This window comes from Phragmites australis, chromosome 8 (assembly GCF_958298935.1).
Source record: "Phragmites australis chromosome 8, lpPhrAust1.1, whole genome shotgun sequence".
Taxonomy (NCBI): domain Eukaryota; kingdom Viridiplantae; phylum Streptophyta; class Magnoliopsida; order Poales; family Poaceae; genus Phragmites; species Phragmites australis.
The window spans coordinates 13,658,164-13,730,252 of record NC_084928.1 but is presented as its reverse complement, the minus strand read 5'-3'; the positions used below and the strand labels follow the sequence as shown (position 1 = coordinate 13,730,252).

Here is a 72,089-nt window from a genome sequence, read left to right as displayed (position 1 = left end):
TTAGATGGTCTATCCCAATCTTTCACTCAACACACCTCAAAACAAACCCGCAGAAGCTAAAAACTGAGAGACATAGTTAACAACAAACATCTTTATGAAAGCCACAGCTCCACTTGATGAATCTGAACACTAGGTTCTATTGAAAGCCAATCCAAGTGTCATCACTCACAAAAGCTTGCAATTTGAGGAAGAAACAATTAGATCTAAAGATCTAGACACTGGTTGAAGAAACTCTTCAAGTTGATGAATCTAGAGGTGAGGTGCTTCAAGTGGGGGATGCTTCAAGACCAACTCATACATGAATCTTATCCCTCTAGCAACAAGAAGAATAACTCCAACACTATGGAAAATTGTAGCTATTCAACAAAAACGAAAATCATCACAAAAACTGAAAAACTTGTTGACTTGTAAGGGTACCAAGAGAGGAAAACTAGAAGGAGATGAACACAAACATGAGGATAAACATAAATTCCATTGCTTGCAGAGGAACGCCCTAATTTTGACAGATTACAAAGTATTTTTGCATACAAAAGCTCTCACCTAACACATAAGTTAAGCACTCATCTTTCTCACTTTTAAACCCTAGAACACAACTCTCAAATGGATGGCTTAAGAGGCTAGCACAGTGCCCTCCCTCTATTTATGGTCTTGGGAGTTTCCTTAGCCCATAAGTTTCCTTGTTTCTTTCCTGCCCCCTTTTCCAATACACTCCTACTTACCAATGAGGGTATTTTCGTCTAATTCTTTCATCGTCCATTGAACGGCTGTGGCGTTTTCATGACTTAGCTTTGTCTTGACACAATATTTGCGATGATGCCACGTGTATTCTCTCTTCCCATGGTTTTGAGGTCAAACCGCGAAACCACCTCGCACGCTTTTCAAAGCGTGACTCACCACCACTTGCTTACACCTTAAACAAGCCTCACGATGTCGACACATGTACTCCGTGTTGTGATCTCGACCTCTGGCAAGTGTCTCCCACTCCCGATCCCTCGGGCTACCTTGTCACTTGCACCAGCATCCCTTTCGCTTGACTTCGTCAACACACCGTCTTCATCCACATTTTCACGCTTTGCTTGATCTCCACGTACAAAACTAGGATCACCCTTGACTCAGTCCGGCCTCCTAGCTCATCTAGCACCAATCACCCCCCTTAGCCCCGATCATGCTGCCGTCGACCGCCAAGTTACATCCATCATCTACACATCATAAGACAAGCACACACATTTCTCCAATTCCATCTCCAATTAGTCAAGCTCACAAATCTTTGTCGAAAAGCTCATCACATACAACTTTCCTCACATCAAACCATCCAATGAGTGCATTTTTCCTGGCATAGAGACAGAAAACTCCAGTTCCATTTTTCTCTCAAACTTCGGTTAGTCTTAAACATAAACAAGAGCAACTAAGCTTATGCAGTACCAAAAATCATCAAACTAAATCAATGACATTTTCAATCACTCATCACAAATATACCAAGGCTCATTTCAACTTGGTCTCTCAAAGAGCGATTTTCGTCCCAATATGATTTTTTTAACTGAAACAAGAGGGGAGCCTACTGTAATTTTCTATTAAAAATAGTTTATGTACATGCAAAGGTAAAGAATTTACAAATGGAAAAAACTAGTTACCGACAACTCATCCAATTATTTAGAATTAATTTCAAGGACGGTTTAGCTCTATGGATAACCAAAGAGAAAACTGCCATGAACTCCTGTTTCCACCTAGGGAAGGAGAGAATGCTTCCATTCAAGATGATGTTTTTCCTATGTGTCCAAATTGTCCATGCCGCAATGATAATGACCTCCATAAAACAGTGATCTGAGAAGTTATGTCTTTGTTCTTTCAGCATCTCAGCAAAAGGCAGTGTGAGATCCTATGAGATTTGTAAAGATAACCAGCATATCTGTGACAAAAAAGAACCAAAGAAAAGGTGTTTTATTATCTCTTCAGCACCTCCTTGATAGAGAATGCAAAGCACCGAAGGGAGCTGGAAATTCTTCCTCCGAAGAAGATTTCTAGTATTTAATTGATCATTAAGTAGCAACCAGAAGAAGATCTTATGTTTACTTTTGTAGCAGCTCTTCCAAATCCAATAAAAAGGGGGTGACGCAGTGATCTCACTAATCATAAGATTATACATTCTTTGTGAAGAGAAATCCCTCATGCCCCATATATATTTCCAACAATCCTTCTTATTTGAATCATGTGGCCAAGCTGTTATCATAGAGGCCAAGCTTGTTAGCTGTTGAGAAGTAGGAATGGAGAGGGGCAACTGAAAAAGCATGTTATAATCTGTCCATTTCGACAAAAAATGGTGAACAATACAGTTTGACTCCCGAGCATATGAGAAGAGCTGTGGAAAGGTTATCTCTAGAAATAAAAGATCCCATGTATCTTTCAAGAACATGACTATGTCACCCCTTCCCACTTGACAAGAAGCAAAACCTCATAATGAATCAAAAAACTTGCACATGTCTACCCATGGCACTTCATGTTTATTATAGAACTTATGTGAATGTTTGAGGAGCAAAACGTTATTCTGTGCTGCAATGGAGATAACACCTAGTCCTCCTTGTTTCTTGGGACGACAAACTTTCTTTCAAGCGGCAAGATAATTACCTTTCATATTAATATCCGAACCCCTCCACAAACAATGTTTTCTATACTTGTCAATCTGTGTAATGACTACTGCTGGAAGCTTGATGGCACATATATGATACGTTGGTAGAGCCCAAAGCACATATTTTGTGAGTAACAGCATTCCACCATATGTAGCATGCGGGATTATACCCATAAGTATTCTTTCAATCCTATTTAACAATGGCATGAATTCATCCACTGAAGGCTTAGTAGTGCCAAGGGGTAAACCCAAATAGGTAAAGGGCATGACAGCCACTTCACAACCCAAAGTAGTAGCCAGGTGCTAAGCTTTTTCATCAGAGAGGTTAACGGGAACCAAAAAAAGATTTATAAGAGTTGACCTTAAGATCGGTGGAGGCGGCGAAAGTATTGAGCAAATATTTCAAGAAGAAAAGCTGCTTAGCGTCAACTAACATGATGACTAGGGTGTCATTTGCGTATCGCACAATGGGGAAGGCTTGCCCATAAGAAGATTCTAACGACAGTGATAACATCCCCTTGTGGTGGGCATCATTAATTAACAGTTTTGTAGTAGATCCGCTGCCATGATAAAAAGGAGTGGGGATAAAGGATCTCCCTACCGAACACCTCTTCGACAATGAATGGCTTTCCCAGAAACACCATTGAGCAGAACTTGTGATGTGCCAGAAGAGAGGATTTATGTGATCCATGTCAGCCATTTAGCAGAAAACCCTTTTCTCTCCAACATGCTAAGAATAACATAATGCTCCACCTTTTCAAAAGCTTTATCAAAGTCAAGCGTTAGAATCACAATCTCCCCTTTTGATTTGTGACACATGTACAAATATTGAAAAGCCCATGATAGATAATATTGGATTGTTCTGTGTTTGATAAAGCCATATTGGTTTTCATTTATCAAATTCATGATTACCAACTGCAAATGATTCGCCAAAAATTTTGTAATGATTTTAAGAGGACCATTTGACAGGGAAGTAGGCCTATAATCATTGACAGTTTGTGGAGAAAATTTTTTTGGCACTAAGGTTATAAAAGAACCATTGATGCTCTGCAAGTTTAAGTGACCATCTTGAAAATCAGTACACAACTTATAGAAATCCTAACATATAATGTGCCAACATTTCTTAATAAAATGGCCATTAAACCTATTTAGTCTAGGTGCTTTATCTAAGGATGAATCCTTGATGACTGCATCAATGTTTTCTTTGGTGAAGGTGTCATCTATCTCGGGCAAGGTAGTGGGCTGTATCAAAGATTCAAGATCAAAGAGCATGGTTGGACATTCAGACTGACTAAGCCTATCTTTATATAAAGTCCAAAGTAAAGCCGCCTTGTGCTCATGATCAAAAGCAATAATATCATCATGATGATGTATGAGTAATACAGTTGCGCCTAAAATTCTATGTAGCAATGGCTTGATAGAGTTTGGTGTTCTCATCCCCAAAATGAACCCACCTAATTGTGGCCCTTTGCCTCCAGTATATTCTCTTTGCTTCAAGCAAATTAAGTAAATGCTCTTTTAACTTGTTTATGAAATTTCTCTCAATACGTACAAGAGGTCTCTGGTCTTCCAGCCAATCCAACATAGCTAGCACCCAGCTGCAATTTTTATAAGTTTATTCAATTGAGATAACTCACGACTCCAAGATTTTAGCCCTATGCGAAGAGTTTTGAACTTTGAGGAGATGAGACATGCTATATTTTCTTTGAAGCATGGCAAAGACCAGTAAAGTTCCACGGTTGGCAAAAAACTATCAAAATTGGTCCAAAAGTTTTCAAAGTGAAAAACATTGAATCTTGGGATTGCAGTCTCAACTTGAACCAAATGAGGAATATGATCAGATGTCAATCTAGCCAGAGGTAGCACTAAAGTGCTTGTAAAAGTCAAGGTCTAATTTGAGCATGTGAAAACCCAATCAATCTTTTCTAGAAGGGTGTTATCCTGTATATTACTCCAAGTAAAAGCTCTATCTTTCAAAGGAACTTCCACTAGATCCAGATGATGTATAATGTCATTGAAAATCATCATATTTTGTGAGTTACCACCTGGCCGAATTCTGTTTTCTGGACTTCTTATTAGATTAAAATCACCCATTACTAACCATAAACCATAAAGAGAGGCATTGAAGTTGTACGACCAGTTTGTGAACTCAACTCTATTTGTAGGGGTACAAGGACAATATACATTGGTGATGTACTAGCTTTGTCCAAAATGCACAGAAGTAAGCCACACAGTCAAGGCAAAATGATGCGATTGCTCTTTTGTAACAGTGAAAAGATTACCATTCTAGTTAGTGAGAAAACCACCAAAAGTACCATTAGTTGGGGAGAAAGCAAACTGATTATATTTGTGTGGACTGAAATTGTGCAGAAAAGATTGTTCAATATGGGATCTTTTTGTTTCTTGGAAACAAAACACAGAGCTAACACTAGAATCAATCTTATCTTTGATATCATTCCACTTGCGAGAGGCGTTGAGTCCTCTTATATTCCATGACAACACATTCCAATTTCTATTGAAGATATTCAAGATTTAACCAATTCAAAAGAGTGTCAAACATGGGGACCAAAATCCAAGGGAACTGCCCAGACAAAGCCACATGATGCAGAGGCAAAATGTAAACATTATGAACCGAAAACAACAAATAGGCAACCAGCAAATAGTCATTAACCACAATTAGGTCAAGCCCCAAAAGGAGTACCATGATGTTCAAGCTAAAAGTATCAAGAGATTCCACCAGTAACTGATAAGACTAACTTGACATACTAACCCAAAACAATCAAGACATTGTTTTAGACTTGTAACCAAAAGATGACCCCCACGGTCTAGGACCAGGCTACAACATGGATTATTACCCTTATTCAGAGACACTGTCATCGTCACTAGCATTAAGTGACTTGGCTGACACATCCTTAGGATGCATCTTACAAAACTTTCCACCAACGGTTTGGATGTTTTCCACTATCAGAGCTGGTGGTTGAGGTGCATTAGCATCAATGAAGCTGCCACATACACCAGTGGTTCAGGTGCATCACCATAAGCAGCAGCAGGTGGCCGTGTAGGAACCATTATGGCCTTGGAGTGAATCACTTGAGTCTTTTCGTGCCCTTGGATAGAGTGGCATCCTTGGAGGAAGATGCACCTGCAGAAGCATCATGCTTGAAGACCTTGTGGATGGCCTCTAACCTGCTTCTACACCTGAGACGGGGAGTATCCAGCGGTACCACATATCGATGACAATGCTTGGGGAAGTCAGTAGGCAAACTAATCTCTACTGCATCTTCATCGTTAGCTGTAGGCTCATCAATAGTGCCCTGATTAGCAACTTGATTAGCATCCACTAGAGGTGGGTCATCATTTAGCTCAGGTTCAAAACTTACTACTCTAGGAGGAGTCACCTGGTCATTGACAATCACATTATAGAGACATATTGATCCAAATTGTAGACCAACATTCAGATCAGCCGACTGACTATGAGACAAGCCCAAGGTATTTGAAGCCAAATAGGAGAAAAAGCCTTAAAAAGCAACATGATGATACGAGATGTGCATGAAAAACTCAGCAAATACCTCATTATTTAGAGCAGTAGTTGCAATGCTGACTAGTGGGGACAATTGGGGAGGGGCAGCCGCATGCTGAACCCCATGAGCAACCGATACATCTTCGGCCATTGGAGGCCGAGCACCTTGAAAGGACCCTGCAGGAGAGTGCTGATAACCACGACGACCAGCATTAGAAGAATCAGCCCCCTCAAAGTGTGGCTGGAAGTGATCATTGCCCATCCAATGAGCAGGTGGTGGAGGTGGTGCGTGGGGAGTTCTACCATTGGGAGGGAGGGGGTCCTCGTTTATAGGATCAACAATGCCTTCCTCATGAAGGACAAAGCAAGTGACCAACCAACACCTAGCATAAGGTTCATCCCATGGGTGAAATCATGTAGGATCTCCATTACGGTCACTAGAGCTAGAGAGGAGAGGATACGCCATTGTAGTTGCCACCCGATCTTTTGACCCTTCTTTCTTTCTTTCCTTTCCTTTTCTTTTTCATCCCAGTATGATTAGAACCACTGTCAGGGCGCCGTTGTTATTTGTGTATCGTACAATCGGTCTGCGCCCTTTAACATTCTTTAAGGCATATTAGGCGAAACTCCAGTCATGCCATTATACATTAGGTCGACGTGTTTATTATGATTGTTATGGAATGCTCATAGTATGACTCTATGGTCCGAATAGCATCACAAAATAAAAACACGGTACATGAAAGATATTATGATACTGACAATAACATAGTAGTATTACACTGACAATAACATAGCACCATGACACTAATAATAACATACTAGTCTAAAGGTTATGTCCTCTCTTAGAAATGACCCCCTAGTCTCACTCGCCCTCGGGACCCTGCGCCTTTGCGCTCTAACGTGCTGCGTTGAGTACGTCAGCGGGTCCGATGGATCAATCACCCACGTAGGCCATCTAGCGGGCGATGTAGTGGCGTAGTCATCATGGGTGCCATGTGCCCCTTTAAGTGGTGCGCTAGGTAGCTACGAAGCACCGAGCTCATCACCTTGATTGAATATGTAGGCGACCCATGGACCTATGTACCGCCCCTAATGAGCATCTCTATGTAACTACCTTGCGCCTCTACATCCCCGGGATCATTGATCTCTGCACATGGAAGAATGAAGAAAATATATTAGCACTGATAAAGCGTGAGATACGTAACAATTGGTTATTCATGAAATGAGTGTTGTACCTGAGGCAGGGACGTGAGAAGACGAAGGACCTGAGTTGTGGAGGAAGGCTGCATCGATTTGCTGATGGCGTTGATGAAGGTGATATGCCCCAAAGGCAATCATAAAGATGATTATATCACACATCTATGTTAATGTACTTTTGAATAATATATGATTCCAAGAATGATTATCTTTTATATTTATTGACAAGTATGTGACTTTCATGAAACTATTTGTTTATATCATGATGTTATTCTTAGTCGATCCCTGGTCACATATCATTGTGATGATACATAAGATCAGCACATGTATTGATTGATGATCATATTTTATGGATCATAGGTATAGAGATACCAAGTCAATAATATGGACATTTATGTTAGAGACATGATGTTGGATAGACCCACCTTAAGATACTACTGTGATTGTTATATATGATGTGACATCAGTTGTTATCTCAAATGATGTACCTGTAGGATCATTAGACCTAAGATCATCATTGATTCCTATAATGTGTAGTGGCATACTTTGAGGCTGCTAAATGCTATTCCGTAACTAGGTAGTCATAAAGGTAGTTGGATCGAGAAAGTGCATGTCCATACCAATATGATTAAAGAGTTAGTCATGATGAATCCACTACTTGATCGAGTGAATGGTCGAGCTATCACAAGGGTGGCACGTATCTCGCCTTGAGCTTGACTTGTATCGTGAGACGAAGGGATCGATGCATGTGTATATCAAGGTTCAACCGATATGATCTTTTGTGTATACTCGGAGTCAACATGTCCTGCTAGGGACCGCTATTGATTTCAGTTTGGAAAGGGTTTCCGAGTCGTAGCATTTGTACATGAACCTAACGAGTTACACACTTAATGGGTTGGAACAAAACATGCGAATTGGATTCGTATATGGGTTTTGATTGGATTATGATCCATGAGAAGTTAGAGTCCTAAAGGGATTCTAACGTGGAAGCCTTGAAGAGCTCTATATAAGGAGAGGCGTGGGTAAGGCGTGCTAAGGTTGAGCCACTCCGAAACCTTAGCGGTAGCCTTCTACACGATCTACCAAAAACCTATCCTCGCATGTAGTGTTAGCACATCGGCACTCGGCGTTTCTACCCAGTACGTGTGGATACCGTAGAGGCACTACTGCTATTACGGTGCTGATCTTCTCGGCGAGTTGATCACGACATGTTGGGGACTGGACACCGACCGTGATGAACTGGTCCATGTACCTGCTTGTCTGATCGCAGAGCACAACGTGACCACTCTGATCTAGTCGAACATCATGACACGACCATTCAAAACTGGTTGAGGACACGACAGACCTGATCAGGAGCTGGTCGAGGAGCACGACCACCTACTCGGAGTTGGTCGGGGAGCATGACCACCTGCGCGGGGCTGGTCACAGATCTGATCGAGAAGCTGCTCGAGGGTTTTGACGTGCACGATATTGGATTAGTCTACTCCAACTCTTCTTCTGCTGCACTACGCGTCGAGCGGTAACGATCTATAGTCTCCTACTAGCATGGTTTCTTGGGTGAAAGCGGTAGAAAATTTTTGTTTTAGGTTAGCGTAGCCTGCCCGTTACCCAACAATTGAAGTGGTCACCGACACCAGTGAAGGCTAGCCTCGATAGTGGGGGTCACCGGCGCTGGATAAAGAGTGCATCACTGAGGAGCCACTGCAGTGCGGGTCACCACCCCCGGTGAAAGACTGCCTCACCGAGGTATCGTTGTAGTAGTGGTCAGCAGGCGGGGTGGAAGACGGTCTTGAGGGCTCAATGATGAAGGTCAGACGTACCAGTGGATGTGGAGAGGCGATGAACATGGCCGAGGGGCGTGGCAGAAGAGGAGCCATCACTTGTGGTCCTGTCCCAACGTCTGAGGGCAACATGTAGTTGAGCGATCTGATCACCTTATGCACCTACCGGTAGATTCGGCCTAACGCTGCGCTGAACTCGCCTATTTGGACTTCGAGGTCACTGTTCAACCACTCATTGGTCGCCCGTGCCTCGACCCCAACCTAGTATAGTAATCCCTCTACAAACAAAAGTTTCAATTGATTAGACATTTTTTTATCTAGAATTGTAGTAAATGACTAGTCGCGTACCTCAAGCGAACACGCCTGGTGTCTATGCACTGAGTACATATCGCGCGCGTTCGCCACGTGTCGTAGAGGCTCGGTTGGTGTGTATGTACCTGGAGCCGCTTGTGAGCCACGAACTAGGACATGTACTCGGTGTACGCATCATCATAGTGCGGTAGGTCCTCGTCCATGACGTCCTCGACAGTCTGGTCCCATTTGAGGACCCAAGGTCGCAAACGTGTTGCAAACGTGCTCGTGCTATGAGCCTCCTTGCGCATCATCCTACAGAAATGTAAGCACATGACATATGGTGCAGCAATGATGAAGCTGAATAGATAATTACACCACTACACACCTGTCTATATTGCTAGGCAACGTCTTAGTGAGCGGGAGCGGGAACACTTGGAACCTCCCGAATTACTGCATCACACGACACGATGAATACTCCTCGACGTAGATGTTGCATACGAGAAAAGGACAAGATAGTCGAAGAATGTACCACAAATTGAACGACAAAATTCATTCGTTGGGCCGTGCTTCTCAGACCCCAAAAAGCCCTAAAGGGGGCTAGGCTGTCCCTCCGTTGAACGATAGAGAAGCGGCCCAACAACTCGTCACTTCATGCCACACCCACATCTCTTGCCCCGATAGCGACACCCACGCAAGGTAGGCCTAGCAACAGGGAGACATCCTCAAGCGGGGGCACCATCTCGCTGCACGGGAGGTGAAACTTGTACATCTCTGGATGCCACCTGTCCATAAGGGACGCGAGCAGGGCCTTATTTTAGATGAAGCGTGTGGCCCCCTCTGCACCCTCCACCAACGTGTCCACCTCCACCATCAGACACAATGGAAGAAATCCAGCAGCACACAACCTACAAATAAAATACAGTTAGCGAACCATTACGACAATAAGTCGTAGATAACGTTACATTGAAATGATACAAACATTGGGATCCAGCGAGTGTCAACCCTTCTGAGCTCCAGTCCGTGGGAGCATGAACATTGCTCTCATGAGTTTTGTCGACCTCAATATCATCCTGCTCCATCTATTTAATTAGAGAAGGGACTCATTCCCCCTCGTTTGCCTCACTAGTGGGTTCAATCGAATCATCTGATGACTCTGCAGCATACGGTTCGCCATCCCCATTATCTTCCTCCTCACACTCTTTCTCATCACCCTCCTCCTCCGCGTACCCCCATCCTGCATATTCCTAACTCCGTCCATATTCTTTCATTGCACAAGCAACATAGATAGTCAGCCTCTTTCCATCACATCCTACAGGTACATCCTCCATACTTGATTTTCCCTGAGCGGGTACATCATCCACTACACATCATTTCTTCCATCATTACCCACAATGCTAATGATCATCTCTTGACCCTCGGGGTCTATTTTAAAACCCCAAATCAATCAATCGTACAAATGCCGATACTCTTCTATATAGATATAAAAATACTCTTATCCATTGACTCAAAGGCTAACAATATTGCCCTTTCAGAACCATAAATTTTTCACTATCTCTATAAAAATTCATAAACTGTCAATTATCTGACATGCCTACCAACCATTGACATAAAACCCTAACATTATTTCGACAAAACATACAAACCATACATAAATCTACATCTATAATAATTCAACATTAATTAAAAATATGGTCTAACAGTTAATCTATATTGCAACAAAAAGTCCCCATGTCGCTACATCAAAACCTCTATATCCTATATCTATTACCTAAGTTCTTTATACATTATGTCTAAATCCTACATCTAATACCTAACTTATGTCTAAATACTACATCTAATTATTAAAATATGTGTAAAATTAGATCTAATTGCTAAACTATATCTAACCTTAGTTCTAAACCTAAAATTACATTTTAACCTACGTCTAAACCCTATAGCTAACATCTAACTTATATCAAAACCTAGCACTAGTGATTATCCTACCAGATTTGTAAAAAAATTAAAAAATAATTTTTTTCTGATAGGACTTCGCCTCCTATTTTCCCTCCCTCCCCTTCCTCCCTCTATGCTCTCTTCTCGCTCTCTCAGCTAGGCTGTGGCTCAAATGAACTGTTGACGTCGGTCAAGAGCACGTGGCGCTATTTTATAACCGAAAGGTGTCACCCAAACAAGAGACGATATCTTTTGGTGGATCCACTGGGGGGCGCTGCGAGGAAGATCTTGTTTATTAAGCAAGAGTAAAGTCTCGTCAGATAAATGAGTGACAAGTATACGTTGTCGTCAAGTCACCGTTATTATTAAAATCAGATCGGTTTAACCGTAGTGGCCCATATGTGTCACCGTTTAAAGTCACCGTTTAGAGGGACGAGACCTTGCTCTGGTCTATTGTCCATTAAATAGATGATGGTAGGCTAATCTTGCGAAATATTCAAACATGTAATTTTGCGAACATTAAATATATATAAAAAATCGAAATATATGTATGTCTCGAATGTATCAATCTGGGCAGCAAGTAATTCACAGCCCATGCAGCCCGCACGGCACCAACCCAACGTTCCAACCGAACTAAGCGGCACGCACACAGATATTTCCCCTTCCCCTTCCCCTTCCATGCCTGGGCCTGGCCTCCTCAATCCTCCCCTCTTCTCCCACGCCTCCCTATCCAGTATCCATCCACTCCCACCGCCGCGCGTCTCCCAACCCGCCCCTAAAACCCTAGCTAAACCCCAGCCACTCCCCAATGCCTCTCCTCCTCGCTTGAGCGCGCGCCCTCCTGCCGGCCCTTCGACCATGGCGCTCCAGCTCCGCCTCCTCCTCCCGCACGGTTACACCCACCGCGCCGTCACCCACGCGCTCACGCCGCCGCGTGCTCCCGCAGTGGTAAGTATCCCCTATCTTCTTCTCCCCGCACCCTGCCTCGGCGCGAATGCGCGAGTGTAGTGCCTATTGATGCGGCGTTGTGGTGAGGCGTGAGCGCCACCTGTTCGTTGTATTGCCCGGGCAAAGCAGGTGGTAGCTCTGTCAAACTGCGGTGTTCTTCAGTGAAAAGTCTTGTGGGTACATATAAAGATATCTTGTACCGATGCACAACCAAATGTCAAAGTCTGGTTGGCACGGAATAGAAACACAGGACCATGCTTCAAGCACCTGATCTTCTTTTGCTGCGCCAATTCATCGTTATAGAATTAACTCGATTAAGAACATTAGTGAAGATGGAATGCAACTGAAAATGAAGGGCAATTCAAGCATGATTAATTGTTCAATTTAATGGAAATGTATCCGAAGAAAATGCTGTTCCTGTTATGACACTTGTAATTTTTTTCTTTTGCATGACCATGCATGGGAATGGGAATGAATGATTTTCCATGATTCTTCCGTCCCATACTTTGGTTATAGTAATTCATCTTGGTTTTGCTTGTTCTTCATATGTTGCCTATGTGTTACATTTTCAGATTCAATTTGGGGCATCTCAGAGATATTTTTGCACCTTTGTGCCTTTTTCCCCGTTCCGTCCTTGTCAAGTGTGTGGAGTTGCACTCAGGAGTAATTCAGCAAGGCAAATATCTTCAGGAGTTAGTTCCCGGGTTGCCCTACAGCTCAAAAGTAGTGCCTTTTTTACTACTGGGCTTTTGGCCAAGAGTAGTTCTGTATGTTTCAGAGCCACAGATAGCTGCAGGATTGCTTTAAAGGCTAATAATATTGGTAATTCGCGGCCCTTCTCAACTGCATGCAATAAAAGGCTAAGGTTTCTCATTAGAAATAAGAGTTCATTTGGTAATCCAAATATGAGAAGGGAAGATGGAGGTGTTGCACATAGTTTGTTTCACAGATCTGAGAAACGACAAAGCACATTAGCTGCGTGTAGCACCATCACTGATGGGGCTTTGACATCAACTAGCGACAGCAGCACGAGTGTTGCTGATACTAAGAGGGACACTGCCAAGAGGAAGAGCTCTGCAGGCAGCAAAAAAGAAGTTAGTGCAGATGTGAAAGAAAAGAAAGTACCTACCAAGAAAAAGAGGAAATATGCTAGAACTAGGAAAGCTGCAGCAAAGACAACTGAGGAAATCAATATGAACCAAGAAGACAAGAAGGCTGACACTTCTAAATCAAAAAAGGGTGTTGATAGTTCTAAAGAGAAAAAAATAAATAACAGGCCGAAGTCAAAAGCAAAGGATGCCACTGCTTCTACTGTGCCTGCTGAAGCTGAGATTTGTATGAAGACCTCTGTTGATGATTCTGGTAGTGAGAGAAAGCCACTTATGCCTCTTTATCCTCCCACAGCCAAATCAGTTGTTGTTGTGGAATCAGTCACGAAAGCAAAAGTTATTCAAAAGTACCTTGGGGATATGTATGAAGTGTTACCAAGCTATGGTCACGTGAGAGATTTAGCAGGTAGATCAAGATCTGTTCGCCCTGATGATGACTTCAGCATGGTCTGGGAGGTGCCTGCTGCTGCCTGGACTCATCTTAAGAGCATTAAAGTAGCACTGAAAGGGTATGTTTCTAAAGCAGGTAGTATGGATTATATTATTTCACATTTTTTGTTTGCATGAAATATATACTTGTTGATTGTGTATATTCATTCCCTCTAGTCCAAACATTGCCACATCGTTTACTCAAAGGTATATAAACATTAGCTTCTGCCCTTAGTCACTGGGATTGTGGGACGATACCGCAATCCCCGACCTAGGTTCATCGCCTCAAAACATGGGATAGGATCGACACGGGTCGCGGTCAGGTCACGCATCGGTTGCATCCTAGGACGCTGGCCACGACTCACTGTCAGATGAGGAACGAGCAAGCACTGGACAGATGAGGAGGGTGTGGGCTACCGATTTTGCTGGTCGCTGGTCCGGTATGGTGGTTAGCGGTGACCGATTTATGGCGGCGGCATTGTTGTATCGTGGGAGTGGCGAGGAACACCGAGGGCAAGCAGAGGCGGCGAATGTGTGTTGGATCGTTGAAGCAGATGAGGGGCTAGGGAAGTTAATGTGTATGTGGGCTAGATGGGCCAGCAAATTGCAGCCCATCTCATCCTTTCTCCTGTTTTTTTTCCCCCTTTTTTTCCTCTATAACCAGTGGACCCTAGCATATGTGTTTGTCTCTTGAAAAAACTTATGTGATGAATGGGAGTTATTTGTAGGTACAAACTTGAATTTCTGCTAAAAGTTGAGTAAGATCTATGACTCATGGGATCGTGTACCTCGACCCACTGTAGCTTTCTGGGTCATCGTTCCAAAAATCCTTGTTTCATGACCCACGTTTCGAACCATCATTCCGAAGAGGTATACTCCCTTTGTAGTTCGTACCACATTTTTTGTAGGTGGCGTCCCGTGTCCCTTGTCCCGCGTTCCTGTTCCTTGGCCTCATTGACCCGGGAACCTGGTGACTAAGCGGCTGCCTTCCTGATTATAGAGATAAAGAAATACAATCACATATGGTTTTGTAATCAAAGTAACTGTTGTAGTGGTCCATACTCCATAGGTTAACATAGATGTTTGTCTCCAAAATCTTTTATTGTGTTCAATACCACATGGCCATGTCTCCATATCCTCATCATTTCTGCAAGTGCAAGTGACTGACAAAAGATAACCTTTTGGTCTCCCTTTTGCATTGTGTAGTTCTTAACTTTCTTGGAATGAAGATTGTTACTGCTTTTTGAAAGCATGATTTATAACTCTGTGAGCCTAGATCCCACCAGGATAACATTTACCTTTGAGCATGAACTAGATTTCCAAATTACAAATGACATATGTCTGTGGAGTGTGGACAAACAGTTCATTTGTCCGAAATCTTCTTATTAATATCCTGTATCTAAACTTGATGGCTTTTTTAGTGCAGCTGACTAGAATATATGACTATCTAAACTTGATGGCTTTTTTAGTGCAGCTGACTATAATATATGAAAACAATATGGTGTTGGTTGGTTTTTCTGGTAATACAATTCTATAGCTATGGTTTCCCTGCAGATGGTTTGAGTATTCAAGTTTCTTATTTGGATATTCTTATATGAAAGTATCACTGTTGCTAGTTGTGTATGTTGACATATTATACCTGTAATTGGAGTGTCACTATCACCAGTTATGTCTGTTGACACGTTGTACTTGCATATTGTCTGTTGGTGAGGTTGTTTCTGTAAGTTTGACATACGTTATATGAAGGTAGATCAACTAAACCGTGTTATAATTCAGTAACAGCCTGCAGTTGCCCATGTGTAGAAATTTACAGTGATGGTGATTCATTTACTTGTGTTTATTTTTACTCGTTTACTTATATCTTTGATCAAGATGATAAAAATGGCTTCTATTGGAGCCTGAATTGTATCTTGAATACTATGTATCTTTAGTCCACTTGATATATAAAACTAATTAATTTAACCCTTTTTCTTGAGACTGGTCTTCTGCTTGTACTAATGTCTAATGGTAAGTTCTATCAATTTGAGTTAGTTAAACTAGAGTTAGTGGTATAAAAGGTAAATATTTTCGTACACATATTACCTGATTGTTTTTTTTACGAATGTTATTTTCTTTTCTCCAGAGCAGAAAATTTAATTCTTGCATCTGATCCTGACCGTGAAGGTGAAGCAATTGCTTGGCACATCAAAGAAATGCTTGAACAGCAAGACGCGTTGGGCCGTGATGTCACTGTTGCAAGAGTTGTTTTCCATGAAATAACGGAGGGTGCTATTAAAAAGGCTTTAATGTCCCCAAGATATATTGATATGAACTTAGTTAATGCCTATCTTGCACGCCGTTCTCTTGATTATCTGATTGGGTTCGGCATATCACCACTTCTCTGGAGGAAGTTGCCTGGTTGCCAGTCAGCTGGACGAGTCCAATCTGCAGCTTTGGCTCTTGTGTGTGATCGGGAAACTGAAATAGAGCAATTTAAGCCACAAGAGTATTGGACAGTACAGACAGACTTCAAAACCCAATTTGCAGACCCTTCAAATGGCACATGCATTTCATCCCGGATAAAGCATCTGAATTCAAAAAAGTTGGATCAACTTTCCATTTGTTCTCAAGAAGAAGCTCAAGCTATAGAAAAGAGGATTCATTCTTCTCAGTTTGAAGTTATAGGTGTTAAAAGAAGTAAAATTCACAAGAATCCTCTGATGCCATATATTACATCCAGCCTTCAGCAGGATGCGGCAAACAAACTACATTTTACTGCTGGGTATACCATGAAGGTTGTTTCTTCTTGATAAAGTTCAGATGTGCACTTCATGATTTCCTATTACAACACTGCATTTGTATGTAGGAATCTAATGGCCCATGTGGCTCATCATATTACCGCAGGTTGCCCAAAAGCTTTATGAGGGTATCAGCCTTTCCTCAGAAGAAGCAACTGGGTTAATAACGTACATAAGAACAGATGGGTTCCATGTAAGTACTATCCTACATTTCCTTAGATGACCAAAGTAGCTTGCCTTGTTGGTGGTGTGTAGCGGTTCCATAACTCTTTTGTTCCCTCTGCTTTGCATGCTAAATTGCTAATTTAAGTTGATCATCCTCTTTGGTGATGCATCTACTTTAAAGATGATCAAAATTTTCCCGCTGCATTCAGGTGCATGTGTAAGCCGCCTTTTTATTAAACCATCGGATAGAAAGCTGGATTGGAGAAACTAAATGATGGATTAAATTCCAAATGTAAACTATATGTATGCCAGGATCAAATGTAAACTATATGTATGCCAGGATCAAGTTACATACACGTAGTGACGTCATAATCTAGTAGCAGACACAATATCCATTATTACAATGTACTTTATGACATCAATAACCTCAAGGGTCTAAAAGAAGATTACAAAGCAGCGAAAATTAAACTCAGCATGAATCCCAAACTCCACAGGAAATCGACCGAAAAGTCGCCTGCCTAGAACTCGGCTCCATCTTCAGGAAAGTCCTCGTAGTCTTCAGCTCCTGAGCCGCTACAAGATTATGGAGGAGAGAGCAAGCGTGAGTACATAGGATGCTCAGCAAGTGTGAGAAAAACTATGACATGAGGGCCAAAAGTCAAGATAGGCTTAACTCAAAGGTTTATTGGCATAAACGCTATTTTATTTGTAAACAGTTGTAAAGGCAACTACTTCTATGTGAATGATTTCTCTAAGGCAAGAGTCAAGGTTCCCACCACCTTGCTCCCCAACCGAGGTTCCAACCACCTCTAAACAAAGCTAACTGGAATCATAATTTCCACCACTGTGATCCACCAATTACAACCCAATATCAACCCGAAGAATCACCCGACTAATCATGTGAGCCGCTCATGACCGTGAGCACGACTGATATATCAATTTTCACTCTGCAGAGGTCGTACACTTTACCCACAAGATGTGTCCTCGTTTTTGCCCCGTGTCGATCAAACACTTACACACTTTCGAGGTGTGCGGTCAAGATTCCATTGCAAAGCCTTTCCAATGCCTCTCTCAGTACGTGATGACCCGCTGAGGTTTTACCGCCATACATAAGTGGAGTACACCCTCCACCCCACAAGCCCCCTCTTGCGCCTTACGGTTCTAGAAGTACACCCTTCCGTTCCCGTACCACCAAGTGATCTTCACAATGCTGAGAGAAGCAAATTACTGGGCTAGGCCCGTCCCATATCAGACTTGTGGTTGTACTGTTTTCATGGTGGTTGCTTCACGAATCGGTCCTTAACATGATCTCGACAAGACCGCCATCAACCCATCAACAAGGTAATAACCAAATATCTGAAAGCCCATAATTCTGCCTGGAACACATCCACAGGCCAACCAGCATGCCAACTTGCCCAGACCCTACTACCTTAGGCTAAGCACTTTTACAAAGGTTCATCAATATCAACATAATTTGACTATGCATAACTAAGCACATTCTACCCAACATGAAAACCCATCTACGGTTACAAGGAAGGTTGAGGAAAAACTAGTAAACCCTAACAATGGGATATCATGTTGACGAGCATGCAATTTGTAAAACAAAATTTTATAGAAGTAGGTGCAAAATGTTCAAGGACACTTGCCTTCTTCGATGAGTTGCTCGAAATCTCCGAAGTCTTGATCCTGGATGTTCTCGAACGCTTCTGGAACAAACTCCTTTACAAGCGAGCAAACAAGCACCACTAAGAACAAACACGAAACAAAACAAACACATAAAACGAACATTGGAACAAGCTAGAGCACAAAATCAGGAAGATCTGGGCGCAAGAACCGCCCAAATCGGAGCAACGAAGTGAAAACTACGACCAGATGAAAATCTAAGCGACTAAAAACGAAAAAAACTATTATTTTGGAATTAAATCTAATTTTTGAAAGGCCTAAAACATTTATTTATTGATTAAAACAATTTTATGAAATCTATTTGCATTTTCTGGAAATAAACTAATTTTTATATGCATAAAAAAATTTATAACTTTTATACTATTAAATAATTCATTTCTAAACATTATCATAATTAATATATATTTTTAAATCATTCTCCAAATTATAAATTTATTCCAACATTTTTGCAATAATTTTTAGCCTAGAAAAACATGAAATAATCATTTACAGAATTAAAAACAGAGCTAAAACATTTATAAACATTTATCTAAACTATTTTCTATTTTCTGGAATTTTTCTATTAAGAAAACCTATTTTCGTAATAATCGAATTATCGCGAATTATTTTCTAATGGGAAAATCGAATTACTGCACAATCGTTGACGTCATCTGCTGACTCGGAGAGAGAGCGCTGACTGGACTAGCCACGTCGGACACGGACGCACACGTGGCTGCTGACTAGGCTAGGCTGACTCGGGGCGAGATTCATTAAATTAGAGCCGTTGATCTCGGATCGGACGGTTGAGATCGCCTAATGCGAAGGGGTACGCTGCTTCTAATCTATGCCGCACAAGGATGATCCAACGGCTAAGAGGGGTGCCTACCTCTTCTCTGGCGAGATGGCGACGACGGCTCGGGGCGGCGGAGGACGGCCGGAGACGGCGAAGATGGCGCCGCGGTGGTCAGATGACGTCGACGAGCGGCGAAAGAGGAAGCAGAGGTTGCCGTGACTCCGTTTGACGGCTTACTGAGCGTCGGGGAAGACTGGGAATGCTCGGCGAGCTTCGGTGGCCTACGGAGCTGCGAGCAATGGTCGGAGCTCGACGGCGAACGGTCGAGGACGTCGATGCGCGGACGGAGAACACCGGCGGAGGCTCTGACGGCGTCGGGAAGGCTCTGCGCGACTTGGTGACGGCGGCGGGGTCTAGAAAAGGTTCGATAGTGCTAGGGCTTATGGTATGAGAAAACTCGATGAGGATTGCAGAATTGGGCGTGGTGGAGTGCGAAGATGCTCGTCCAAGGGATCAATTGGGGTTTTGTAGAGAGGAGAGGGAGAATTGAATCGATCGGCGGAATTGGAACAGGCGGGCGGAAAGTGGCTCATTTCATCCAGTTTCCATCCCGAAACCGAACTTGCGTGATTGCCTTCTTCAATGCAGCATCGGTTTCTAAACAAACGTGGCCTCCTTCCATTACTTTCGCGTGGGATCGAAGGAATCACAGACGGGGCGAGCGGCCGAGGAGGAGGAAACGGCGGGGAAGAGGAAGTAGCTGACAACTGGGTCCCACACAACAGAGAGAGACAGAGGGAGAGAGGGAGAGATTAAGGAGGGGAGGAGAAGATCGGGCGTGACATAATCCAAATTCAAATTCATTAAACATTTCATGACTGTATGACATATTAACTAGAGCTAGGTAACTAAAATCTAAATGTACGATGCAATCAACATGACAAACACTTATGGCTATCCTTTGATATGAGAATTTTCCAAACAGATGTCAATAAGAGATTTCTTGAGGATCTAATATGCTTGATGCTGTACTTCTTTTAATAGCATGTTGATTTATCTGTTCTGCCTTTTCCCCTTGAAGATTTCTGATGGAGCTGCAGAAGATATCCGTTCATTAGTCAAAGAAAGGTACACGACTTTCTATTAGAACTAGCAGCTAAGTCTGTTTACTGTTTTATGCATGGTGCTAATTTCTCTTGTTTCACTTTTAACTTATCATTGGTGCCCAGCGCCCCAGCCCCACAATTTGGTTTAATTCCTAAGTGATCAATTATACAAATGGAAATCTGCAAAATCGCTCATCTTTTTTCGACACTTATTGGATGAACTATAAATATAAGTCACATTATTTCAGATTAAAATAAGCAATTTAGAACTTTTTAACTGGTTTGAACTCTGAAGATACTTCTGAGTTCTGATGACATGGTAAGAGGGTTTCAAGTTGTTGATCGATTCATATTGTATCCTATTCATTGTCTTTCCTTGGGTAGTTTGAGAGAATCAGTATTTTGTGACTGTAGCACGTGATGTTTATCTGTATATGATTTGTGGCCTGCATTTTTCTTGCTAATTAGTATTTCCTTTCAGATATGGTCAGGAGTACACTTCAGAGGACATAAGGAAGTATTTAAAGAAGGTGAAAAATGCTCAAGAAGCCCATGAGGCCATAAGGCCCACCAGTATAAGGAGGTTACCATGTAATGACTCACCAATAGTTTGTTTGATTTATTGTGTTTTCTCAATTTCAGCTACTAACCATCACCTACTAAATTCTTTTGGATGAGCTTTGGTGCATGCATACTGTCTTGTGGAGGTTATAATCTTATTATCTCGTATTCACCAATCACCACAAAAATGTTGTTGGTACTGTCCATGATAATTACAGATGACTGCTTGATAATTACAATGTCTATGCCTCGGTCTGCATCTTATATTGGATTGAATTGCCTGAAATCTGTAGCTTTTTTATTTATTTTGAAAGCAATGAGTTGCTATAAAATGAACTCCTGTTTGGCTTTTTTCTGCAGCCTCTTTAGTTCTTACCTAGTATTATAATATTGATTTTCTGGTCTTTAATATATAGTTGCAACATGATATATCTTGCAGCATCTTTGGTTGGAATACTTGATGATGATTCTTTGAAACTGTACACTCTAATATGGAAAAGAACGATGGCTTGCCAAATGGAAGCTTCCATAACTGAGATGGTTGGTTGCTCTCTCGCTTCATTTTCCCCTATGGTTGATTTTATTATTTAGGATGGCTGTTAGTTATGCGTCTACAAAGTTATATTGGTTAATGAAATCTTAATAAGTTGAAACTTGACTGACACAAGGGATTTGCAGCAAGTGCTTCTGGCTAAGAAAGTATGCTAGTTTTTTTGGGGGTAGATAAATGAGGTCACCTGTGTGGTTCTTGTTATATTGTCTACATTTCCTCAATATCATTAGCATTAGGCTTCTAGAGTTCTGGGTGAACTGGTTACTGCATAAAATTCAGTGTGGTATTAAAGCTAACTAGCCAAGAGGTCCCACGTGTGCAATGTATAGAAAAGCAATTGCAGCCCACTGTATCCTCATCACAGGCCTAATTGAGGCCACATGTGGGAGGCCCACATTTCTTCAGTACTTCAGCTTTTGGGTTAACTGGTTAGTGCGTGAAACTCAATTGTTATTGTTACGAACCTTGGGGATTTGGCAAGATCATAATCAGTATTAGTCTTGATGTTAATGTATATACAACATATGGGCCAATGTGGGCCTAGATACATGGACCTCCTAGATATATCCTGTGATACATGGACCTCCTAGATATATCCTTGACACCCCCCGTCAAGGTGGATCTGAAACATCGAGTTTGAGCAAATGAAGCCGATGGTGCTCTCGAGTTTGTGCTTTGGTGAAGAAGTCTACAACTTGATTTTCCACCTGCTTTTCCACCATTTCTTTTTTCCCCTTGGCATTTGGATCCTGATAGAGAGCAATTGTTTTCTGGTGGCAATGAGACTGAGTAAATGAATCATTAACACCAATATGTTTCACACGATCATTAGCAATCTGTGTTATCACAGAGAAGAGGTGTGGGTGCTTCGTAAGATACTCCAAAATCAGCCAACAACCATCGAAGCCATACCAAGAGGTGTGGTAGTGGCAAGTGCTTGAAGTTCTGCCTCTGTATTAGAACGTGACATAGTGGTCTGCTTCTTGGACTTCCATGTAAGGAGAAATACCAAGAAGAATACAATAACCAGTGAGAGAACAACGATCTGCCGGATCACTCGCCCAAGTGGAATCCGAGTAAGCATAAAGTTGAAGCGTACTAGAATGAGCATAGAACAAACACTGAGATGACGTCCCCCTTAAGTAACGTAGTACATGAAGCAAATGACGAAAATGCACTGAAGTAGGAGCACTCACAAACTAGCTCAAAATATGAACTACATAAGCAATACCCGACCTGGTGACAGTGAGATAAACAAGACTACACACAATATGACGATATCGAGAGGGACCCTCAAGGGGGTTGCCATTAGCAGAGCAAAGCTGCAAATGAAGCTCTATAGGTGTAGCAACTGTCCGAGTATCAGTAATGTTAGAGTGAGCAATAAGATCTTGAATGTATTTTGATTGGGAAAGATAGTAACCCTTTGCTGAAAACACAACCTTGATCCCTAGAAAGTAACTAAGAGGGCTCAAATCAGACATCTAAAACTGTTCACTGAGTTGTTTCTTCACATGAGCAACATGCTCCTTATCATCTCTTGTAATTAACATAGCAACATATAGGAGAAGCAAAGTATACCCTCATGGAGACAAATAAACAAATAAAGCATGGTCATGATCACTAGGAGAAAAACCATTAACTTGGATTACAGAAACAAAACGCTCAAACAAAGCACGAGGAGCCTGTTTGAGACCATATAAAGCACGTCGTAGACGACAAACATGTCATGAAGGAACATCAACACTTGGGGGTGGCTGCATATAAACTTCCTCATGCAAATCACCATGAAGAAAAGAGTTCTTAACATCCATATGAGAGATAGTCCAGGAACAAGTAGTCGCCACTGCAATCAGAGTACGAACTGTGGTCATGTGAACAACAGGAGCAAACATCTCATAATCTCGTCCCCGAGTTTGCTGAAAGCCTTTGTCAACAAGACGAGCTTTGTATCTCAACTGAACCATTTGACTAGGTTTTAATTATGAGCACCCACTTACATGTGATGAGGACTACATGAGACAGTATGGGAACGAGATCCCAAGTGCCTGTACAATCAAGTGCAACAAGCTTCTTAGACATAGTAGATTGCCATCTAGGAACATCAGATGCCTCCTGATAAGTGGATGGCTCCTCAACAACAACACTCGCATGTAGAAAACCCCACCTGTCAGGAGCCTCAATAGTAGTGCGACCACATAGATTATATCGGTGACTAGCAGACGACTCATGAATAACATAAGAATCATTAGAAATAGGAGCATTAGGACTGGCCGGGGAAGTAGGATTGAATGGAGGATGATTAGAAGGAACCATGGTCCTATGAGTATAGATATGTGTGATAGGTGGAATATATGATGGAGGAGCTAAAGTCGTATCAGAAGTGGGTGTGATGGAAGGGGAGAGATCAGGAGATGGAGGAGCTAAAGTTGTATCAGAAGTGGGTATAATGGAAGGAGTAGGTGTAGTGGAAATAGATGTAATAAGGGCATTATGGCCAGATGAAAGAGGAGGAAGGCATAAAAAAGGAAGTGGACTCTGTGGGAGAAGATGAGGCTGAGTGGAAGGATTCTAAAAGAAAGGATGGCCCTCAACTAAAGTCACATCACGAGAAATATGCATGCGATGAAAAGAAGGATCATAACAACGATAACCCTTATGTTTAGGTTTATACCCTAGAAAAACACACTCAACTGATTGGATAGTCAACTTGGTCTTCTTAGGAGGTGTGAGCAAGACAAAGCATGTGCAACAAAAAACTCGAAGGTGATAATATTTAGGAGGTGTACCAAACCTCACCAGGGCATTTACCAGCAAGTTTAGAGGTGGGTTGTCTGTTAATGAGATAAGCAAGTTTAGAGGTGGGTTGTCTGTTAATGAGATAAGCAACTGTAGAACAGCTTCTCCCCAGAAATGAACAGGAACAAAAGATGAAATGAGAAGTGTGCAAGCAATCTCTATAAGATAATGATGTTGCGTTCAGCAATGCAATTCCGAGCATGAGCACCAGGACAGGAGAACTGAGCTAGAGTGCCCTTAGAGGTGAGAATTTGGCGAAAAACAGAAGACAAACATTCACGTGCAGAACCATAACAAAAAACTCTAATAGTTGTGGAAAACTGAGTGTGGACCATGCAAACAAATGACTGATAAATGGAACACAACTGGGAGCGATGTTTCATAAAATAGATCCAAGCATATTGAGAATGGTCATCAACAAAAAAATGACATAATAACTATGATCACCCTTGGAAGCAAAAGGTGAAGGACCCCAAACATCTGAGTGAATAAGATCAAAAGGTCTAGCAGAATGAGAACTACTAGTAGAATATGGAAGTTGTAAGCGCGACCTTATAATAAAAGCCAGAATCAATAGAAATACGACCAAGATGTCCCTGATGAATCAGGGTGAACAAATGATATCCACACATATGACCAAGACGATGATGCTATTTGGCAAAAGATGAAGCTGATGAAGACACAATTGATGGCACGCGAGCAGTTCCAATGGAAGAAGGAAGGCACAAAGTGTCCAAAACGTAGAGGTTAGAAGAATCTCTACGGCGATGGCCCAATCACACTTCGATGAACCTGAATAAAACAAGATGAATCGTCAAATCGAACAAAACAATTCAGATCAGCTATTTGACCCACTGATAGAAGATTCATAGATAGCTAAGGTACACACGAAACATCATGTACATAAAATTGAGAAGAGTGAAGGGCACCCTGATGAGTAATATGACAACATGTACCATCAGCCGTGTGAAGAGAAGCATCATCAACGACTAGCTTACAAGCAACCAACTGAGGTTTGTCAGATGTCACATGGGAAGAAGCCTCTGAATCCAAAACCCAAGACCGACGAGCAATGTCATGAGAGGCAGCTACTACTGACACAGATCGACTAGTATGAATCTCACATCAAGCTTGAGATCAACAGCAATGACATTGGTTGGCTGTGACATGTTGAATGCAAAGACAGTTTACCTTAGCAGTACACCGGCAGAGTCACCAACACCAGACAATATTACCAGCAGCAATATAGCACCAAAAAAAACAGAGCTGCAGCAACAGAACACTTCTTGTGCAACAGATCAACAAAGCAACAAAAACAGCAGCAGATCAGCAGCAAAATCACCACTCGTAACAGCAGAGAAAGCACCAGCAACTGCAAGACAAAATCCAGCAGCAGCAGTTTCTACAGGCACAAGTCTGCAGCAACAGAACAACTGACGCAAAGTAGAGGATGGCGGGTCAGCAGGTGGAGACAGTCCAGACAGGTGACAAGCAGGTGGATCTGCTCGACGACGATCTGCAACTGGCAGATACAGTGGAGGGTGAATCCACAATGGGCAGCCGCAACACGCAACGGGCGAAGGTAGGATGATGACGGGACGATCACAACGGGCAGCAGCAACACACAACAACCACGACGGGGGCGTCCATGACGAGAACGACCGCGACGATGGAGGCTGCAATGTGGCAGGATCTGCGACGATGGACCACGACATGTGGACTGCGATGGCAGGCAACAAAGGGTGGAACCGCAACGGTGCTGGATGTGGATGGCGCGGCTCGCCGGATGGGTAATGGAAAAAAACCGGATTGGGATTAGCTAACCGCTAACCCCAGGCTTTGATACCATGTTACAGACCTTGGGGACTTGGGAGTTGGGAAGATCATAGTCCGTATTAGTCTTGATGTTAATATATATACAGCATATGGGCCAATATGGGCCTAGATACATGGGCCTCCTAGATATATCCTTGACAGTTATAACAGAAAATTTGTGCGTTAAACCTTAATTGAGCCATGTTTGTTTGTCTAGTTTATGTTTTTATGCAACTAGTATACTTTAGGAACACAGCCCAGGGAACTTCATTTCAGCTGTCATGTCTCCAACAAAAAATGTCCTCTTGTGCTTAAACATATTTTGATGTAGTAGTAGTTAGTGAAAATGGCACCCTCATTCTCTGGCATAGACATGCTGTGTTCTTTGTGCTTCTTTTTTGTGTTAATTCAATATTTTAATCATTTCTTTAAATTACATACTTACCATGTGTCCTATGAATTGCTCTATAGATTCAAGTTGATATTGGTACTCCTGAAGGAGACATGGTTTTTCATTCGGCTGCATCAAGACTCGACTTCAAGGGATACCAAGCTGTCTATGAGGTAAGTTTGATGGTTCAGAGGGGCTATCAAGTTACTGCTGTAGCTTTTATAATCTTGATATGGTTGCTATTTATATGAGGGTATGAGTAAGAACGGGTCAGATACTATCTGCCTGATCTGCTTCTTTATTCATCCAGATATATCTATATGGGATGGAAAATAGATATCTGATTGGATGCAAATATGAATTAGGACATCTAGGCCAAAGTAAAACTGGATATCCGACAAACTCATCCCTTTATGTTTCTGATTTTGTCTTTTCTATGTGTTTTTCTAATTGCAATAAGAGTTAGAACATGAATAATGCAAAAGATTTTCGAAAATATGAAATAGTACTAGCTCTATTTTTATTTCTTTCGTTTTTATATAGCTTTCACTAAGCATCAGGGTTTTCATGGTTGGAATCTAGCCCCGTATCTCCCAGAGGGTGGTTTGTGTTTTCTGGCACTTTGACTGGTGTCTGGAATTTTTTTAATTCATTCCTTTTTTATTTCAAAAACTTGTTTTAATACTTTACAAGAAAAAAAATACGTGTATTCTTCCTAAAATAGGGAATAGAGTGTGCTTAATGGCCTGAACTGGTCCTGTTTTGAAAAACCAGTCTTGGACCGGTTCTGAGAAATTGGGTGATTTTCAGCTGGTTAATTCTGGAAAAATACCCTGTTTATCATCTTGTACAAATTGAACAGGATAAGCACAATATGTTCTAAATAGCAACTTTTAGTTGTTGACAGATTCATAATGTGAACTCGTGATGTATGATATTCACTACTACAATTGTGTCAGCAGGAATGATCATTAATTTTCTACTTTGTTATAGAATTTATAGAGTTAATTCTTTTGTTGATGAACTAAATTCATCTGTTTATCTGCGATTTATATGTATTTGATCGGTATTGATTCAATATTCTATTTGTAAAGAAATATGGGTTAGGACATGGGAAGACCAATATCAGATCGATCCATTTGTAAAGAAATATGGGTTAGGACATTTACTGAATATATTGTCTAGATTGAATTTATTGGTGTACAATATGATTTTTGTTATGTATATCCATATGTTTTTCATTAATTCCCTAGTGGAGTTTACTTTCTTCTTCTGTAGGACATTTCTTTTCATACTTCTGACGAAATGCATGACTATTTTTTGGTTAAGCTTCTAGTGTTTCATTAGAGTGCTGCTTGTTAGGTGTAGGACTTAGCTTTGATGGAATCACAGTTGTACTTTATGAGGAACTGTGTGCCTGCTTTTCAGTTTATGAGCTTATTTAACTGAATAAAAGAAAATATGCTAATTTAGGGCACTGAGGGAAGTCCATCCAGGGACAATTCCGAGGGAGATGCTGTGCATGATGATAATTTTGAGGGCTTGTGCAAATTAGAGGTTAACAGCTGTCAAATTGCCTCTTGACCATTCCCTTTCTTTACCCTGTTTTTTTCCAAGCTACTATTCCAGTATGTTATTGGTACATCTCCTTTTTCCCAGGTTAAGGACTTGGTATCTCCAGTTAGCGTGCATCTTGCGCAGCACTTTACTAAGCCACCATCACGTTATTCTGAGGGTGCTTTGGTAAGTAATAACCTATTTTGTTTGATTTTTCACTTGATTACTCTGAGCATAGTCCTTGCCTGCAATAAAACAATAACTTCCTTTTTATTGGGTTTGTTGGGTAACTTAAGATTTTCATATTGTGGCTTATTACGTCCAGATTAAAAAGCTAGAAGAACTTGGAATTGGAAGGCCATCTACTTACGCATCTATAATGAAGGTGTTGCAGGTACCATCATGTTCGACTTCCCTACTATCTTCAATCATGATATGCTTAAAATATCTCTCATTGTATTTCTTAATTTGACACATATAATCTGTTGATTTTGAGCGGGAGTTTTAACATGCTAATATGTACCTAACAACATGTTTGGGTTGGGTAGCTCATGTAGCGGCCTCCGGGGTGCTGCACTTTTACGGACTTCGGTTTTTTTGGGAAGAAAGGGTGGATGTAGATGAGGCTGTAGTTAGGGTTTGATCTAAAGGGGCAGTGAGGGGTTGGCTTGTCCTATTGCGCATGGCAGAGTTCTTCCCTGGCCACAGAGTAGAGGCTCTGAGCCCCTCTCTCTTAGGATGGGCTTATTCCAGTGATGCCAAACTGATTACAGTAGTACCTATACATAGGCCTTCCTGATAGCTAATTTAATGTTAGATTGAATCCCAATCTCAACTAATAGAATCTTACCCCTAACAATTTTAACTTTCCTTAACTTAAAAAACATATCCCTAATGTCTTCCGGCTAATTGCACTGAGACCACCTGTCCTGAGCTATTATCAGCAGCAACTGCACGATGCCTTTGGTGGTGTGCCCTAGGAAAGAGTTCACAACACGGATATGCCACACAGTGTAATGCATGCCATGTGGTTTTGTTGTGTACTGTCATGGGCAGACATGTTACTTGAAATTTGGGTTCCAGTGGGAGCTGTGTTGGCTTATGGGGCCCGTATGTAAGGGTATGTCAACTCTCAAGCAATGTTTAAAAAGTGTTAGGTGCTAGGCGGGTGGGGTGTGCCTAGTGCCTAATCGCTGTGTAGGAAGGTTAGACGGTGACTAAGGCGCTAGGTGCCTACACGGTGATTAGGTGCTAGGCAGGATGGTGGTGCTAGTGCCTAAGTTTTATTAACAGTGGTTTCAAGCAGGCCCATAAGGTTATCAAGGTTGGTGTTCAGCTATGATAGGCATGTTGGTTCCATTCATCTTTGAACATAGTATATTAACTGGCAATCTGCCCGTGTAGCCCTTTTTAGGGGCAATAAAAAGGACATCCAAATCCTCCCTCTTAATGTTCACTTAGACGCTAGACGTAGATAGTCCATCACTCTGTGACTAGTGACTAGGCTGTTTAGATGATTTTGTATTTTAGCAGCAAAAATGCAAACAATACCTATTTACGGTAGGGGATTTGCGCAGCGGAGGGGTGATAGTGCGCGGGCAATGGCTCAAGGCGAGGCCCCAGCGTGGGCGACTGACAACGGCGCAGACGCAGGCGCGGGCGACAGCCGTGGATGACGGCTCGGACGAGGCAGCGGGCAACGGTGCAGGCCCAGGCCTAGGCGCGGGAGCAGGCGACGGCTCGAGTGAGGCCGCAGGCGTGGGTGCAGGAGTGGGCGATGGCGCAGGCGCCGGGGGTGGGGGCTGCAACGACGGCGCCTCCACATATGAGAGGAGAGAGTTGAGAAATGAATGGGAATGGATGGATTGGTTTAGGTTTTGTGCGGTGTGGGGAATAGTTTCAGAGCCAAAATTTGGTCCCGTGCGGCCAAAGCAATTCTCCAGTGCGGACCCACAAGATGCCAAACTTTGCATTGCCAAGACGGCTGCCTAGTCGTGCGCCTAGTCGACTAGTCGCGTCCAGCCGTCGTCTAGATTCACTGACTAGTCCATCTTTGACCAGAGTTGAATGTCTAGAGTTGCTTCTAGGCCCTAGATTGGGCGTTGAAGCTTCGACTAACGACTAGTCATTGTCTTGATGCGCTAGACGATCATCTACACGAATATTGCTCCCTCTACTAGTACTATCCTCCTGTTTCATTCTCGTTTTCTCTGCAACTTGTACATAGCCAGTTTTTTGCAAACTGCAGTTTCTAGGTATTAAAACTCCTGAATGGCTATTTTCCTGCCATTGGGTGCTAGGACCATTACTGAGACCTGGCAATAAAAAAAGGCACACTCGTCATTGAATCAGATATCTACTTATGCATTGGAGTAAGACAATCTATGATCACAGGGAACAGGCTAAAGAAACACCTTGCCCCAAATTTGATGAGCTGGGTTTGGGTAGGATCCGAGCCAATCCTCAAAAATTAGATATCAGTTTTTTTGTACCAGAGCCAAAATGTACATTGAGAGCTAGGACTCCTTTTTTATTGGGATCAAGCATGATATAAATCATGGAGCAAGCATGCCGTACATTCATATTTGTTACACATAAATACCTTTGAGTTTTGATAGCAATGACACATGGCCAAAACAACAGTTACAAGGTTTTAGGATTTACTCTACTAAATTTTATATTCATTCATTATCATTTGCGATGACCTGTTCCACATGGATAAGAGTGTTTACTATCCTTGCGCTATTCAGGACCGGAACTACGTGACAATAAAAAATCGAGTTCTGCACCCTGAGTTCCGTGGTCGAATGGTATGCTCTTGCTCCTCATTTCACATTCCGCATTTCAAAAGACCCCGTTTGGTCAAAACATTGTTAATTCTGATGTCATCTGAAATTTCAATACACTGGTTTAAATAAAGATAAATACTTTCAGCTATATGCATTGTTTTGGTATTAAATTACCTCTTCGATAAGTGCATATGCATCGTAGTTGTGCATCCTTTTGTAATTATTTCTTATACGCTTTCTTGTACCTCCTATTATCATCTGAAGACAAGTTTGCCTTTTTCTCTAATGATCACAAGGGTGTATATTTCATGATTTTTCTACTGCCTGATTATATTTCACCAATTATTTCCTGTGCATTCTTGTAGTGTTTGACTTTGTTGTGTATGATTAATGCTCCAGCTCAGTGTAATTTTTTAATAGGTCTCAGCACTCTTTTGCTTATTATAACTTAATTTCAATGTGTCTAATTTTGGTGTTTGGTCAATACCATCTGTTTTTTAGGCCTCAGCATTTCTTTTGCATCATTTCACTGAGGTCGCTGATTACAGCTTTACTGCTAACATGGAGACAGAGGTAATAAACAGTTCTCAGTTTATAGTTTATGTGTGCATCTTTGTTCCAGTTTTTACAAAAGTTTGAGAAACCTGCTTAAGCTGGCTGGTTACTGCTATGGGTTAGACCAATATATGAATTCAGGAAATCAGTTAATACTTATGGACAATTTGGAAAGGTTGTAACTGTGGTCATGATTAATTGATGATCCTTGCATTGAAGACATCAGCAACAATATTATCTACAATTATGGAAATGATTCAAAACATAGTTTTCATAGTGTTCTGGCCTATCATAGCAACCCAGGTACACCAGGACACCAAGACAGGCGGCTTAGGCAACAGTAGATGATGAAGATTATATTAATAACTCATTGCTTCTAAATGCCACAATGCCTCATAGCAACAAATTTAACAATAAACTTCGAATGAAAGCAAGTTAAGGGATACAGCAGGATAATAATGTTGCAACTTAATCTAAGGTCCCATGATAAAACACTTCTATTACCATCAGTCTAACTATTTTAATTGCAAGTTAACAAGGTTCTCAGATTGATAACAGAAGGCATGAAACATAGGAGGGTGGCAGTGGGATTACATAGAGTTGTTTAGCACAGTGCAGTAACTACAAACTATCTCTAGACCCTTACAATTTTTCTCTAGACATTTTTATTGATATCTAGGTTTCATATCTCATTCCTATTTCTCTCACTTTTTAATTTTCCGTTCTCCCATTGGAGATAAATCTGAATCAAGAACTGGTCACTACCAAATTCGAGTGTATAGAGTGAGGAAAAAGATGCTCATCACAAATCACGTTATATATACAGCTTGGAGATGGATCCAAATTTGGGCCTCTTTCGGCAGGGAGAAAATCCCCTCGTATTGCCTTTTCTTCACACTGCAGTGCAATATGCCTGAGAAAAACAGTATGCTAGATGATTTCTTAATCACACAACTTCCATAATAAGAAGCTAATGTATGAGAAACCATAAAAAACATGGGACAAGGGAATCTTCCTAACTTATGATTATATATTATTCCAAGTTTTTTATTAGATCTGATATCTGCAGAACTCCTGCATTGAGCAAAATGAGATAGATATTTCTTCATCTGGATAATTTTATACTTCTGTCAGTGTTTCCGCATTACTACTTATCCTTTTAAAAAAGGTTTTCAGTAATATGAGAAACATTTAGTTGCCATAATCATGTTGATGTTCTTTTTCTTCTACATTAATAGCTAGACAATGTCTCTGCTGGTTCAACTGAATGGAAGGGCCTTATGAAAGATTACTGGGAACGATTCAGCAAATATTGTGCAGATGCTAGTCAATTGGATGTCAGAAAGGTAATATTTATTTAATTTCTGAGGTATCTGGTAATTTGTTTTGCCCTTGAACCCAGAAAATTAATTTCCTAGGACTACGTGGCAGCTGGCACTGGGTCTTGGATGATTCAAGTTCTATAAGCTTTCCTGTGTTGCACGATCACATCAGCTTTTATTTTTTACCATTACTAGTACCTTTATTATCATTATTGTTTTCTCATCATCTTTTTAGTTGGATCTTGTACCCCAACTTGTTTGGGACAAAGGCTGTTGTTGTTATCTCAAATCTGGCATGACTCCAAGTGCTGGCATTTAGATTTTGGATTTCGTTTAGGTAGGATTTTACCCATAACCTTGTGTTGCTTCAAACTGGTTTAAGTTTGCATTGCTTCCAAGGAAAATATATGAGAAATGGCAAGTTACCATAAATTTCCATGTCATGCCATCATTGGAATGATTGGATTAAGAAACTAACAGTGTGTACTACCCAACTAAACACAGTTCTTGTCGAGCCCATATTTTTGTGCCGACAGGGTAGAAAAAATATTTATGGGAGAGCATTGAAGCACTTCTCAAGAGAAAAACAGACGGTCAACTGGCTGAGATTCCAAATAGTTTCCCACTGATCGTAGCTGGGCACTGGGTCTCAGCATCTCCATTGGAGCATTGAATCCCACCTGAGCTCAACCCATTGTGCACAAGCATGCTATAAATGGACTACTCTGCATATTTAATCCTTCTGATGTACCTTAATCACTGGAGTATTGAATCTAAATTTAATGCTGTTGCAGGTAGAGAGAATGCTTGAAGAAAAATTCGGTTCTATCCTCTTTCCTGATCTTGACAGTGATAGTAGGATTTGCCCAAGGTAATTCATTTCATATGTACTTTTGAGGTATCTTCTTTTATGTAGAAGTACATCTTTTATTACTTGGCAAATCGAGATATCATTCAGGTTTATTTGGCATGGCTTACCTACAGTGTCATCCTACTATGTGATGCATTCACCATGTTTTTTCCTTGGAGCTTAACATGTTTCCTTAACATTTACGATATCTGCAGTTGTTCTGAAGGAACCCTGAGATTCAAAGTTAGTAGGTACGGTGAAGGCTATTTTATAGGCTGTGATCGACATCCTAAATGCAAGTATGACTCTATTATCCCTGCCTTGAAGTTTAACCTCTGCTATATTCTTGTCACTTGTTATGTATTATGAGTTCCAGGATGATTTATTTATTATTGATGAGTATTGTTCGTGCTGAATGACTACACTAATTACTGTAGGTACATTGCTCGCACATTGTCACAGGAAGACGATGAGCAGGAAGCCTCCGAGGAAACTCAGATGTCTTTTACACCCAGGTTACTTGGTGTCATGCCAGATTCCGGTGAAAAGGTATTTTTAGTTACGATATGCAGATTTGTTATCTCTGAATCAATAAATGTGTATGACAATTCCGCTGCTCATTCTACAGGTGTTTCTGAAACAAGGTCCATATGGTTACTACGTCCAGGTTGGAGAGGATAAAAAAAGACTGTCTCCGAAAAGGGCTTCGCTTTCAGAGGTAATTATTACCTTGTTTTCTAAATGAAAAGACAGCCTGTAGTCTGCAATTTCCATCCTTTTCAGGAACTCAGCACAGCTATTATTCAACGCTTGTTTCAGGTCAAAGATATAGACTCTGTCACTATAGAAGATGCAATTGAGCTATTACAGTATCCCAAAATTCTGGTATGCATTTCTCTGAACTTTAGCTGTTAGTGCTGTTTGTTGAGTTGTCCCATGATGTTATATTTGCCTACAGGGAAAACATCCTGATGATGATCATCCTGTACTTATGACACATTCTAAAGCTGGATATAACGTCAGGCATAGGACAACTCTTGCTCCAGTACCAAAGGTACATGTTATCGTTTTAATATTATAGTTTTTATTTCAGAAACCCATCTAACATTATATACATATTAACATATCAGCTATAAATTGTTGAGTTTGTGCTGGAGCAGTATAAAAGCTGCTCACATTAGAAAGTTACATAGTTTCCAATCATTGAGCTCATGTGCATTTATTATTTAGCATGTTCGGTAAATTTGGAAATTTTCCTTGCAAGGCTGATAATATATCCTGAAAATGTCTGATGACAGAATACAGACCCGAAGAAGATTACGCTTGAGCGTGCGCTGAAGCTTCTGACGGGTAAAAACGTCAAAAAGTTTGGTCGACCAAAGGGGAAAGCTAAAAAGCATGAACCAATTGAATGGCATTAGCTGAGCACTTGCTTGTTACAAAATCCAAACATGCGTGGTTGACAGTCAGCCGAGCTTTATATCCATGCACAAAATTCAGAGTCGGTTTGCATCAAGTTCGGCCTTCGGTGTGCATTCTAATGATAGCAGTGAGGGCTCTATGCGTGAAGGGCTGCTGGTCAACAATCATATGGAACTGGTGCTCACAAGCTGGTGCCGTCGATTTGCTATTTACCGCTAGATTTCTCCATATTGGCCACAGGAGGATACATAAGCATACAATTGCGACTCATCTCTTCATTTCACTATTTTCGTGTATAGAACACATGAACACAAGTTAGAAGATTATACAACCATAGCTCTTTTCTTTTTTGCCATTGCAGTTTAAATTGAACTTAAACTGCTAATGTTGTCATAAAGATCAGAGGGTGGATTGAACTTTTTTTTATCCCATTGCAACATCCCCTGTTCTTTCAGGGTGAATGATGTAACATTTTTTGGAAAAGAATTTTTATTATCGATTGGAAGCAGTGTTACTATGAGAAAAGGACATTGGCTGTGTTTATACGCTTTCAAGTTCCAGCTGCAATGCTTCAATGTTTAAAGGAAGGAACTGCATTTCTTGCGATATCTGGGGTTATACGTATGCGCTTGAGTACCAGTTCCATATGCCCCCGGGGAACTCTAAGGTATCTAAATTTCAATTTAGATAATCTAAATTTCAATTTGATCAAAGGTATCTATTCCAATCTGTACAAACTGAGAACAAGAGCGAACGTACAACAACTCCTAGCTTGCTGGATAATCTAAATTTCAATTTGATCAAAGTTATCTCTGTATAGAGTACAAACTGAGAACAAAAGCGTACGTACAAGAAGGCGGTATCTGCATGGGTGACAGCATGGGCTGTGCTATTGGATCAATGCATATTTGCACAATGGCATGTGAAAGTTCAATTCTGCCATTTGAATGTTGAGATTTGGAGTTTGAAGTCAGAAATCTGAAGTAGCAGTAGTTCAATTCTCAGTTGAAACCCCCTATTTATTTGTTCTGCAGTGACAGGTGGGCGCTAGGCACAATGAATGGGTAATGGCTTTTGGTGTAGGAAAAAAATCACGGAGAACACGACAGAAAGCCACAGAAGACAACGGTAGTTTTATGGATTTTTTATGTTTTCTTTTTAGATGGAAAGAGATTCCATTAACTTAAGGCCAAATCAACGGCCACTGGATCGATGACATTAGTGAGTACAATCTCAAGCAAGAGTAACACACCCCAGACTCGAGGCACGCATAAACACTAGCAAATATGTGATGTCCCAAACACTAAAAACACCGGTGAAATTCTACGACTATAGATACAATATTCAAAGAACACATTGGTAACAAACTGAAACATCAGAGCATACGGCGTTCTAAAAGGCAAGTTGCCACCATCAATATTTTGGAATACACTGCTAGATCAATATACAAGAAGATAAACTGAAACGGCTTGCTGCTCCTTGCCCACGCTCTCATGCTCGTGTTTGCCCTGCCCTCGTCCTCTTGCCTCTCTCCTTCCACCACCACCCTCCGCCCAACATGGAGCTCTCTTCCTTGAAGCCGGAAGTGCGTGATGGGGGATCGTCCGATGGTGCTGCCTGTGGACTGGGATCTCTCGCGGGGAAAGAAGTTCCAAGCTGAGGTCCTCGTTCGCTTTGGCTCGTCAGTACACCACCCTTCTTCCTCTCCCCATGGGCAGCTTTTTCTTCCTTGCGGTTTTTGGAAGAAGCACTTTTCGTCTCACTAGCTCCTCAGTGAGTTTGGCTCTTTACTCTGTGCTAGGGGGAGCTCCGGCGGGTTTTCAAGTCTACCCAGAATTGGAGCGGCACTTCCGTTTCTCGGTTGCTTCTAAGCAAGTTGGTTTCTTCATCTATTCTCTGAAGCATATCACCACTGATTCATTTGATGTTTACTTCCATCTCTGGAGAGATGGGGTCCCAATTGGATTAGTGAAAAAGCTCTTTGGGTTGAAGAAGGAGATCAATGGACACTAATACCAGAAAAAAGAACTCCCAAAACGCTCTCTTCTCCCAAAAGAGTTTCTTTTGCTACTTCGTTAGCTCAATCTTCCCCGGCCAAGAAATTTTCTCCCGCTTCCGCCAATTTGTCCACAAAAATTGGGAGTTTTTCTGCCCGGTGGCTCCCCCTAGTCTCGGTGTCCAGCGGTCCATTCGTGGGAAAGTTCTTCATGCTTCAATTTTCAAATCTGATCCCTACTGGGAAGGTCTTTGCTCGTCTTAGGAAAGACCTCTCCTCTCCCTCTACTGCCTCTGTCCAGCGGACCCCACTCCCTCAATAGTCTAGTATGAGGGTGACTGGCCACACAAAGGCTACCTCGATAAGGTCCACTTGTGCCCCAAAAGATTTCAGGCTTCATTTAGAGAGATCTCCTACTGGTTTGCTCCTTTCCCAGATAAGAAGGTTGGTTGCCCAATATTCTTCCTTGGAAATTGTTAAGAGCCCTAAGGGGAGGGTTGCCGAGACTCTTCCTTGCAGTAGTGAACCCAATGATTCCCTGCTAAATATCGATAAGTGTTTCAGTTGCCTGAGTTGGGGGGGCCATCAGATAATTGAGTGTGTGGGTGACATTAGGTGCAAAGGATGTTTTGCCTATGGGCACAAAGTGAGGGCATGTTTCAAGAGGAGGAATCACCAGAGACTTAGATGGAGAATTAAAGGCCCATTAGTGATTGTGCCCTTGGACCCTAAATCGATGGACGCTTGTGCTTCTAGCATTTGCCCTCAAATAAAACGGGATGAGCAATTGCTACAACACCTACAAAAAAGAAAAAGAAAAAACCACTCCTCTCGCCACAGGCTCCAACTGCTTCGCCTCCCTATAATCCTCATCTGCTCGTCCTTCGTGAAAGCTTGTCTCTGCCTCTTGTCCCAATGGCGAGCTTTGCTATCGACCCTCTCTGCTTTGTCCCACTAGAGATGGTGGTGGAAGACGGTGGTCCTAATTGCATCCAGAGAGTGAAGGTTGCTTTGGCTAGAAACCTTATCAAGGTCAATGAGGAGTTTGTGATTGTGGTGGATGAGGATGAAGCGATGCACCCAGATGAGTACAATCGTTTCATCCACTAGGTGACATAATATATCCAGGACAAGCTTGACGTAATATATTCAGGACAAGCTATCTCCAGGTGCTCTACTCTTGTCCCCATCTCTTTGGGATCCGCTTGTATCAACTCTTGGACACTTTTTAGCGGGATAGGATTTTCAATGGCAATGTGCACAACATCAATGGGTTTGCGGTTAGATTTGTTGCTCATGATAAGTCCAAGAACTATCACAATGCTCCTTTCTCTAGAATATGCTGGTTTATGTTCTTGGGGTATCCGATAGACTACATCTATAGAGTTTGCCTGCACTCCAACACCTGAAGCAAAGCTTACATGTTGGTAAAGTGTCTATTTGATGATACCACCTCAGTGCCACACAATTTGATCCTTCACCGAGGCTTCGAGATGGGGGGACCTGCTAAGTCTTGGACTTCCCTTGTGCACATTTTGAACAATGAATTTTTGGGCATTCTCCCCTAAGATGAGGATGAGGCCTCCTGGGCAATGACAATCCTAATCCTTTCCATGGTATTGTCCATCCAGGAGAGCTTGAAGAGGTCGAAGACCAAGCGGACCATCAATTAGCCTAGCAGCAAGTTGACTCAACCTAGGACATTGCAGCAGAAGAGTTTGGAGTGCAGAAATGGCCGGCCTGGACCCAGAACAATGGGGTAGTTCTGTCAGTCCCCCATCATCCTCTTCATTCCCAACTGGAATAGTCTCATTCGTCATGACATGATTCAGGAGTGTCCAACTTGTCATCTGTTGGAAATCAGGTGTCCCTACAGGGTATGGGTCCTACAATCCATTTCCTGGTTCAAGATCAACCAAACCTCTCCTTTGTCAACTCAGATTGAATCAGGCCATTCATATCGATTACTCTGTAGTTTCTTTTTGGATCAGCCTTCCCCCAAGCTCAAGCTGCGACATTATGGAACCAAACATTTGCAAGCCTCCCTCCCCTTAATTTCTCTTTCTAGCTCTCAGTTAACCCCGGGCTAGTTTTCAAGATCAAGATCTAAGCTGGAAATCAGCATTGACAAGACGGTAGTCTCGGGAGGGGAGGTCATATGTTCACTGAGGTTGTGGTTTAGGACTCGGTGAACAACAAGGGAAACTCAACTTGGGACAAATACACTTTCATCAAAGCGAACATAATCATCAAGCACACCTACAAGAGAAGGAAGGAAGTGGGAGAGGCCCTTCTACCAAGGAAAACTAGATTCGATGATCATTCATCCACGACTGATAGAATCCTTTATTTAGTTCATGGACCTGGGTAGGAGCAAGTGCATCAGAGTCCAGGCCACACCATGGAGGAAGCTATGCTTATGACAAGGAACTTGAGGAGGAGAAAGAGATTGGAATCATGCCTGCAAGGCCACAAAAGTTCAATTGTCAGTTCGGTCATACCCAAGAAAAAAAGAAGTCTAAGTACACCATCAGCCCCTAAGGTTCCCATAGCTATAGAGGGTAAGAATTCCAATTCAGTCATTACCTTTGCCCCTCTCAAATTTCCCAGCCTAGATGAGCTAAATAACTTGGACATACCTTACCCTAAAATCCCTACCTATATTACACAGCTTGAGGAGGTGGAGCGATGCAGGATACGCCCTGAGGACATATCAATGGAGTTGTTGTTGGTGCCAAGCTGTGAGCAGAGGCTTCTGCAGAATGACAACTCCATGATCATCCATGACAAGAACTGATGATGCCCCAAGTCCTTTTGACTGTTAAGGAAAACTTTGGTTCAGAGGTGTTTGTCTTCCCTCCTTTTGTAATAGCAATTAGTATGGCCAGGTACTAATGTCTAACTTTGGGCTCTACTGGTGGGCCCTTTGTGACTGCTTGTAACAACTTAAAGTCTATTTGTCAAACTTTTCTGTATGTCATCTGTTCATCCTACGCTTCTTTTTGTTGCATCATTTCCTTTTTTTCCTCCCTACCCCGCTCCCCGAGTAGTGATTACTTGCATCCCAGAGTCTCCCCCGTTACTGTGCCGGGCACCACCTTGGTCCTCCTAAGAGCTTCCATCCTCTATTCCTTTTCTAACAATAGGCTTCCCCTTGTCTGGATACCTCGGGCTTGTCTTCTTGCTAAAGTTGTATTCAAAGTTTATATTATGTTGGCTTTTTGGTGGTTCTTGTGGCTTCTTTGTGCTCTTTCTATGATGCTGAACACTCCCTACGATATAAACTACCATGAGGCTAGTTGCTTGGTTTACACTTCTTGCGTTTTCAACTCGAGAAGACCCAAGTGGCAGATTTTTCTTAGTTACAATGATGGGTAACCCCAACAGGAATTGGAATGTGCTGAATTGGAACATCAGGGGTCTTAATAATGGAGACAAATGGAGGGAAGTTACAATGAAAATTGAATAGAATTCTTGTGCTATTTTTTGTCTCCAAGAAACTAAGGAAGATGTGATTGATAGCGCCTTCATGAAAAAATAACCCCAAAACACTTCAATAAATTTGTGTTTGCTGCTGTGGAGGGAACTTCAGGGGGTAATCTAGTGGGTTGGAATGGCTCGCCCTTCTCTGGTTATGTGGACTTTGTGTCATATTTTGCGATTACCACTACCTTCTGTCTTTTCAATGGAGAGAACTAGAAGCTGACAGTGGTTTACGGTCCTTGCTCTGGGGAACAAAAAGGATATTTTTATCCAATGGTTATATAATTTAGAGATTCATGTGAATGATAATTGGATGTTTATTGGGGTTTTCAACCTCTATCGGTCCTCCTCGGATAGGAATATACCAGGAGATAACTTAAATGACATGTTCATATTTAATGAGATCATCAGTAAGTTGGGCTTGATTGAGATCCCTCTAAAGGGTAGGAACTATACTTGGAGTAATCCAGTGAATATAAATGACTACGGACTCATTTCTCTTTTAAATGTGGCTCTCAAGGTGCTGACCAAACTTTTGGCCAATAGGCTACAATTGAAAATTCTAGAAATTATCCAAAAAAACCAATATGGCTTCATCAAGACCTGATCCATTCAAGACTACCTTGACTGGGCCTTTGAATACATACACCAGTGTCATCAATCCAAGAGATAAGTTATCATTCTGAAGCTTGACTTTGAAAAAGCTTTTGACCTTGTGGATCACCAAGCAATCATGAAAGTGATGAAGCATTTGAGTTTCAGTGAGAAACGGAATGGCTGGGTTCAAATGATTCTTAGCTTAGGTCCTCTTTTGTCTTTCTCAATGGTGTGCCAGGAAGCAAATTCCAATGCAGAAGAGAGATTATACAAGGAGACCCCCTATTTCCCTTATTGTTTGTGGTTGTGGCTAATCTGCTCCAATGTATAGTTAATAAAGCTAAAGAGTTGGGTCTGCTTAGCTCTCAACCCAATGTATATTGACAACACCATTTTAATTATGAAAGGTTCTCGGCAAGAGTTGTTTTGCCTTGAAGGCCTTCTATAGAGATTCTCTCAAGCGATAGGTTTGAAGGTGAATTATGCTAAGTCATGCCTTGTTCTAATAAACATGACACCTGACCAGGCAAATCGTTTAGCTAGAGTATTTGGATGCAAAGTGAGAACATTTCCTTTTACTTATTTGAGCCTCCCCATGGGGACTACAAGGCTGAAAGTGTAACACTTCACCCCAACGATGAACGAGATTGAGAGAAGAATCATTTCCACATCCTCACTTTTGGGACTCACTGGTAGACTAACATTGGTCAACTTAGCACTTTCCTCCCTACCTGCAAATGCCATGTTACCTTTAAACTTCCAAAAAATGTGATCAACTACATTGATAGAGCAACGTGTCATTGTCTGTGGAGTGGAGCTGAGGGAGACGCTAGAGGGAAATCCCTTGTCTCTTGGAATCAGGCATGTCTCCCAAAGAGCTTAGGAGGTCTGGGTGTGCTAAATCTTCAAATACAGAATGAGGCTCTTCTAGTGTAGCACCTCACAAGTTTTACAACAAATTGGATGTGTTGTGGGTTCATCTGTTATGGAACATGCATTAAGCCGATGGTAGGCTCCCCTACATGTCTTCTCTCAGGGGCTCTTTCTTGTGGAGAGATATCATGAAATTCATTTATCACCACCTAGGAATAGCTTCAGGCAGTCCAAGGGATGGCACTACCATTCCACTTTGGCATGACATTTGGAATGGTTGTTTCCTTAAATTGGTTGTTTCCTTAAATTGCAACTACCTAGATTATATTCCTTCGCTAAGCACACCAACATCTCCATTGCTCAATATAGGGAAGACACAACTCCATAGTTTCATTTTCACACATTTTATCTATCCAGGCTTTGGAGGAACTTCGCATTTTACATGAGAAGATTGATGCTATTCAGAACAACAACATCAATGATTCATGGATCTACTGTTGGGGTAATTCTAACTATCACTCTATGAAGTTCTATGCTGTGCCTTTCAAGATCATTGTGCCTCCAACGCCATCCTTTGGATTTGGAAGTCTAAATGCTCCAAAACATTGAACAATATAAATACAAGTAATCTTCTTAGAAGGAAGAATATGACAATAGAGAATGAAGAATACAATTGTGTTCTTTGCAATCATAATGAGGAAGAAACTAGTTTACACTTGTTCTTCAACTATCCCTTTAGTTTGAGGTGTTGGATCTATATTGGCATTGCCTGGGACCTTTCTAGGAATTTCAATAGCATGCTACAGGAAGCAAAGAGTGCTTGGCATCACCCCTTCTTCATGGAAATTTTCATAATTGTGTCATGGGAAATTTTGAAGCAAAGGAACGCTAAAATTTATCAGTGTTTGGTGCCAAGCTTCAATAGTTGGAAGTCAAACTTTCTTGACTCAGTCAATCTCCAGCTAAATAGAATGAACTCCACCTTGGTTGCTTTGATCCCAACCTGGCTTTCCTCTCTTGTATAGTGCTCTCTCCGTTCTTAGCTCCCTGTGTGTTCTTGTTTCCCCAGTTTCTAGGATCTATACAGTTTTTTAGCTTTTTTGCTATATATATTAATAAATACAACAATGGGGGCTTCCCTCACTGCAATCTTTCAAAAAAATATTTTGGAATACAAAATATTTCAAAATTTAACTTTGCAATATATAGTCGCAAGGTGTGTGTGTGTGTGTGTATATATATATATTCCAATATGTGAAGCGCCTTCTCTTTCCGGTTAGCTTTGTGTACTTCACTCCTGACCACATTGAACTTCATGATGGTTGTCTCTTTGTTTATGCCTAGATTTTTAAAGCCTACCTTAGTGTAATTGGAGAACTATAGGGTGTGTTTGGTTGTTCAAATTTGTCCCAGTATGGCTCGGTAGATGCGTATAATCTCAGAGAGAAGCGTGTTTGGTTGCCCGCATCCACTGTTCCAGTCTGGCCCAACGGATGCAAATATACACTTTCATCTTGGCCTGATTCGATCTTTACTCCATAGCCTAGATCGACGGATGCAACCTCCTACATCTGCTCATGTAGGGGGGGGGGCACTTATCAGTGTCACAAAATCATTTTCATGCTAGCAACCAATCACAATCTCAACTCTTGCATCCGCTCATGCGGCGTCAGATTCATTCAACCAAACAGAAACTTAGCTCAACATGTCCAAACAGATACAACCAACCAAATATTTTTTTTCAACAAATATGACTTCACTCAGTCTGCTTTCCCTCGACTTGCATATATGATGCAGTTGTACGAAACCTCATCCGAAGATCCAAACACACCCATAATTATTGTTGGACAAGCTTTTGAAAAAAGGGCCACCAAATGAGGGTAAGGAGCAGTCACCACTAAAGTTGGAAGATTTTCATCTGCCTCTTTTGAATGGAGTGTCAAGTAAAAAAATCACTATTCAGATGGGTAAATTAGTTACCCATCACTTATGTGTGAACATTAGTGACAGGTAACCTTTGGACCCATCACTTATGACATTCTATATAGCTCATGGGAGAACATATAAGTGATGGGTAAAGAATTTACTTGTCACTTATCTAAATACATAATTGACGGGTCATCCATTCACCCGCTACTTATGTCTTTCTCACCAGCACATGGGAGAATACATAAGTGACAGATAACTTCTTTATCCGTCACTTATGTGTAGGTTACCCTGTTGGATTGTCCTGCTTCCTAATTGCATCCTGGAGCGTAGCCAGGATTAGCAGCCATCTTCTCCCTGCAAACAACAGCAAGACATCCAAATCCATATTGACAAACACACTTTATTATAGAATCACAAAGGTTAAAAAGTTTAAACCAATTCATTATAGAATCACAAATGTTATAAAGTTCTGATCAACTCATATTACATAAGATCTACCTCATGACCTAGGGATTCTATAGTAGAACTCGCTGTGTGGGCTGATGACTTCAGACACCATGAACTTGATCCGTCGTCGAATCTCCGAGAGTGCACCATTGTGAAAAAAAGAGCGTCAAATCCCTACATAATTTGACACGTAACTAATGTCATGTTACCATGAAATCAAACTAATTACTGAAATTAGTTATGAATAATCTCACATTGAACTTACATCGAGGGATTTGAGATCCTTCATACGGAGCGTGAGGAGCATGTTTCACACAACATAGAATCTGCAGGTGTTGCCTGGTGGTTGTTGGTGGCACTGCTGAACAAATAATTTAGTGTTAGGTCAAAAGGAAAAAAGCAACATAGAGTATTTGGTAATCTGTTAGGTAGCACTTACCCCGAACCTGGTCTTGTGTGTCAGTCTGCGGTCGTCTTTCGCATTGTAATCAGGTTGAGCTCGAAGGTACTTGTCATAAGCCCTGTATAAAGAGGGATCTATTAGAGAGCATTTGAATGTTATAAAAGTTAAATATGTAAACTACGTTAGGAAGAACTTACACATCGAGGAATCCTTTTACAACACTGTAATCACGCTGTCTAAGTTTGCCTTTTGGTCCTACTGGTCTTGACGAGTCAAGGTAGAACACTAAGGTCCACCTGAGGGAAATAACCAGTAAGATCCAATTGCCCTGGCCAATGGTCCGTAGTGTAGTCGGGGTGAAGTTGGGTAGCCGATATTGTAATGGTCTCAGGGTCAAGAAATGTGATGGACTCTTTGTTCTTCTTTGTTTCTTTCATCAAATGTCTACAGATAAGAACATAGTTAGATTCAAGACTTAGTGATATTAATTAATGACTATCCAGTTTCAAGGGACTTACAATGTGAAGATCCATAATAACAATACGTCCAGGCCATCAAGGTTGAAGAGGTCGTATAAGTCATTGAAACCCACAATGAAGTAGTTGTCGTCATTACTTAATAAGTGTTGTCATTTGTACTGTACAACCGTGGATGTGGCATTGCTGTCTCTAGAAGCCTGCATGTAGTAATTATGCAGGTCGACACATGCTTTTCCCACCTTTGTTAGGCCATCTACCGTCATCATGGACTTCCCATATTGAAATTTCGTGTTGGCATGTGTCCACGTTACTCCAATCTCCGTGGACTTCTTCATCAGTACAATTGCCTTCGACCTCTCTGGAAGGTGTTTCTTAGAGCCTTTCTTCTTGACCTCCTTTTCCTTCTTTTTTGGGCTCTTTGGGGGAGACGTCATTAGAGCTAAAAGCGAGGCTGTTCTTTGGGGGAGATGACATTTGACATTAATATTACAGATTTGACATTAATATTACAAATTCTTCATTAATACTACAAATTTAATATACATAAACTCAAATTTGACATTAATATTACAAATTTATCGCTCAAATTCAAATTCGCCATCATACTTTCTTGATAAGGATACCTTCATTATGGTCGGAGCGTAGGTATGGAGTTTTCTCGGTCGGTGAAAGGCATGTTATGATTGCAGTAGCAAAGTGGGGGGGGGGATTTCATCAAATTGATTGAACTCCTTCTCATCAATGATGTTTGCAACTCCAACAATGCGTCTTTTCCCAACGAGAACCACATGGTGTTTCTTCTTTGTTGTGTTAATCACATAAAAGACTTAGCGAACATCTTTAGCGAGTACAAAAGGTTCGGACTTGTATCCGACATGTTTGAGATCAATGCTAGTGAATCCATACTTGTCATTAGTGACACCATTTGCCCCATGGACCTAATAGCACCGAAATAAGGCTACCTTGAATCCCAAGTAGTTCAGCTCCTAGATCTCCTTTATTTGATCGTAGTATGTGCCTCTTTGCATGTTGTCATAAGCATCTATACGGACACTATTGTTCTAGTATATGCTCTTCTCATCTTGTGCAACTATGTAAAATGGGTATCTGTTTATATCGTACCTTGATATGTCATAATTGTGTATATAGGGCTCGATGCCAGTTTTTTTATTAGAGTACTTGTAGGAGTACTCGATTGTCTGATTCGATCTCGAAACCAAGTCGTGAATCTTTGCATATGTTGCCTCGCAACCCAAGCTTCGTTCCGCCCCAGATTCTCTTCAACTAGCATATTCTCGTGCTCATCAACATATGGGAACACTTCACTAATTTGTTGCAGCGCGAGGAAATGAGCTTGGTCGTATACCTTATGATCAAGAGTTATTGCCATCTTCCCTAGGACCCCTACACATGCGAGCCTCCCCTCATGATGAGACTTAGGCATGCCAATTGGGTTACTTAGGTTAATGTAATTAACAAACCACTCCAATACCTCCTCCGTCACGTAACCCTGCATGATGCATCCCTTAAGAAAGGCTCGATTCCTTACGTACGACTTGAGAATGCCCATATATCTCTCATATGAAAACATGTGATATAGGAACACAGGGCCAAGGTAGTGTATCTCCTTCACAAGGTGAGCAGTGAGATGTACCATGATATCAAAAAAGGATGGTGGGAAATACACCTCAAGAATACATAGTCTTAAAGTGTCTTCTTTCTAGCTCCTTCAGCAAGTCTGGATCGAGCACCTTTTGTTCAATTGCATTGAAGAAAAAACATAGGCTCAGGATAGCCTCGCAAACCTTTATTGGGATGATGTTCCTAATAGCTATTGTAAGTAGTGATGTCATCATCAAATGGCAATCATGGGACTTCATTAAGGCGAAATTCATTTTCAGCTTTTTTTACCAAAACAAGTCTTGCGATGTTGGACGAGTAACCGGAGGGAACTTTCACATTGTGCAAAAACTCGTATAATTCTTTTTTCTCCTTCTTGGAGAGAGTGATAGCTGTTGGGAGTAGGTGTTTTCCTTTATCCATATCACGTGCATGAAGCTCCAGCCTTAAGCCCATTTCTTGAAGGTCAGCTCGTGCGTTCTCATAATCCTTTCCTTTTCCCTTCATTGGAGCAATGTACCGATTAGACTCTTGTGGATATTCTTCTTTACATGCATGTTATCGATAGAGTGACGAACATCTAATTTTTTTCCCAATACTCTAGCTCAAATAGTATTGATTTAGTGTTCTACATTCCTAACTGCTCATCATCCTTGGATGATTGTTTTCGCTTGCCAAGGAAAACATTGATATTCTTAACCTGATTATGGACATCTTCCCCGCTGAAATGCCTCGGATGTAACGCTTTCTCCCTTGTGCTATCGAACTGCTTGTCCATGTTTTGATGTGGGTGTTTTCTGGGAAGGAAACGTCGATGCCGCATCTACACTATTTTCTTTGAGTTGTTCAACCTCAAACTGCATGTGTCATCTAAGCAATGGGGGAAAGGTTCATCTTTTCTTTTGCTCTGACCTGACAAGTTACGAAGTGCTGGCATATTATTGATGGTGACGAACAACATGGCGTGTAAGGTAAAGTACTCTTGCTTGTACTGATCCCAAACCTCAACGCCTTCTAACCAGAGTTTCTTAACATCATTGACTAAAGGCCTGAGGTACACAACGATATCATTGCCAGGTTGTTTCAGTCATGATATCAAGATAAAAAACACAATGTATTTCCGCTAGTTACAAAGCAAGGGCGGAAGGTTGTAGGTCGACAATACAACATGCCAGTTGCTATGTGAGGTACTTATGTTACCGAATGGATTCATGCCATCTGTGCTCATAGCAAACCTAATATTTCTCAATTCTTTAGCGAACTAACCAAATGTGGAATCAACAATTCACCACTGAGTGGAATCCACCGGGTGCCGTATCATTGCGTCATTCTTACGACCCACCTTATGCCAACACACTAATTGGACCTCCTTTCTGTTGGCAAACAAACGCTTGAGACGGGGAATTACAAGAAAATACCACACCACCTTCACAGGAGGCACTTTACTTTTCTTGCCTCCATCCTCGGCACCACCATCATTTCGTTGCTTATATCGATGGGTTCCACAAACGAGACATTGATCCAGCTCCACGTACTCTTCATGAAACAAGATACAATCCTGCCTACATGAATGCATTTTTTCTATTTCCAGTCCTAAAGGATAAATTATCTTCTTTGCATCGTAGACGCCCTCAAGCACCAAGTTCCCCTCCGATAGCAAGTCCCTTAACAGATCTAGCAATGCTTCAAAACTCTTGTCAGTCTAGCCATGGGTTGCCTTCAGCTGTAGAAGCTTTAGGTTCCCAAATATCCATGTGTATTTCTCCTTACAGTTAGGATAAAAGGGTGTCTTGGAATCCTACACAAATTCCTAGAATTTAGCAAACTCACCATTGTTATACTCATCATGTCGCTCGACATCTCACACCATTTGGTCCACATTCTCCACAAAATCCTCGAAATCATTATCATTGAAACCTAATATGTCCTCGTCCCTGAGATCATGATCCATTTCACCGGGTGTAAGTCCTTGATCTACACTGTGGGCATTGAGGCCCCGATCCATCTCTCCCTCGTTAAAGCTTTCCTCACCATGTTTGTTCCAACATGTATAATTGTCTTTAAATCCACACATGATCAAGTGTGCATGGACATTATCTGGTTTCAGGAATTTCTTATCATTCTTGCAATCGCGACATGAACAATACATTACCATTTTACCATGATCTTTCATATCCGCCAAAGCTGCACACATGAAATGCTTCACCCCGTTCAGGTACTCTGTACAAGTTCGGGTCTCAAGATACATCTAACTTCTGTCCGCCATCTACAATTAATATAAAAACATTCATTCTTCATTATTAATTACCTTAATTACGTGATTAGGTATGCGATTAAAAATTCCATACAATTAAACTAGATCTGTGACATCTCATGGTAGATCGAGCAAACCTAGTACCAAATCTAACATAAATACAACTCACTTGTACTAAGATTTTGGATAAAGATGCAAAATGGTTTATTACAACTCAAAGCACAAGAAATCTAACAATTAGGGTTTAGACGAGGAGAGGAAAGGGGGAGATGCAAACCTTCAAAGACCTAATACCAACTCAAACTTCAAATCAACAAGATATTAGATAGTCTCCAGCGGAACAGGAGAAATCATTAGCTACTGTGCATGCAGTACTTTTCAGTAACTATTTGGCGTGCACAATAGCTGGTCAGCTCTTATAACATATCTGAGTAATAAGTGACGAGTTATAAGATTACCCGTCACTTATTACTTGTTATAATTGATGGGTCATATTACGATCCATAACTTATTACTGGTGCAGGGAGACCTGTCACCTATGCCAGGTCATAAGTGATGGGTCGTAACATGACCCGTCACTTATGACTGGTGCAGGGAGACCCGTTATTTATGATCAGGTTATAGGTGACGGATTTAGTCATTACCCGTCACTTATGTCATAGGTAACATGTAATATTATGACCCATCACCTATTATCTATTATCTGTGATGGGTCTATACCTGGTCCCGACCTGAGGCCACATAAATGACAGGTCATATAATGACCCGTCACTAAATTTTGTCTCCTTTGTCTATTTTTCACGTAGTGCAAGTTCTAAAAAGGCTATATCTCAAATCATTAGATTAGGGTTAAATGTTAAGCATCGTACGTAAGGCTTAACGATAACATTAGCATAATTAATTTGCAGTATTGTATCTATAAAGGGGTTTGCATAGTTGGAACTATAGGCACAATGAAACAATGGCTGCTAGAGGTGGGAGATGGAGAAGTAGAGGGTCTACTGGTGTGGGGAGGGCACTGGTGATATGGTGTGGGAAACTGTCTAAATAGTATTCTAATTAACCATTAAGTCAGTCATTTTCTTAATTACAACTATAATGATTAATCAGAATACCATCCCGGTAATCTCAGCATATGTTTTGTGCCCAAGATCTGAACACACGCCTTTCCAACGTATACCATCACAACAAAGCTTAATAAAGAGCAATTAAATAACCTTATATTACAAGTTCTTAAGCATTTACAATTTCTGACAATTTACAACAAAAAAGAACTATGAGGACAATAAATAGATCATCTCCTAGATAAAAGAGAAACTACGCAGCAGAAGACAAAAGCTATGAACAACAAAAGATAGGTGGAGCCATATGCCCTTAGGCTCCACCCCAAAATAACGTCACCCGAGTAGTTTCCTACCCATGCCTGCCACCAACGTTGGCGGGCATGAAGTAGCCAAACACTAGCTCCTCCTCACCGGTAGCACCTAAAATAGTAGCATGAGTACGAAAGTACTCGCAAGACTTAATCCATAATGGGTACATATAAATAATATTACTCCAAGGATCATGCATATGGAGGTTAGCAAGGAAACAACCACATGGTTAAGTAAATTTATGCAAAATGCAATTTCGACTCAAGTGTGTAAGCCCCTACACCTAATCAGCTACACCTTTCTATCCAGAGAGCAATATCATAAACATAATTGTGACGGAACCAACATAAACCTATATATGAATAGAACCATGTCAACCATAACCCAACATACCATACCATATCGTCCTATATTCGTGACTCTACGACTGCTGCAAATGGACAGAAGTATGCTCATAACTAAGAGCATGACAATTCAAATTATTTTTACACCCTGCAGGGGTACTCCTTTACCCACAAGACTTGAGGATCATATGGTTTGTGTTACCACATAGGTCCACACAAGGGGGTACTCATATCAACCTTCCCAAGGAAGCTTCGGCCAATTGGGACATGCGCCTCTAGGTACGGGCATCATCTAGAGCTACTCTTAGAGCATATTAGATACCCCTTACAAGCCTATTATGCTGACAACACCCGAGACGTTCAAGCCAAAGGATCACAGCTACACGAGGTATTCGGTTTATCGTTCCCATATGCGACATGTGGTAAGCACGGAAAGTGCTAAATCCAACTGCAACAATGATCAGTGCTTAACTGATTTTGGCAGGCCTATGGCATCCAAGACTCCATTCTCGATCCATCTTGAACGCCCGCACAAACCTCTTCTCAACCTCACAACTCATACATCCCAACATCAATATCATTTCCTTTGTGAGTAAGTAAGTAAGCCCTAAGCTCGCGAACAGGGGTTGAACCACCGCTCAACTTCTACTGATGAACTATGCATTGCTAAGCATTCCGGTTAACCTTTGAAATTAGGCATCAACAATATCATGCTGAGGTTACAAGGATAAGGATCAACAACAACATCAAGATAGAGGTAATGCAATCAACATAGGTTCTACCCATATAAACTGACATTGGACCATCTAATCATGCAAACATGCATAAAACATAATTTATCAAATTCGACTCCATATGATCCAAAGTAGTAGGTTGGGTATTCTTAGATGCCTACCTTGCTGCTCCGGTGTCTGCCTGATACTGCCTGCGCAACACTCACAGAATTCTGAACCGTCGTCGGTCGCGCCCGCGTCACACTCCGATCTTTTGTTCTCTAAGGAAGAACTCATGCAATGTGAAGATCACGAATAACATACAATGAAGTATGCCACATGATGCATAACATTAAGTTAAAACTACAAGACATTCGGAAGAATAATGAAGTTTACGATCTAAACAACTTCGGAAACTCAGTCATAATCCGGAAGTTCTAGGTTCAACTTGAAACCTCTAGGTTTGGAACTTCCAGGTTGACCTCCAGACCTGGGTCCTCGGTTAGCAATTTCTGAATTAACTCAGAAGTTCTGGGTGAAGTCAGAACTTTCGGGTTGGGCCAAAATATCCAGGTTAGCTTCTGGGTGAGGGATCTTTGTTTGGCTTTGCTCCGTTTATCCTGGAACTTTCAGGCTATACTCGGAACTTCCCTGTGATTGGATTTTCCGAGTGAGGCTCCAAGCAAAGGGGCTATGTTAAACCTAACTCTAGGTATCCGCAACTTCCGGGTTCTAACTCGAAACCTCCGGGTTTGGCAGACTTGAGCTTCATGGTGATTTTTCTCGGTCGATTTAACTCGCATATTAAATCTACCCCACATAAGCATGCATATGCACGATACAAAGGGCTCTAGACTCAATTTGCACCCTAAACTTGCACAATTTTCAAGTACAAACCAATTTGGTTTACCCGAAACTTCCGGGTTGAACCTGGAATATCTGGGTTGTTCTAGAGAGCATTTTTCACAGGGAATACTTGGCCAATTTGATTTTCAAGCCTCACCAATCCAAGGAGAAAGGGTTTTGCACTAGTTCATAGGGTCTAGACCTCACTCATCAATCTAGCAACTTGATTTCCTATCTCAAACTCATATGAATTCTCTCTTTGCTCCAAATCATCAAGAACTCGAGGCACTTTGCAACTAAGCTCCAAAACTCAGATTTTGACCAACCAAAAATGTGCATTTGTCCGATGGATCCTAGAGGACTTACCCATGGTTCTTTGCCGAGGTTGGAAATCCTTGGTTGAATGAGGAAATGGCGGAAACTCTCAGGTAAAAGGAAGAAGGCCGATGGTCCCTGTTTTTCAAGCAAGAACACCAAAACAACTCAAGAATGGCTCGAATCCTTCGGGAACATGCAAAAGAATTGGATGGATGAGAAGCTTAGGAGCTAGTGATTCCATGGGTGCCACATACATACCTTGGTTTTGCTTATTGAGGGAGGAATCTGAGGAGAAAGAGAGAGTGCTAGTGAGGGAGGGAGAGCTCCTTGCTCTTGGCCGGTTGGGATGAGAGGGAGCACGGGAGAGAGTGAGGGAGTGGGAGGGAGTGGGTTGGGCTGTTACCCCATTGAGACATGGGGTGGTTGGCCCACACATGTGGGCCCCATTTGCTAGAGAGACAAGATGCGAATTCTATTCTTTCTCTATCAAAATTCTTTCTGTCCTTTTATTAACTCAAATCAGGGTACTCTAATGCTCCAAAATAAAATTGCTCAAATTAACATGACGCTTATGAAGCATGATTATACTTAATTACACACTTAGGAGTTTTGGGACGTGACAAACCTCCCCCTTAAAAGAATCTCGTCCCGAGATTTGGTACGAGTCAGGGAGAGTACGACGAATCTAGAAACCATGCTGTGAGAAATGGAATCTAATGCAATACTCACATGTTGGAGACAAACTCGGTGAAATCAGCACAAAGCCAATCTTCAAGTTCCCATGTCTGTTCATCTTCGGATTGATTACTACATTGAACTTTGATGAATTTTATGGAGTGACGTCGAGTCATGCATTTCGATTCATCAAGAATGCAAGTTGGATGCTTGCAATAAGATAGATCTAGCTGCAACTCTTTATTTGCAATTTCAATGACTCAGAGGCATTTCTTCAATTGCAAGATGTGGAATACATTGTGCACAACAGAGAGGGATAGAAGTAAGTCTAACTGATAGGCCACCTCACCACGTCGGACAATGACTTGGAAAGGCCCTACATAACGAGACGCCAATTTTCCTCGGACTTGTAATCGTCAAATTCCCCTGAGAGGAAACACCTTGAGATAGATGAAATCCCCAATAGCAAACACAAGCTCTCATCTGCGGTGATCCGCATAGCTCTTCTTTCGAGACTGGGCTATGAGGAGACACTTGCAAATAGTTAGAACATGTTTTTCTACCTCTTTGACCAAATTCGGGCCTAGAAAAGCTCTTTCACCACACTTGGACCAATTCAACAGTGTTCGACATCTTTGGCTATAAAGAGCTTCAATGGTGGCATTTCAATGCTCGATTGATAGTTGTTGTTGTAGGAGAACTCCGCAAATGGCAAGCAAATCTCCCACTTCTTCCCATATGTGAGAACACACGCTCTCAACATGTCCTCAAGGATTTGATTCACCCTCTCGGTTTGACCATCAATCTGAGGATGGTAGGTAGTGCTATGGAAGAGTTCGGCTCCTATAGCCTCATGAAGGCTCTTCCAGAAATGTGAGATGAACTGAGTGCCTTGATCAGAGATGATATTCTTCAGAATCCCATGGAGGAAAACAATTCGAGTGAGGTACAGCTCCATATATTGCTTGACCAAGTACGTGGTCTTGACAGGAAGGAAATGAGCTGACTTGGTTTTCTCTCCCAAAATTATTTTTCTCTTTTTATTAACTCAAATCGAGGTACTCTAATGCTCCAAAATAAAATTTCTCAAATTAACATGACGCTTATGAAGCATGATTATGCTTAATTACACACTTAGGAGTTTTGGGATGTGACATATGGCTGGGTTCCTTTGGTATTAGTATGTACAAGGAGCCACTCAAGAACTTCCCTTTGCAGGGGAAGAGTGAGTTTCAGCCACCCCATCATATGTGAACTTACAACCACCCGAAAGAGGAGTGGCTGAAGTTCTCCTATGGATATGACTGCGTTAGGCAAATGTATAATGGTAGCATTAACGAACACCATCAATTCTTCTGATGTCCTCTTGGAAGGGTGAGATTGCTAACATGTTCTATATTGTATTGTATGACATTTTAGTCTATAATTTCTAAGTACTTGCAAGAGTCAGATGACGACGAGAGCTTCCACTACACGAAATGGGTTGATCCTCCTATTCAACAGAACATCCAGGAGTACATCCATCACCAGCAAGACCGTATCTTCGACCTACAGCGTGAGGTTGATACTATTCCAATCCCTCCAGAGGAGGACGAGCTGGTCATCCACATTGACCTCGATCCTTGGTGCCCATGCCTGTGTCAGCAAAAGGTTTTGCCTCCTATTCCTCCTCCACCACCACCACCACCAATGTACTATGGTGATAGGGGATGCTGGGAGTCAGGAGAGTCTTCGCAGTTCATTCTAAGTCAGTATGACTGGAACAAATGTATGTCGATGTGTTGACTTTGCATTATGTTATATTTCCTTGTATCGTGTTGTTTGTAGTTGAATAAATTATACCCCATCATGTAAAGTTGTATTTTGGTTGCAAGCATAATAGTAGTAGGGTTTGTAATGCGAACGGTTTTTATTTATAAAGTTGCAAGTGAACGATTTGTTGCCTGACAGGAGGGCACACTAATATGGTTTGAAAGCAGATATGATTGCATAATGCAATGCTTTGGGATGGAACGAGAACACATATAATAAGAACATGGCTGGCAACATAGAAGCGATGTAAACATCCTACATGATATGACAACCATGTAATATAAATAACATGAACATGTCCAACTACTGTCTAATGGCACAGTCAAGGGGCGTCGCCATGACTACATGTGCGCTTGTTGGGCACGCCCAAGTGCCTATGCCGACCAGCTGCTCTGTGACAAACTTAATCGAAGGAGTATGTCAACGGCTTGAATGGAGGGTGGCGAAGCCATGCATCATCTGTAGGGGTGCTAGGGTCAAGCTACGATGGCTGCATCGATAGAGGTGCCCCACTGTCTGCGATGGCCCCTCCTTGTCGGGTGTAACGGCGAACCAGTCATTTGGTAGGGAGTGCGTGGAGCTCAACAAAGCATTGAAGGATCCTAGAACTATTGCATGGTATCAACATGTTAAATTTCATGCATCACATAATAATTAATTTTTAAGCTACTAACCTGGAGTTATGAAATTGATTGTGACAAACTTGGAACTGTACCACTCGAGTGGAAACCAGAAGCTGGCATGTAGCTCACCGCTGGTGACTGAGACGATGCTAGTTTTGTGTAGAAGCATGTTGCCATACACTGAGTGCATGCCGGAGACGTTGTGTGTGTGCACTAGGCTTGATGACGTCCGGTAACCTCTGGCACGAAGCGCGGCAAAACCCATCAAGGCAACACCATGTGAGCCGACACAAACTTGCCATTAGCTCTGTTGGGTCAACCAATGGTGGGACTGACTCCTAGTGGTCCATGAAGTCTGGTAGCTCTATGTCGATGTCCCTGCACGTGTCCGACTACAATGCAGGAGACAACACATTTAATATAATAATGCAAGTTAGTAGAATATAACTAGCCTCACGTACCGTGGCATGGTACGCCACCGCCAGCTCCATAACGGAAGTGTTGGTAATCTCTGGGTCATGGTGCGGTACCTCTAGAGACACTAGGATGCACCTAACCCAGGTCGTTGTGTGGAACCAACGCAAGTATGTGTCCTCCATTGATGGGTCATAAGTGTCGCTGGGGATGTGGACACCTGTAGCCGTCTCCGCCCACTGCTCCACCCACGTCTGCATCTTAACTGTCCAAGTTGCATCGTATGCAATGCCTTGACCCTTCCTCGTCCTTATGCATGCCAAAGTTATAATTATGGAACTAAAAAGATGATTAGTAAAACACCTGTGACAACAAATACTTACAAGTGAGTGTTGTCTATCGGGCGCCACTACATGGGAAAGTGCTAGTGGGCACCAAACTGCATGTCACCATTGCCCACCTCGTCTGCATGAAAAAGTACAATGTTAGGCATCTAAGTGTAAAGAAATAATAGTACTTAAAAAGTGTGTTAACTTGTATTACTTACAACGCACTTGCACTAGAGCGAACCCATCACAGGGCCATCCACTACGTCGTACAGGCCAAACTCATCGGGGAAGTAGAAAGAACCATCGTACTTGTCATATGACCTCAGGTGTGCGTGGCCTATGTTGAAGCACTTGTATGACCATAGGTTCAGGAGAAACAAACAACCTGTGATTGACACGGAGACATTGGTCCTACAACAAGCCTTGCACAATGCTCGGTATGTTTGCGTTAGGACCGAAGAGCCCTAACTGAAATCTAATGCGCGAAGAAGATGAACTGCTTGTCGACGGTGTCCTAGTGCGTCCTTGGAAAGAGGCCCCACCCAATCATGTAGGCCTCTAGGTGCCGTCGCACTCTCCAGTCCTTTGACTCTGCTGTGAGCCAGTTCGCCTGGAACTATTCGACCCAGGCCTTTGTCGGGCAGTGCTTCGAGGTGTAGCCCACCTTTGTTGGTTGTTGACCCTCAGGGATGACTTCGTTGAACCTAGCGAGTAGCTCGTCCCTCCACCCGGCTTGCAAGTGAGGGCCATACACTAAAGGCCCCGCTAAGGGCAAACCAAGTAGCATAGGAACATCCTGTAGCGTGACAGTCATCTCATCTATGGGCAAGTGAAAAGAATATGTCTCTAGCCTCCAACGGCTGACCAGTGCAATCAGCACTGCCTAGTCAAGGAGAATCTGAGGGGGGGGGGGGCAGTCCCTAGTCGGGTTGAGGAGATGTACCACCGAAAGGAGACCTGAGGCCCTCAACCTACGACAAATAAAGATTGAGAGTAAAAGATTGGGGAATTTACAACAACAAACATACAATGAACGAACTTATTACCTTAGGATCCAATGCTGTTCAATCCTCCAGAAGTAATCCGGAGTACGTAGACGCGGGATGGGGTATAGCTCGGTGCCCTCCAAGTGTGTTCTACATGTCGCATCGATCATCAGGTTGATGAGCTCCATGCCTAGAAGCAAAAAAGATTATATTGCTTAACATAATATATATGACAAGCACATAGAAATGCAACGTAAAATATGCAAAACAAAACTTGAACTTGAGCTTGTTTTTTTTTTCTTCTTTTCTTTTGCTCTGTCACCTTGGTAAAACTCCTGGTTTTACTTAATAAAGCATAATAGGGGAATCCCCTCCTGTTTCATTTCAAAAAATAAGCTCGAATGAAATAAAACTTAAACAATAATGCATAAATGAAACACAATATTACAAGGAACATAGCAACTTGTTCAAAAACATCATATAGTACAACAAATTATGTACAAAAAATTATGAATAATTATACTTGTTCGTAATGCTACATAACATAACGGTCCAAATATTACACTACCCCCTCGAATAATTATGACACCATCCAATTTGTAATACAACATGGAAAAAGTCTCATCATGCTTCAAATACTAGTCTCGTTTGATAGGTTTTTATTATTCTTCAGCTTACAGACTAGGACAATCCTCACTTGCTCGCCTGATGCCAAAGTGTTCACCGAATACTGATCGCATTGTCTCCTCGAATGCGGACCTTCGCATACCAGGCACTCCTTTTGTGCGCGTGCTTCCTCAGCATCGTCCATATCTGTAGGAACGAGATTGGCGACTAGAGGGGGGTGAATAGGCGCATGGACAAATTTCTTATGAAATCGATGGCCTTCTCCTATTTTGATCATCCAACGCACCTCAAAACTCAAGCGGAAGCAAAAATAGAGTAAAGGTTTAACAAGAAAAAATCGAGGCAACATGACTCCAAGGATGGTATATGAACCATAGGTTCCATTTAAGATCAATCCATGTGTCTTAGCACTTGAAGGATCATAAATAGCAAATAAACAAGAAAAGATGAACACCGAGCAATGAAACTCTCCAAGTTGATTGTCTAGAGGAAAGAGAATTCAAGACCCCATCATATAAGCGTGTGTATGTGAATTTTATGCCTCTAGCAACAAGAAGAATGACCTCACAAGATTCTGAAATTTCAGCCCAAAAATCAAAACGAAAATCAAATCCGAAAACCGAAAAACTTAAAAACTTGAATGGGAACCAATAGATGGAAACTAGAAGGAGGTGGGCACAATAATATGAAGAAAAATAAACTTCATTGCAGCAGATGTCAGCCCTATTTTAGGCCAATTACAAAGATTTTCACTCAAAACTCTCACCTAATACATAGGCTAAACACTCATCCCTCCTCTTCTCTAAAACTCTAGTACTAGGCTCTCAAATGAGTGGCACAATAGGCTCAAGTGGCTGGTTACTACTCCCTCATATCCCTACCTCTCTATTTATAGGCCTAGAAACTTGACCCCTAAGTTTTCTAACTTTTTCCTAAAATACCCATCTCTTGTAGTATATTTCTACCTAACACTAAGGGTATTTTAGTCCATTTTCTTCTCCATTCATCAGACGGCCGTGGTGCCTTTACGACTTAGCTCCCCCTCAATGCAAGTTTCGTGATGGTGCCATTTACTCCTCTAGTCCTCCCACGGTTTTGAGGCCAAATCGTGAAATCCTAGCATGCTTCTCAGAGCATGACTTGCTTCCACCTGAAGCAAGTGCTCCGACGATGACACATGTCCTCCGTCTTACGATCTTGACCGCCATTAAGTCTCTTCCGCTCCCGATACCTCGAGCTGCCTTGTCACTTGCACCGATATCCCCCTCGCTTGACTTTGTCAAAATATCATCTTCCTCCTCCGTTTCATTCTTTGCTTAACCTTCATCTGTACAGCTAGGATCACCCTTGACTCTTCCCGACTCTCCTTGATCATCCAGCACCAAGCACCCGCTTAGCCCTGATCACCCGTCATCGACCCCCAACTTGCATCAGTCACCTAGACACCTTGAAATAAGCAAACACATTTCTCCACACTCCTAAACATCTCCAGGTTAGCATTAAATCAAAAACTTCAACTCAGAGCACATCTTGTAGAAAATGTGAACACCAGATGTTCCAGTGTGTTCTACTCCTGAACACCAGACCATCCGGTGAGTGTAACACTATCTGTTCCACGAAAACTTTGCTCTCTGCAAGAAAAGGTCTGGTGAAAGCTTCCGGTGATCTCATGTCTATCACCGGATAATTCGACATGTGCCAATCCATCGAATCACCCTTCTACAACCTCTCTACAACAAAAGGTCTAGTGCATGTTCACAATCTCAGCATCGGACTATCCGACGTATATAATCAAACTTGGCACCAAAATCTCCTCTCTGCAGAAAATACTCTGGCGCTCTCAAAGTTCATCATCGGACCATCCGATGTTTGCTTCGTTTCTACTTCAGCATTGAAAATGCTTCGGTGATACCCTCCGGTGTAGCCACCACACTCATCGTACCTTCCGGTGCATTGATCTCCAATTTTTCCCAAAACATTGCTCTCTGCAAGAAATAGTTCAGTGAGTATACACTGCCCACACCTGAACTTTCGGTGAACACTGGAACATCCGATATATGTAATTTTTCTACGTTAAGTGAAGAATTCGCCAATTCCAAACACCGTCAACTCAAGTTAGACATGAACAAGAACAAGTATCCACAAACACATGCTAACCAAGTTCAAGACACATCAACTGTTGTCAATACCTCATCACATGCAAACCAAGGCACTTCTCCACTTGGTTTCTCAATCTCCCCCTTGATGAGTGCATTGACAACCCTCAAAGCACAAAGATTTGGGATAGAAGAAATGAAGCACATCCAAGTGACCAAAAACTTGAGAAAGAGTAAACACAAATCACTTGGCATAAGACAGATTGCAAAAGGCCCAATATAGGCAAAGACAAACCAAAATCTTAAATGAGAAAGAAAAGCTCAAAAACTTAAAAACAAATGCTCCCCCTTTATGAATGCACATTTTTCATTTTTCTTTGAGATTTATTGCAAATTTTCTCATTTCTCATCCTTTGTAGCATATTATCTTCTTTGTGCATATGCTCTCCCCCTTTGGCAATGCAAACATTATGCAATGCATGAACATACAATCATAGTGAGCTTTCACAAGTATACCACAAAGTATTTGCAAGTGGTAGAAATATCAAAAGGGCTCCAAAAAGGAGAGGATGGAGCTCACAATTGCCCAAAGGCTTAAAAAGAGATAGTGATACAAGAACATGAAGCTTGACAAGCTAAACCCGAAGTGTTGGTTGGCGCATTTAATTTCATATAGCCGAATCATGTGCAAGTTGACTACCACATAAGCATCTACTCGTGCCGAGTCAATAGAAGCATTAAGAACTATCCAACTTCAATCTCAAACTAGGCAAACAAGCATTCATGACAATAGCCTTTGCAAATGCTCACATGTGAAACAAAGACTTAGATTGATCAAGTGATTAAAAAGAATTAAATAGTTAGGCACATTTCTTTGAATTTCATTTTATCCTCAAGTTGCCTCTTATCCATGCAAAGTATCGCGTGACTGGGTATGGCAAACACCTTGAGACCTCAAGACAACCGTATTGGATCATATTTTAGCACAAGAGTCTTGATTTTTCATGATTATTCGATTCGCACAAGTTATCAATATGCTCACAAGATCAAGTTAAGTAGCATCTTTGCTACACAAGGAACACATGTTCTCCTAAGGTTCTATCATTAGCTAAATATTTAACAAAGACAGAAAACATAGTGCAATGTTCCCCAATCCACTGTCGTGAACCAAGAAGACCTAGAGTAAGATATTTATTAGACTAGCCTTAACACAAGCATTGCTTAAGCCTAAGCAATTTTGAACATTATGATCAAGACTGTATCATTTCATAGCCTACATGATTCATAAAATTGCCAAATTTCATTTTAAGGAAAGCAAGTTTGCTTGAAATGTATCATGTCAAAGCATCAAGAAAAGCCTAAGATTAAAAGATTACTCCACACAATTACTAAACTTAGTCCAAATTCAAGTCTAGTAATAAAAAATGCTAAAGACGTATAAGTCAAAGCTCAATTACTATGATTATCTTACATAATGAAATGTAATGCAAATGCAGCAAAAGTAAGATAGAGTACATACAAAGGACAACTCCCCCCTCACACAATACCATAGGGATGGCACACACCAAGCTCTCCTCTCAAATAGGCAAATCTTGTACCATCTAGAGACTTGGTGAATATATCCGCTAGCTGGTGTGTGGTATCTATGTAGCTCAACTCAATATCTCCCTTCTCATTGTGATCTCTTAGAAAGTGGAATCTCACATCTATGTGTTTGGTTCTGAAGTACTGAACCGAGTTGTTAGCTAAGCTTATGGCACTAGTGTTGTCACACAAAAGTAGCACACTCCTGAAATTCAACCTAAATTCCCTTAAAGTAGCAACCATCCAAAAAATCTGTGAGCAACACCTAGCAGCAGCTATATATTCAGCTTCAGCAGTAGACTATGCAATGCTAGACTGTTTGTGAGAAGACTAACACACAAGAGAAGTACCAAGAAAGTGACAAGTACCAGAGGTACTTTTCCAGTCAATTCTACAACCAGCAAAATTCGCATCTGAAATACCTCGAAGAGAAAGCAAAGAGGAAGTAGAAAACCAAAGCACATACTCGAGAGTGTGCTTGAGGTACCTCAGAATGTGTTTCACTGCTTGATAGTGAGACATCCTTGGTGAAGCCTGGAAGCGAGCACACAAACAGACGACAAAGTGGATGTCAGGTCTTGTCACCGTCAAGTACAGGAAAGAGTCGATCATGCTCCTGTACTCCCGCTGGTCCACCTCCTCGCTAGCTTCATCTAGATCAAGAACAGTTGAGGTAGCCATCGGTGTTGCCAAGGGTTTTGCATCACTCATGTTAAACTTCTTTAGCAAATCTTTTGTGTACTTTATCTGGTAGACAAATGTACCTTACTTGCATAGCTTGATTTGCAACAAAAGGAAGAAGTTGAGCTCACCCATCATCGACATCTCAAACTCCCTGCTCAAGGTTACAAGTGCATGAGAAGAGCCACCAAAAATTATATCATCCATATATATCTGAACAAGTAAGAAATTATTACCATGCCTGAGAGTGAACAAAGTTTTATCAGCTGACTCCATCACATACACATGCTCTAGCAAGAAAGACCTAAGCCTATCATACCAAGCTCTAGGTGCCTTCTTAAGACCATACAAAGCATTTCTAAGCTTGTAAGCTCTATGTGGGTATTTGGGGTGCTCAAAGCATAGGGGTTGCCTAACATAGACCTCTTCCTGAATGAAATCATTTAGAAAAGCACTATTGATATTCATTTGATACAACTTGAAACCCTTTGATGCCGCGAATGCAAGAAGGATTCTAATAGCTTCTAGCCTAGCTACATGTGCAAAGGTCTCTCTAAAGTCTACCCCTCAACCTGAGTGAAACCTTGAGCCACTAGTCTAGCCTTGTTTCTTACTACAGACCCATCCTCCCCCTGTTTATTTTTGAAAACTCATTTTATGCCTATGGTGTGAACATTAAGGGGTGGCTCTACAAGGACCCAAACTTGGGTTCTCTCAAAATTTCAAGATCTTCATGCATGGCATTGAACCAACTCGAATCAAATAAAGCATGTCCAACATCATGGAGCTCAAAAGAAGTAACGAATGCAGAATCAGTAAAATGAGCATGAGAGGCAGATTTGGATCTCGTTACCCTCTCATTGATGTCACCGATCATCATCTGTGGAGGGTTTTGCCACTAAATGTGTTGAGGGGCCTCACGTTGTGAGTGTACCTCCCCTTCAAACACTGCTGGTGTAGGCTCAAAAGCAGCTGAAGTGGAAGTAGAGGCTGCAGGACCCTCTATTGGAGTAGAAGAAGCAGGAGCCAGCTCTGAAGCAGGTGTGGTAGAGTAAAGTAGTGGATCATCCTCCTCAACACCAAGAGCTAGAAGGTCACCATCTACAAAGATGCTCTCGCTCATCTCCTGATCACCTGCACACTGTGGGAAACCATCCAAATAATATTCTAATTAATCACCAGGAGGATTACTATTCATAATCACAACCGTGATGATTAACCAGAATATCATCCCGATAGTCTCAGCACGTGTTTTGTACCCAAGATCGAAACACATGCATTTACAACATATAGCATCACAACACAGCTTAAGAAAGAGCAAGTAATTAAAGTTATATTACAAGTTCTTAACAATGCAACAAGTTATTACAATTTATAACAAAAGGGAGCTAGGAGGAAACTAAAATATGCTCAACTCCTAACCAGCAAAAGAAACAAGCAGCGGAAGACTAAAAGCTATAAAATAAAATGAGGATGGAGCCGTATGCCCTTAGGCTCCATCACAAAAGCACGCCAACAAAGTAGGATGCACTACTCAAGCCCGCTGCCACCCTCGGCAGGCGTGAAGTAGCCAAACACCACCTCTTCCTCACCTGCAAAACCTGTAGAGCAGCTGAGTACGAAGGTACTCGCAAGACTTAATCCATATAGGGTATATATAAATAACCCGACTCCAAGGATCATGCATTGAGCTATTGGAAATGGCTACAAGATTAAGTACATTTAATATGATTAAGCAACCTAGACATATGTGTGAGCCAACATCAACATTTTCCAATCATTACCCATATCACTATTAACCCACAACGAAACTCTACGATGTTGCGCATGGATAGAAAGCATGCTCATGACCGAGAGCGTGGTATTTCAAAATGTTTTTACACCCTGCAAGGGGATACTCCTTTACCCACATGACATGAGGACCATTCGGCTTGTGCCACCCGCTGAAGTGTACACAAGAGGGTACTCATAACAACATTTTCCAATAAGCCCCAACCATTTGATACATGCATCGCTTGGCGTGGAGGTATCCAGAACTACTCCCGGAGCAAACTAGATACCTCTACAATCCCGCCCACTCACACAATCAATGTTCAGGCCCAAATGAACACAGCTACAGAGGTATTCAGCTTACCTTACTATTAGATCAGCATGTGGTGAGTACGGTAAGTGCTTAAGCCAACGGTGGCCAACGGTCGGTGCTTAACCGATGCAAAACGGTCTACAATATCCAGGCTCCCTCCCTGAACTACCCCGGGAACCTGCTCCAAGGCAGATGATACCCCTAACACCGCCCACATCTCGTCTCATCCTCGCATTCATCCAACCATCATAAATATTTGCAGTATGAACCATAAGTAAACATATAGCTCACGAGTGATGGAACTATCCACCACTCGACTTCTACCGGTGACCTATGCATTGATAAGCATCTTGTATCGCTTTTATATTAACAACATTATATGAAGCCCAAGTTACAAGGATACGGATTCATCAATAAGCCAAGGTAGAGATCATGCATCAATAAGTTCTACCCACATCGACCTGACATTGACTCACTAAACATGCAAACATACATAAAACATAATTTATCAATTTAGACTCCACAATTCATTCTAAGGGTACAATATACTTATATGCTTGCCTTGCTGCTCAAGTGATCGCCTGATACTCCCCGCATAACACTCACAGAACTCGGGAAGGTTGGTGTCACCTTCAACCATGACCAGGTCACGCGCTGGTTCTTCGTTCACTAAACAAGAACGCGTGCAATGATGAGCATGAATGAAGTGCAACAATATATGCTACAATATGCATAACAACAAGTTAAATGGATAATACATAAGGAAGAACACAAAATTCGTGAACTAACAATATAGGAGAAATACAGAAGGCCGGAGACTCAGGAAATTTCTCCGGACTCTCCGGAGATTTGCGGAGCCTCCAGAGATTTCTCCGGACTCCTCGGAGATTTGCGGAGCCTCCAGAGATTTCTCTAGACACTCCGGACCTTACACAGAAAGAAATTTCAAGGGGAAACTTTGTTTCATTTGATTCCAAATTGAAGAGCAAAATTTTGCAATGGCTCATGGGGGGTCTAGAACTCATGAACTTCACAACCCTAACTCCAAATTCGAAATCTATCCAACCAAAACACGGAGTCTTGCCATGGATGCCTAGGGGACTCACACAAGATGCTTTGCTGAGCTTGGGGACCGCTGGTTGAAGGAAGAAAGCTCGGGAAGAGGAAGAACACCGATGCTTCTTGTGCTTCAACAATGAACACCAAAAGACATCAAAATGGGCTCGAATCCTTTGGGAAAATGAAAATGAATTGGAGGGATGGATAGATTACGAGCTAGTGATCGCGTAGACACCACATGCACACCTCGATTCCTTCTCTTGAGGTTGGATTTTGGGGGTGAAAGAGAGAGGGAGCACGGTGGGGAGAGAGTGAGCTGAGAGAGAGAGAGGGGAGCAGGTGGGTGCTGCCCCTTTGGATGGTTGGGGTGGTTGGCCCATACGTGGGGCCCACATGCTGAAGAAAAGTCCATTTTAACTCTGATTTCTATTCTTATCTCTCCCAAATTTCTTTCTCTCATCCAAATGACTCGGAATAAAGTACTCTAGTGTGCCAAAATAATTTACCATGAATTTAATTATGACGCTAATGATGCATGATTAAGCTTAATCACCTGATTACAAAATTTGGGACATGACACACACTCATAAACAAAACTAGCACAAGGGGGTTGACTCATCAAAAGTCACAGCACAAGATTCAAAGATTGTATTAGTGTCAAGATTGTAAACCCTGTAAGCATGACTATGAAGAGAATACTCTAAGAAAAAGCCATCGGAAGAACGCGATTCGAACTTGTCAAGATTACCACGCTTTAGAATGAAGCACTGACACCCAAAAACTCTCAAATGTGAAACCTTTGGCTTCCTCCCAAAATGCAGATCATAAGAAGTTAAATTCAAGATCAAGCACAAGAAAATTCATTTGGAGATGTAGCATGCCGTGCTAATGGCCTCAGCCCAAATCTTCCTAGGAGTCTTATGCTCATCGAGCATCATCCTAGCCATCTCCACAAAAGTGCGATTCTACCTCTCAACCATTCTATTCTGTTGAGGAATGCGTGGGGTAGAAAATTGATGCCCAATGCCATGATCAAGACAGAAAGCATCAAAGAGATAGTTCTTGAGCTCGGTGCCATTATCACTGCAAATTGATTTCAATGCACCAGGGAGTTCCTTGAACTATCTCAAAACTAAACTCCAAAAGTGTGAACGAACCGAAGAAGGACCAACAGTGTCCATAAGGAGAAGGTATCCTAGTCCTTCAGTCATCACCAGATTGATTGCTGGATTGGAGGCAGTAAACATCTTGCCATGCCAACAAGGAGAACAAACAATATTCTTTTTTCCTCAAACTTGAGCTTGGGTAATCCTCGGATCAAGCCTAGGGCACTCAAATGTGTAAGAAAATCAAAGATCGTGTGCCCTAGTCTCCTATGTCACATCCAAAGCTTAGAAGAAGGTTGAACAATTAAACAACGAGAAGAACCAAGAGACTTAGAAAAATCAGCTCCAAAAACTCTTCCAACTCGAGAAATCTTGCAAATCAAAGCGCCAGAAGAATCGAGAACTCGAGAAGTATCGCGTTTGAAACACACTTCCAAGTCCTAATCTAACAACTGAGATACAGAGAGAAGGTTGTATCCTAGATGCTTCACCAAAGCTATATCCTTGAGAGTGAAACTCTCATTCACTCTTATCATACCTTTAGCTTTCATCATTCCTTTCCGATCATCCTCGAATGTGATGTACTTATGTCGATTCACAGGGGTGAGGCTGGAGAACTATGATGAATCTCTGGTCATGTGGTGCGAACAACCGGAGTCAATGAGTCACTTGTTCTCTAGGCCTCCACCTGCCACCTACATATGAGAAGAATAATAGGTGGATGGCTCAACACTGGGGTTAGTAAAAAAACCTCTTGGGAATCTAATACTGGGTCATCTGCCCTGAAGTGGTAAAAGCATGTGCAGGTAAAACCTATCTAGTACGCTGAGGGCGAGTACCACGATAAGGAAAATGTGGTCCGCCAAAGTGATAAGACTCAAAGCTTTTTATAAGTGGACCAAAACCATATATGAGTCATGGCAAAGTCCACATCGGGTAACACCTCTAGCAAGAGACTAAAAAGCACTAGGAACTCATGAGTGAAAGCGAGAAAAAGGCTCATGTACACCAATAGAGGGGCGGTACATGTCTCGGGTGCTCCACTCCCACTCACGGCGCTCATCTCTCCTACAGCGGAAGCAAAATGTAACCAAGTGACTCTCTCTCTAGCAGTAGATGCAGTGGTAGCATCTCTCGGGAACTCAACTGTCGGTCACTCAGGGCTCTCTCACAGGCTCTCTTATCTTAGGTTGTGGAGCCCTCTTGGGTTGTGATGCGGGTTTTTTCTTTGTGGGTTGAGGAATGGGTTTCTTGATGGGTTGTGTTATGGCATCGATTTTGGACTTCTCAGCTTCTAGGGTAGTAGGTGTGGTGAACATAGTCTTACTCTCCCTACTGTAAGCCACCCTATCAAAACCCAACCCAAGAGCCAAACCTGCCTTGTCAGCACACATCTTGGTCTTGGCCAATATCAAATTCATTATCTCTTTACCCTCTGAGCACTTCTCCATAAGAGAATGGAGGTACTCATTCTCAGTCAAAAGCTTTTGAATTTGCCCTCTAACCCTGCTGAGTTTGTCCTGAAGATGGTGCAGATGGAACAATTTTGCTGCACATCCTTAGAACTTCCAGCTCCTTCAGGCACTTGTCTTTCAGTTCATCCTTTGTAAGCAAAGGATAATTCTTACAAGCAGATCTAGACTCCTCAAGGAGCTTCTTCTCGCTACTCTCAAGTCGACTGGAGACTTGAGCATGCACATTACGAAGATCGATAAGTTCAGCCATGACAATCAGGCAACTCTCACACTCCTTAACATTGGGCCTAGACCTAAGCAATGCAAGTTCAGTAGAGATAGACTCATACTTAGGCCTAAAATACTTCAACTCACACACAACTTTCTTAAGTAACCTATCCTAGCTAACGAGAGCATCAATCAAGGTATCGACTTGGATGGAAAGCTGATCGTAGGAAGGCAATACCTCGGAAGGATCCAGCTCGGGGTAGTCATCGTTGTTGTCGTTCACCATGAAGCAGAGGCCAGTGAAGTCCTTGGTCTTCTTCTTATTCTTTGCTTGCGGTTCATCCTCCTTCGATCTCTCCTCATAAATGGAAGAAGTGTCGATGTCACTGAGAGCCGCCATGAACGCCCTAGAAGCCACCTTGGCCGCCTTATTGGCCATCTTATCATGGTTCTTCTCGAAGACTAACCAAGATAAACATATATCAATTTCTATCTAAATGTGCTCTAAGTTTCTCTAGTGTGTCTACTCTACCGATCAAAGCACTTGCAACCTATCTAAGAAGGTAAATTGTAAGTAAATGCAGAAACGTAAATAAGGTGGAGGGAGCAAACTCGGTATAAGGATTTTTCCCTTGGTATCTATGGCATGAATGCCACACCTAGTTCATATTGGAGCTCCACCAAGGATATGCTCCCGGTCAGCACCCGGTCACGGCTATTGATCCGCCAAGTCACAAAGACAATGTCTCAACCTGGATGAGCCACCAAGCCACTAAGATAAGGCCTCACCACAAATCTCTCTTCTAGTCACTTGCCACCATGATCACTTAAGAGCATAAGCCACAAAGGCAAGGGTCTCCATGTCCCTGTATAATCACCTTACCACCTCCACACCAAGTCAAAGGGTCAACAATCTTGCCGATGAGTCACCAAGACTCCAAGGTGCCGACGTACCAAGAGGTATAAGCTTGGATCACTCCTTGATCTACTCTCTACGCAACAATCATCTAGAAACAAACTCTTTAGGCCTATAAGCACTAATCACTCTAATGGTGTGCTTAACTGCCTTGAATGATCACTTTAAGCACTTTGGTGGCTTGGATATCTTTTCAGGTGTACATGAACTTCTCAGGACTCCAACAACCTCAAATGACTGAGTGGAGGGGTATTTATAGCCTCAAACCCATGCACTAGCCATTAACCCAATGGCTCAAAAAGTTGTTAACACCGGATGATTCGGTGAGAACAACAGTACTAACACCAGATCATCCAGTGAGTACACTCTTACAAACCAGCCGTTGGAACCCCCACTCAAACCTCTGTGGACACCGGATACTCCGATGTATACTTCATCCATCACCGGACTATCCGGTAAGTTATCCTAAGCCATCCGAGTCTTTCCTTCTTCTCTGTGTAAATTGCTTCGGTGAAAGTATCCGGTGCATATCACTTCATCACAAGACTATCCGGTGTCTTGAACATCATTCTTCAACACTTGGCACCCTCTCTGTGTAAATTAGTCTGATCCTTACTCCGGTGCACTTCTCTTCATCACCGGACCATCCGGTGAGTTATCTTTAGCATTCTCTTCTTTTCCCCGGAAATGCTCAAGTGCAATTCTTTATGATCACTAGACAATCCGGTGCATTGATCCTGAACTTCCTCAATGGTTGCAACCTTCTCTAGTAGAAATGTTCCAGTATATATCCTTCTCCGATCACCGTACTATCCGATGAGGTCTTCAGGCCCCTCTCCCCCTTTGTCAAACATGCTCTGATGAGTTCAAATCCCAGAGCATCGGACCATCCCGTGAGGCAAATCTTGCTGGGACTTCACCAATTCAGTCCAACTTTGTCCCGGCTGCAGTGGCTTCATCATGTATTGCATTCATGAGACCTACTAACATATATTCTTGACAAACATATTAGTCTCATTGACTATGTTGTTATTAATCACCAAAAGCACAATCATGACCTAATAGGGTTATTTTCGCTATAATCTCTCCTTTTTTGGTGATTGATGATAACATAATCAAAGTAAGTGGCAAATAATAAATGATACTAATTGTAAGGATAATAAAAGAACACAAGGTCTTACCACTTTTCTTGGATGCATATTCTTACCACTTAGTTCACCTTTGTTGTAGCTCCCGCTTTCTCCATCACCACTATCTCCCTTGATCAACCTATGCAAGAGCTTCTTCTTCTCCTCCTCCTTTGTCTACTTCGGCATTCCTAGAAATCTTGCTAGTTGCTACAATCTCCTCCATATTGTTCATCTTACAAACTTACATCTTACTTTGGTCAAAATTCTCCCCCTTTGTCAACAATCTCCCAAAAAGGCTATATGCACATGTTGAACTCAAAGGGAAAGATATTAGAGCACATGGGAGAGAGTTTTATAAATCATGATTCAATTAAAAGAATACCAATTGTATGGATATCACTACAAATGAATGATACCAGTTGTAGACTATGAAAGCACATGGATCATAATTTATGGCACTCACATAATATAGTCTAAACTCCCCCTATATGTGTGCATACATATGATGAGAAAGAAACATATGCACAACTAGGAAATATGTCAAGATAGGAAGTTTAAGTTATATTATACATGCAGGTAGCTTAAATGAATAAAAGATTTGACAATAATACCAATTAAAGCGTTTAAGCATTGCATACCTCTGGGGACATGTAGTTTTCTCCATGAGACTATAAAAGATGTAACTTGCAACACATGTTAGTCTCAAAATCACAACCTATAGGATATACTCCCCCTAAATGTGTGCATATAAGTTTTGAATATTTGTGAGATATATGCACTTGTTATTGATAACAATAGGGATTTATCCTATACATTTGATCATGGCACATAAAAGATACCAAATGTAAAACTAGTGCCATGTAAATAACCTACAACTAATAAACTATGTAGATTGCTCATGGGTTAGAAAGAAATACAAGTAACCTACCATATGAAAACCTATACTAGGTATTGCAATAAATTGAAATATGCATATGCAATCATGGACGAGAAAAATGAGCTACATTAAATGAAAGGATTTTGCATCTACTTCATTACCTATTTTACCTTTGGATGGGGATTTGGTTATGTGATGATCATAATCTTCATCAATGCTCCCATCTTGTACACTTGGTTTCTTTGCTTGAATCTTCACTCCATCTTATAAGCTAAGCTTCCAAATCCCTATAGCCGTCTTGGGCTTCAAGTCTTCTTTAGAACCCAAACCGATTTGGGGCCCCTTCATGTTGGTGATGACTTCCTTGGGCACCCAAATGGGTTGGTTCCACCTTTAATCCTTTCTCCCAACTATGTGTACAACCACCTTACCATTGTCCTTTTTCTTGAGCTTGTAGTGGTTGTTCTTGGTCTTAATCTTGTAGTTGGCCTTGGTGTAGAGGTTGAAGGTCTTGTTGGAGAGGTTCGTCATCTTCTTATTCTCCTGTGTATCCTTCTTGGATTGCTTGTATTGGAAGAACTTGTGGCATTCTTGATGGCATTTGAAGCATATCACGATAGACCCCTCCGCAAGCTTCTTCATCATGGTAGCACAGTTATCTTGAGCAAGTTGGACATGTTCTTTGCCCTTTAGTCTAACCAAGTCCTTCATGAGCTTCTCCACTTCTTACTTAAGCTCATTATTCTCTTGTGCAATGAGATTGTTAGATGATTCTATAACAACA

General features: G+C 41.8%; 1 protein-coding gene across 1 annotated transcript; it reads left to right on the top strand.

The window, feature by feature from the left end:
• Positions 1–11,990: 11,990 nt before the first annotated feature.
• On the top strand, positions 11,991–35,475 carry LOC133926669 (uncharacterized). Its single transcript, XM_062372692.1, has 21 exons — positions 11,991–12,295; positions 12,868–13,913; positions 15,956–16,607; positions 16,717–16,803; positions 20,312–20,358; positions 20,818–20,927; positions 21,337–21,437; positions 26,536–26,628; positions 27,929–28,012; positions 28,115–28,198; positions 28,338–28,406; positions 30,763–30,822; positions 31,303–31,374; positions 32,595–32,702; positions 33,473–33,549; positions 33,744–33,827; positions 33,966–34,077; positions 34,157–34,246; positions 34,348–34,413; positions 34,487–34,582; positions 34,827–35,475. The coding sequence occupies exons 1-21, from the start codon at positions 12,026–12,028 to the stop codon at positions 34,947–34,949; spliced, it is 3,531 nt and encodes a 1,176-aa protein (XP_062228676.1). The 5' UTR covers positions 11,991–12,025; the 3' UTR covers positions 34,950–35,475.
• The last annotated feature ends 36,614 nt before the right edge of the window (positions 35,476–72,089 follow it).

Excerpts from the sequence above, each read along its gene's own strand:
- LOC133926669 (XM_062372692.1), top strand. The coding sequence starts at position 12,026 with ATGCCTGGGCCTGGCCTCCTCAATCCTCCCCTCTTCTCCCACGCCTCC. Across the intron at positions 20,359-20,817 it reads CGTTCATTAGTCAAAGAAAG|ATATGGTCAGGAGTACACTT; the intron begins GTACACGACTTT and ends ATTTCCTTTCAG. Across the intron at positions 21,438-26,535 it reads AAGCTTCCATAACTGAGATG|ATTCAAGTTGATATTGGTAC; the intron begins GTTGGTTGCTCT and ends ATTGCTCTATAG.